At 41.5% G+C, this 68898-nt stretch overlaps 7 protein-coding genes and 3 long non-coding RNA genes across 18 annotated transcripts in view; 4 read left to right on the top strand and 6 right to left on the bottom strand.

The window, feature by feature from the left end:
- Positions 1–9555: 9555 nt before the first annotated feature.
- On the bottom strand, positions 9556–12532 carry galr1a (galanin receptor 1a). Of its 2 annotated transcripts, none has more exons than XM_079367760.1 (3): positions 11728–12532; positions 11386–11451; positions 9556–9988 (listed from the first exon to the last, which is right to left on the bottom strand). In XM_079367760.1, the coding sequence occupies exons 1-3, from the start codon at positions 12382–12384 to the stop codon at positions 9647–9649; spliced, it is 1065 nt and encodes a 354-aa protein (XP_079223886.1). In that variant the 5' UTR covers positions 12385–12532; the 3' UTR covers positions 9556–9646. The 2 variants fall into 2 exon arrangements, with proteins under 2 accessions (XP_079223886.1, XP_079223887.1); XM_079367761.1 differs by having other exon boundaries at positions 9653–9988; positions 11382–11451.
- Positions 12533–19996: 7464 nt separating this feature from the next.
- Positions 19997–21673, bottom strand: LOC306839209. Its single transcript, XR_013781168.1, has 3 exons — positions 21563–21673; positions 21254–21384; positions 19997–20321 (listed from the first exon to the last, which is right to left on the bottom strand). It is a non-coding gene; the product is annotated as an uncharacterized lncRNA (long non-coding RNA).
- Positions 21674–23852: 2179 nt separating this feature from the next.
- LOC306839055 (cystatin-A-like) lies at positions 23853–28600 on the top strand. Of its 2 annotated transcripts, XM_079367530.1 has the most exons (3): positions 28101–28174; positions 28254–28355; positions 28472–28600. In XM_079367530.1, the coding sequence occupies exons 1-3, from the start codon at positions 28115–28117 to the stop codon at positions 28589–28591; spliced, it is 282 nt and encodes a 93-aa protein (XP_079223656.1). In that variant the 5' UTR covers positions 28101–28114; the 3' UTR covers positions 28592–28600. The 2 variants fall into 2 exon arrangements, 1 of the variants encoding a protein (XP_079223656.1); XR_013781149.1 differs by lacking the exons at positions 28101–28174; positions 28254–28355 and adding an exon at positions 23853–23940.
- A 2064-nt stretch (positions 28601–30664) lies between these two features.
- LOC306839771 (cystatin-A-like) lies at positions 30665–31396 on the bottom strand. The gene is made up of 3 exons (XM_079368655.1): positions 31322–31396; positions 31141–31242; positions 30665–31024 (listed from the first exon to the last, which is right to left on the bottom strand). The coding sequence occupies exons 1-3, from the start codon at positions 31379–31381 to the stop codon at positions 30905–30907; spliced, it is 282 nt and encodes a 93-aa protein (XP_079224781.1). The 5' UTR covers positions 31382–31396; the 3' UTR covers positions 30665–30904.
- A 1599-nt stretch (positions 31397–32995) lies between these two features.
- On the bottom strand, positions 32996–33457 carry LOC306839667. The gene is made up of 2 exons (XR_013781231.1): positions 33304–33457; positions 32996–33220 (listed from the first exon to the last, which is right to left on the bottom strand). It is a non-coding gene; the product is annotated as an uncharacterized lncRNA (long non-coding RNA).
- A 1987-nt stretch (positions 33458–35444) lies between these two features.
- On the top strand, positions 35445–36117 carry LOC306839772. The gene is made up of 3 exons (XR_013781244.1): positions 35445–35530; positions 35606–35707; positions 35824–36117. It is a non-coding gene; the product is annotated as an uncharacterized lncRNA (long non-coding RNA).
- A 2425-nt stretch (positions 36118–38542) lies between these two features.
- LOC306839770 (leukocyte cysteine proteinase inhibitor 1-like) lies at positions 38543–39202 on the bottom strand. The gene is made up of 3 exons (XM_079368654.1): positions 39134–39202; positions 38953–39054; positions 38543–38836 (listed from the first exon to the last, which is right to left on the bottom strand). The coding sequence occupies exons 1-3, from the start codon at positions 39191–39193 to the stop codon at positions 38717–38719; spliced, it is 282 nt and encodes a 93-aa protein (XP_079224780.1). The 5' UTR covers positions 39194–39202; the 3' UTR covers positions 38543–38716.
- A 12811-nt stretch (positions 39203–52013) lies between these two features.
- Positions 52014–59949, top strand: mbpa (myelin basic protein a). Of its 7 annotated transcripts, none has more exons than XR_013781140.1 (7): positions 52015–52300; positions 54077–54172; positions 54631–54657; positions 56031–56051; positions 57436–57519; positions 57592–57656; positions 58869–59949. XR_013781140.1 is itself a non-coding variant. In XM_079367392.1 (7 exons), exons 1-6 carry the CDS (start codon positions 52181–52183, stop codon positions 57636–57638), a joined length of 351 nt encoding a protein of 116 aa, XP_079223518.1. In that variant the 5' UTR covers positions 52016–52180; the 3' UTR covers positions 57639–57656; positions 58869–59949. The 7 variants fall into 7 exon arrangements, 6 of the variants coding, with proteins under 6 accessions (XP_079223516.1, XP_079223518.1, XP_079223517.1 ...); XM_079367392.1 differs by having other exon boundaries at positions 52016–52300; positions 57636–57656; XM_079367390.1 differs by lacking the exon at positions 57592–57656 and having other exon boundaries at positions 52014–52300.
- Positions 59950–62233: 2284 nt separating this feature from the next.
- zbtb22a (zinc finger and BTB domain containing 22a) lies at positions 62234–66884 on the bottom strand. Its single transcript, XM_079368807.1, has 4 exons — positions 66447–66884; positions 65747–65954; positions 64894–65665; positions 62234–63726 (listed from the first exon to the last, which is right to left on the bottom strand). Exons 2-4 carry the CDS (start codon positions 65939–65941, stop codon positions 62606–62608), a joined length of 2088 nt encoding a protein of 695 aa, XP_079224933.1. The 5' UTR covers positions 65942–65954; positions 66447–66884; the 3' UTR covers positions 62234–62605.
- Positions 66885–68161: 1277 nt separating this feature from the next.
- The window catches only part of scn1bb (sodium channel, voltage-gated, type I, beta b), a 6077-nt gene continuing 5340 nt past the window's right edge, over positions 68162–68898 (top strand). Inside the window, exon 1 of the mRNA XM_079368632.1 lies at positions 68162–68898. This exon is cut by the window's right edge and continues 688 nt beyond it. The gene's annotated coding sequence lies outside the window, so the exon portion shown is untranslated.

Here is a 68898-nt window from a genome sequence, read left to right as displayed (position 1 = left end):
GAATAAGCCGGAGAGGGTCCGTGTAAAACCAGTGGAGCCATTTAAAAAGGCCTGATCAGAGCGCTCTGTTTATGAGTGTCTCCACTTCATCCTAATGTAGCTTTTAGATGATGCTAATAGATCACAGGCCATTGTGATCAGACAAGGTAATGGACCTTTGTCACAGCTAGGCGAGTATGGCTTCAGGGCGACACACACACACGCACGCGCACACGCACAGACATGTACACGTGAAAATACGAACATGTAAGCACATCTGCATACAAAAGAAGCACACACATACACACACTCTTAACCCCCCCCTTAACACACACGGACGCACACACACATTAAAACAATGACCCTAATTAATAACGATTAGTCCTCTCTCAAACACACTCACAAAATGTGCAAATGGAACAATAAATACAGCTCTTAAACGTGGCTTTTACAAGTGAGCTGAAACAATCTCCACTAATCATTAGTCAACACGGCCTCGATTTGTCATTATCGCTCCGCGAGGCGTGGAGACGAGGATAAAGCAGGTCAGCTCTGGCAAAGAGTGCAGCTCGTCAAAGTTTAAAGCGCAGAGTCAAACAGAGCAGAAAGTTCAAACAGTAACTCCGAGCTGACAGAGGAGAGCGTCTGTCTGCTACATGCATCCACTCTTTCTGTTTCCCGTTTCATCCACGGACGGAGGGACACGCCGGAGTTCTTACACGGGACCAAAGTTTGAATTTAAAACAACCGTCTCTATTTGATACGTCTGTTGTCCCCCCCCCCCCCCCCCTTTACCCTGAAGGTCCCTTAGAGTCGAGCAGGAGAAACATGCATTTATGTGCAAATCAAGATTCTGGAGTTTTTAAGATTGATAACTTTGAAAACTAGCTTGTTCGTTTTTTGGAGGGCTAATCACTCACTCCCTGCTAAGTGCTAAGGCTAGCTCTGTAACTCTTTAAATGCCAAATAGAGCCGCAAGAAATTCAGCCTGCAGTCTCCTGCAGTAGATCCTGAAGTACGGACTAACTAGACTTTAGATCATGAATCCAGAATCGTTTTGAATTAAAAAAATAGATTCTCAATCGAATCCTGACCCCCAAGAATCAACATCAAACGTTTAGACATCCAAAGATTCCCGGCTCCATCTTTTAAGAGCACGTTTGTCCTTTATGACGTGTTGATTGTTTTCAGGCCTCGAGCTCCTCTGATCGTTCATAAATGATCCACGCAGACAAAAAGTCTTCTGAACTCCAACAAACACCGTCCAATAAATCTATTCGTCAAGCAGACTCGTCTTTATTACTCCCAAAGTTCTTAAACAAAAGCTGTAATAACGTTTTTTTAATGTTTCTCACTAAAGATGAAGTCACAGTGTTTCATGAACTTTTAGGACATTAATCTGCAGAATTATTTATGTCATAGGATCTTTTTTTTATCCACCTGTTCCTCGTGTGTCTTAAGAACTTTAAACAGAGAAAAACATATGAATGAATTGTTAAGCCTGAATCTTATTTTAGGGGGATGTAAACATTAATGACCCCAGCCTCATACAGACTTTGCATGGAGAGTGACTGGGAGTGTGTACAACCTGCTGTATCTTACATTACAAACATCAGCTGATCTTTTTTTTTTGCTTTTTTATTGTAAAATTGCTGGTTTGCTCCAAACAGCAGCTGTGTGATTGTGTGTCACCCTAAAAATAAATCCGTTTTTCTTCTTCCCACTAAAAATCCAGTCCTCCATCAGCGAGCCGACCATCAGAGCGTCACTCGTGACAAACAGCTTATTGTTTCAGTCCGCAGAGACAGACAGAGGGCTGATTGTGACGATAATAGGGGACATAAAAAAAAAAATAATGATTAGCCTACTATGTAAATGGCAATTAAAGGACACTAAGTGCTGCAGGCGCTGTCCTTGTGTTTCACGGTTGGTTTTGATAGGAACACACCCAGCTGCTGAGAGCCGCTGGCCTTTGACACTCATTTGTCAAAATGAGGCGGGGGGGGGGGGGGGGGGGGGGGGATCTGGCACTTTGCTTAAAATCAATTAAGCATAATGGAAACATGATCAGAGTGATTAGTCCAGACCCAGAATATAAACTCTACGTAAAGTTAGGCTGCAGTCAAACGTTACTCACTTAGCCTGAAACTTTGATGCTCGGTCGACACGTCCGAACGAAACACTGATAAATGACGGAGATGATCCACGGAGCGCTGCGTTACCCCGCAGACAATGAGCCCCATTAGTTTTACTTTAACTCGAAGCACTCTGAGTGTAGTCGAAGAGGGAGAGACTGTGTTTGAACCGGCTGCTCCAATAAGGGACCAGAGTTAACGCAGGTAAGAAAAGAGAGAGAGAGAGAGAGAGAGAGAGAGAGAGAGAGAGAGAGAGAGAGGACAAACAGCATCAGGCACACAGAGGTTTTCTACATTTCCAGTATTGTCTTTACAAACAGTCAACAGACAGAGTCCTGGTAATGATTTGCATAGAAGCGCACTGCCACCTAGTGAGAGGTTTTATGCAAAACCACTTAAACGAGAACAAGAAGGGCTGACACATCACCTTCACATTTCACAGCTTACACAATAATAAAGACAAACACACACGATGGGGAAACAAAAGACCAACATAGGCCGACATGAAGTTGGCCTAAATTCACCTGAAATGGTTGAAAAAGTGTCGACGACAAAAAGACCAATAATAATTTTTGTTTTTATGTTCATTCAGTTTTCTGACATTTAAAGCCAAACGTGAGCGCCCCACGCCTCGACAGTAACTCGAACCATGATGAGCAACATAACCTGCTCCAGTGTCAGCTATTATAATGAAATGTTAAAAACTGAAAGTGACAGAGGATAATGTCCTTCTTTAAAGAGGCCAAGGGAAGGATACAGCTTAGACTATAGTGTTGTGCTTTATTATTAAAGACTAAAAAACTAACTTCGACCTCAAGGAGCAGACAAATAAACACATTTAATCATTTAAAAAATAAAAGCTCATGTCTTCGTAGCCCATGTGGTGATTTACTGTACAGCCGCATCATACAGGCCTTCATGTAGTTTAGTTTTGTTATTCATCACACTGCTGTGAAACAAACTCTTCTGCCTCATAGAAGACAACACTTAAAAAGATAGATAGATAGATAGATAGATAGATAGATACTTTATTGATCCCGAGGGAAATTCAGGTTTTTTTTTTCTTTTTAAAAAAAAACAAAACAACAACATGGAAGACAAAAATAAATATATATTCCTATCAAGAGGAAGTTTAGGCTCTGGAGAACATCTGTGTTTTTTCTTACCTGTGTTTTGGCCCGAACAGGTGAGCGTCACACCGGACTCCTCTCAGCCATCTTTAGACCGAGTCACGTCTGTCGGATGGTCTGCAGCGCTCACGACGCGTAGAAGCGACATCCCGAGAGAACTCCAAGATCGCGCGAGAATATACAGCAAGGGTAAACAACCGCCTGTGAAAGAAAGTAACGGTACTTTTACTTGAGTAGAATATTTTATTGTACTCTTTACTCCTCTGGTGACCTGCCTTACCTGGGTATTAACTGGACAGGTAGGCCCCTCATTTGTAGCTACATGCAACTTTTCCCACCATGATTTATTCGATTTCCTTTCAGCAGTGGCAAAAAAAAAAAATAATAAAAAAAAAATAAAAAAAAAAATAAGAAAATGCAAAAAGTGACGAACAAAAAGAGAATGAGCTCTCTAGCACTGTGCCAATCCAACTTCAACCTCCTTCTACCTAAGAGGCCCTGAAGCTTCCTCTTATAAAGGAGCTGACACATCACAAAATGGATTTATTCTCAGGTGAGTTTTAACTGTTTTACAAACAACACCTATAATATCTGCAATAAGGCTAAAAGCATTCAAAATACATTTCTGTTAAGTTAATACTTAAACAGCCGAAGCAGAATACATCTAAGATGGCTGTGTTGTTTTTTCAGTGGGACTAAATACAATTTACAATTCATTTAGTAGACTCATGGCAAGAGTTAGAGGTTCAAATCCCATTTCCCTCACAGTTTTGTACATTTCTGCAGTTTTAAGCACCAAATAAATAACATGCACACGTCTGACATCTTATGGCAGAAAACCAAACCTGCGTTTTAGCATTCAACTACATCTGTAAGTTTGAACATTTCTCTCTTTTATAGTTGGGTGAACACGTCCTTTAAGCTGGAGAAGGGTCTCTAACTGGCCCTCACACTTGACCTCTGGCTGAGACAGGAAAGTGGTCTTTGTTCCCAGTAGTGCATTGGGGACCAGTAATAAAGTGGACTGGGCTCCTCCAGCAGCTCCACTTCTGATGATCTCAGTGTGAACGAGAGCTGCGATGTGGACGTGGAGTCACAGTTCATTTCATTTTTTTTCTTTCCAGCTTGCGATGAGATCTCAGCTGTTATCTGATGAAATTGAACAAGCATTACTAAGCGAATAAAGCTCCTTTGAGTGCCTCCGAACAGAAATCCAGCACGTCCCTCTCTTTTGTCCTTCGTTTTGAATTCATTGGCCCACACTCGACAAGACGATAGGAATAATCTCGCCAAGTGAGATTGACAGTTCATTTCAGAAATCAATATTTACAATTTACTTCTTTCAAAGTTCATTCTGGGAGAGGGCTCCATATTATCCACCTCCCAAATAAGCTGATCATATCTCCGCCAGCCCTGGAATGAGTTTCCTCCCCAAAATGTGTCAGGTTTTTTTTTTTTTCTCTCCTCCTCCGGCTCGCTCCCTCTCAGAAATCAATGTCTGCGTTTGTGCGCTTTAATCTGGCCTCTGATGACAGTAAATCTTTATCTGTTTCTGGGCGAGCAGCAGTGAGCGGCTGACACCATTTCCCATCAGAACAAAGAGCCGGGCCTGTGTGGACTCTGGGAGATACATGGGGCTCTAATGTGGCTGGACATGTTTCAGCAGGGCCATTAATCAGAGAGGCTGACAGCCAAACCTGCCGTGGTTGTCGTCAGCCCCGAAGAGCCGCACCTTTTCAGAAATCTGAGGAGTCCATGCGGGGGCAGGTGGATAGAGATCAAACCTCACGTCCTGTTATCTGTGTCAGAACAGGGGCGAAGATATTTCTGTTTCCTCTAGAACTTCAAACCCAAAGAAATAACTCTGCCTGAACACAACATAAAATATGAAAGAGAAGCTCGCAAATTTGCTGAATCCACTCCTAAAGTCCAGACTGGAGCAAAACCACACAGCCTCAAAAAGTAGACCTTCTGATATCTTCTTGAAAGGACGAATGCAGATCACCGTTGTACTTCAAAAGATACGAACACGAACATGAAGCTCTGTCGAAACACGCTTCACAAACCAAGAAAGAAAACGGAAAATAAAATCAGGGACATCAGAGTCAAAGTCAAGTCACGTGTTTTTATAAAGAAACAGAAGCTGCTTTCTTTTTCATTGATAAATAATCGAGGGCCACATGATTCATACCGGGCCCCATCATGGCCCGTGATTCATCCAAAGCTGACCAAGCAAACAGAGTAATTCAGGGGGAAGTGTCTTGCCCAAGGGCACATCAGACAAGAGGCTGCAGGAGCTGGGGAATCGAACCACCGACTTTCCGGTTGAGAGGCAACGACTCCACAGCGTGTCGCCTGCATTCACTCGATGCATCTGAGCGTCCCAAGCAAATAATTACAAGCTTTATCTGACGCGTGCATTCGATCAAACTGATCCTTTGATTAAATAAATCCAAATAGAAAATACACAAAAAGTAGCACAATGATGGAGAAATGAGCGAAGCAAAGAAATCAAACAAACCAAGCAGCGCTGAGCCCTCCAGTACAGAGCCATGATTCATATCTGTGTGTGTTAATAACACCTCCTCCAGCATTAACTGCATGGATGTGACTTCTATTTATTATACAGCAGATTTATGAGCCCCCCATCATACACAACAAGCCCCCCCCCCTCCTCCCTCCATTCACACGCTGGGGCTCCTCTGGGAGTTATCGGCTGGTAATCTATTGTTAAACTGCTTTTTATAGTGATGGATGAAAACGCCCACGACCTACACACAATCAAATCATATCTAATTAGCCCGTATTATTTATGACACTTTGAGCAGGCGGGCTGAGGGTCCCGGGGGAGGGATAGAGACCTCAGCTGCCACCGGGGGAAATGAGAAATGGGAGAGGTTATCAGGCGCCGGTATTGATTAGCATAGATGATCTGCAAATGAATTTCCCACCACTGGGGGAGAAATCGAGGTTCATTTAGATGACAGACTGAAAACAACAACAAACCCTCTAAAATCACACAAAACGCCAAATAAACCATGATATTATAACTGGGGGGAATTTCAAAATAATATATATATATGAATTTCTTAAATCTTAATATTTAAACTGCAAACTGGCCCCAAAAGATGCGAGTAAAAAGTAGGACATTGAAGAAGAAATAAAATAAAGAATGAGAAATAGAGTGAAATCAGGGTAATTTAGTAGATTATATTTCTGTGGCAGGAAGGTAGAGCATTTCTTATATAATCTGACACTACACAAAAAATAAAAACGGAAGAAAATCATTGTTGATGCCAACTGTGTACATTCCCAGGCTTTGATAAAACACAACAAAAAGATGGGATGAAACATTATTCACTTTTTTAGTTTGTTGTCTTATTTTGAAAATTAAGTTCTTTTCACTGGAAAAAAAAAAGCCTTTTAGAGGTTAAATTTCAGAAACTAGAAACTAGAAACTGTATTTGTTATGTGTTGTGTGGACTGAAGTTAATAATGGGTCTATCTATTTAATAAAAAAAAAAGGGTCTTTATTTACCGGTGAGAGGTTTGACACAAATCTGAGGGTTGAAGGAATAAAAAAACGAACAAAAAGAGAAAGCATAAAATAAAAATTATTCATAAAACAAAAAATGAAACTGTAGTAATTCAAAGAAATGCAAAGAAAGAAAACGAACAAATCATCAGATTAAAATAATGACCAGTGGAAAGAATAATGAGAAGAAGAAGAAGAAATCAAAGACAGACAGAATTAAGGACTGAATCCTTGTCCGAGTGCGCCACCTGCTGGTCATCTTGTCACAGTCAAACCTTTGTTAGTATGTTCAATCAGTGAATTGATTCAATGTTGTTTTTTTCATATTTGTAAGGTTAATATGTTTGATAGTTTGTATTTGTGTCTCTATCTGTCGTCTCGCTTCAGAAACAGGTCAAATGGATCTTATTGATCTGGTCGGTTGTGATTTCATGTATATCAGTGATTTTTCTGTTTTATTCAAACACTGACATAATATAAAGATTTAACATTAAACATTAAACAGCTTCTTCTTCTTCTTCATTATAAGATGAGTGTTTGTGAGTTACTTCCCTGTTTCAGGTAAAAACATTACAGCAAGTCAAGCAAATACACGTCTGTACCTGCAGCTTCAGCAGACATCTGCATGATGTGAACAAAAAAACAACAACAAACACTTCTCTTGTTTCTAGAGCAGCAGGAATCCATTGAAAACCAGCTTTCTTCCATGCACTAAACACTGCAGGGGTGGAAAAAACGCTGCAGAGAGGAGAAGGCAGTTTTACCTTTCTGTAAAATGAGGGGACGTTTATCTGAAAATGCAGCAGAGAGAGCACACGCTGTACCGAACATGTTACAGACGTGATGCACGCATGAATTAGTGAAAGCATGTCATGTTTGTTGTATCATTTATTAATTCCTCTGTACAGTGTAAGACATTGATTTACAAACACATTGTACACTTATTATTTCAGAGGGATTTATGTAACAGTACGAACATGAAGACGTGTGTGTGTGTGTGTGTGTGCGTGTGTGTTTGAGAACATTTGCAGTTACAGCACATGTGACAGTTTGAACTACAGTAAACACACACGTGCCCTTTTAATACATTATATGTCACACCTCTTTTTTTGACGTGAGCAGAAGTCGATCACCGTTCCTCACTCCTCATATTCCCCTTATGTGATGTTTTATCTGTCATTTCAAAGCTTCACTATCTGTTGTCATGTTTTGGATGTATACGAGTAAACCAACACATGTACATACTGTACTGACAATACTGAAACATTTAGGGCCGAGCAGTCTGATTCCCCTCTTTATGTTTTTTGTTTTTTAGAGTCTTCAGAGTTTCATGTTTGAAACTGGAGGTGGTTCTTTGTTTTCATTACAGAATGCACATTAGTACAGGTGAAGTCCAGTTTCAGGAGCTTCAGGAGAGTCTGTTGGGGTCCTGAGGCAAAATTAAACTGTGGGCCTTTCCAACAACCAATATGTCTGCCAGTGTCCCAAACGCTCCTCCATTTTCTCTTTTTCACTCCCAGACAGAAACTTCCACTTTATTTTCCTTCAGTTCTCTTCGTTGGCAAATTTTGATTTTCACAGCAGCAGTGAGAGTGAGTATCTTAGGAAGGTTTTCCACTTGTCATTGCAAAATTTGCACAGTTTTTCTTTCATCCTTTGAGGGCCACTTACTGACCAAGGGCCCAAAAGGCTTGAAATCCTTTCCGAGTGTCTCTTTAAGTTTGATTTTCTTGGAAATAAAAACCTGCAGCGAGAGACCAGAAAGCTAATCACAGACAGAGTTGGTAGCCGTGGAAAATGATTAACTCTCTGAAATGACTTAACTCTCGAGTGTTTGCTCAAGATACGTCACACCAAAAGTTCAATTTATGAGCTTCCTCTTCAGGCTGTGCTTCTGAAAATGAAATCCCACACGATAATTACTATTAGTAAAACCTCCACGTCTGACCTTCACAAATACATAACAGATTTAAAGTCATCACAGACGCAGTTTGGATTTAAGACAGGAGTATAAATGGTTCAGTTTCACCAAAAACAGCGTCTTCAATGATCGTCTGTCAGGTGATTAAGTTCATCTCCTGATCTTTAGAGCTCAAATCGGCAGCTATGTGAGAGTAAAAAGGTTCATATGCTGCTAAATTGACTTGAATGAACTCAGTTTTCATGAGATCTTTTTTGAGATTTTAAAATGTCTTTTCTTCACCGAACATTTGAGGCAGTTTGATATTTACTAAAGCAGCCGTTCTGAACTGGTGGATCTGGACCCCAGAATAAATTGGGTCAAAAAGTAGTGAATGTTTTTTTATGTAATGAGCAAAATGTAACTGACACCTATGTTTTAAAACGCGTACTGCAGTCCAACTTCAAATCAGTGAAGACGGCTGTGTGAAGACCAAAAACCACAACACGACTATCAAATGTCACAAAGTACCGCAAGCAATCCAAACCACTTTAATTTTTCCAAACACAACCAGTTACCTTTGCAGGATTAACCAAAAAAATCCTGTTGGATTCATTTTGCTTCATTGTGAACTTTATTTTTCCCCTCCTGTGATTCTTACCTGCAACTTGTGTGAATGTAATCCTGCTGCCTGTTGTGCTGTGTGATGTGGTGCTCATAAACCTCACACAGCTGTCTACGTTTGACCTGCAGTGACCCATTTATGAAAGGTGTTGGCACCATAGGTGTTTAGAGTTTCATGGATCTCTGTACAAATGGTTAGTGGCAGAATGTATTCACCATTGTCACACTGTGATATACAATAAATGTCCTCTGATTTCGTTGATTCTCAAAAATCTGAGCTCTAAGATATCGAGGTATCGGCCTTGAGATCCTGAATGTTGATGCTCTGCAGCATCGAAGCATTTTAGTGATCTGCGTCGTGCACTTTGTAGTTCACACTGATGTTCGTCGACTGTGCCGTCTCCACCCGGCTGCGGAGGTCTCTGGTGTCGTTCACAGGACACTTACTGGGTACGTGACACCAGAAAACCTGCTTGTAGGAGTTCCTGAAGTTCTCCGACAGGAAGGCGTAGATAATCGGGTTGACGGAGGAGTTGCTGTAGGCCAGACAGTGAGCCAACATCCTCAACACGAAAGACGCCTGGTTCAGGGGGAAAGACCCAAACTCCACCCACAGGTGGACGATGTGGTGAGGCAGCCAGGACAGGCAGAAGACCACCACCACCACCAGGACGGTCTGAGCTGTCTGCAGAGCACAGTGTGAATAAGACGAGGGAACCAGACTTTTCAGCAAAGACTGTAAATAAGAACTGGACATGACCAACTTTATGTTTGTGAGCAGCTGGTTGGACAGCTTGAGCTTTTGTCTGGGGGTTTGAATGAGGGAGCAAGAGAGAAGCCAGGATGTATTTCATAGACTCTATAAATCATGGATGAAATCCCAATGACGCCAATGAATCTTAAACCTGCATTCTTTCCAAAGGCCAGAAGAAGAAGCTTCACTGGTATCAACAAAAAGACTGTATGAAACATGGACGTAGACTCATGTTGTCACTCATTGGTTTCTGAAGGACAGATCTGAAGCCAGTCATAGCAGGAAATGCCGTCTCTGCCTAGTAACAGAGAAGTGTTGGTGGGTTTTTTTAACCTCCTAACTAACAACAATGTGCCAACCCAGCCTTGCCTGTAATTATGCATTTTGCAGCCAGCCTCAAGTGGACACTAAAGGTACTGCAGTTTGTTGCACTTGTGCGTCGGCTTCAGTCGACCAGTATTTACTAACTGGCTTCAAGCGAGGCAGATCAGTTGTTCAAGTTTCTTCGATGGCAAAAAAGTCTGATGAATTACAGACGCAACACATTTTAGTGCCGCGACTATCACCCCTATCCACGACTGTGCTTAAAGAAAAATGAGTGCAGACTATAATTTATTTTCATAATAATTAAAAATCTGCTAAACTGTTAGTACAGGAGCTCTGTAGCCATGAAGTGACAAAAGAAAGATGTTGGCCTTCCCCACATCTTTGATTTACAAATGATATAAGACAACAATGTTCACATTAATTTTCATGACTTGAGGGCGCCTCTCCTTTGGTGGCATCTTATTAATCACAGGATAAACCACATTTGGTTATATTCAAACAGTCTTCCTCTAGTGACCAGTGTGACCACACCGCCCCCTGCAGGCCATAAGAATGAATACAGCGTCAGGACTGGCGTCACTACATGCACACTGCAGCTACGTCCACCTCTTATATACAGTCTTTGCTTTTTTACTGCACATTCAGAACTGAATGTAAGGCTGCAACAAAATCATCCTCAAATTATTGTCTCCACTTATTCTTGGGGAGGGGGGATTAAATTAAAAAACAGAATCCAGAGTAACACCATCAGATATATTTTATGCAGACAGGAGTCGAGATATTTAACTCTGTTCAAAGAAAATCTGCAGAATGTCTCACCTGAGAATCTTTAACCATGACATTTCTGATATTAAAAGATGTCTTAGTTATCATTATACACGTTCAATGTTATTTTTTTTTCTATCAAACGCATCAATCCAGTGTTTCTCCGTGTGACTTGTGCATTTGTGGTTCAAGCAACACAAACATGCCAGATATGAAATAAAACATCTCTCACCAACCTTCTTTTTGGAGAGCTCAGATTTTTTGGACATATTCTTCAGCTTTTTGTGCAGATGTTTTAAAACCTGCAAAAATTAAACGAATGACACATGAAGTGAAGATTAAAATGAAAGGCATGAAGACAAAACTGTCAATCTAGATTTCCAAAGATGGTTTTTTTTTTTCTGTTTGACTTAGATTTTTACAAAGCACAGGGGCTGAACAGTTGCCATTTATGCAGTAACTAAAGAAAATGAGACTTTTAGCACCTTGGCTAAACTTGTTGTGCGTAAGAGATGAAAATGACCCGTTTAATCTGTGGATTTACGCGCATTTATTCACGCTGATCCACGCTCACCCACCTTTGCATAGCAGATAGAAATCAGACAGAGGGGCACGAGGTATCCGAACACAAAGGTGCACATCACGTAGACTTTCCTCTGGTGGTCCGGCCAGACCTCCCAGCAGAACGTGTTGTTGTCCTGCCTCTCCACGATGCTCTGGTAGTGCGCAACCGGAGCTGCCATCACCAGGGACAGGATCCAGATCAAGACCACGCCGAGCAGCGCGTGCCCCCTCACCCGGATCGAGGAGGATTTCCTGGCGTGCACAATGGCCACGTACCGGTCCACGGACATCGCGGACAGCGTGAAGATGCTGACCAGCATGGACACGGTGAAGAAGTAGTGGATGAACTTGCAGATGAAGGCTCCCAGCACCCATGTGGGCAGCATGTAGATGGTGGACTGGAAGGGGACGCAGAAGAGGAGGTAGGACAGGTCCGCCACGCTCAGGTTCAGGATGAAGATATTGGTGGTGCTTCTCGGTTGTCCCGGTTTGCTGCGCGCGAGCACCGTGATGACCAACGTGTTCCCGAGCACCCCGAGGATGAAGATAACTCCGAATATCAGGAGAGAGACAAAGTTATCCACACCCATCCCCAGTACTACCTGCTTACCCGACAGCCTCAATGTGTTGTTGTTAAAAGGCTGACTTTGGTTTTCCACCTGTGGCTCCATCTTTATTTCTACTATTAAAGAAAAGTTACATATTGGTGTGAAAGATGCGATCTCATGTGATCTCCTCTTCTTCTCTTGAATGAAGGATGGATGAATCTCTGCGTCTGCTCCCTGCCTTCAGAGACAACGTCACCATTCTGATCTCACCGATACATCCGAGGGAACAGACAGCCTCGTGCACACAGTAGCAATCAGACAGGTTTTAAAGCTCAGCATAAGAAAACACACAGCACCTTTAAAAACACGTGTTTACAACGTGCTCTGACAGACCAAGCAATGGCAGGAACTCAGGAGGATTAAATAATAAACTTTAACAGAGTGTTCGGCAAAATTCAAACCAGTAAATCACAAAATGCAACAACACCCCCCTCTCCAAAAAACCAAGGATGACTACAGAATTGAAGATTGAAATACAAACTATCTGTCTGAAAATATTTGTGGGAAGTACAAGCAAAGCCAGAGCAGTGGTTCCCAGTCTCTCCCCCCCCCCCCCCCTTTTCCCAGTACAGTTTGCTTTTTTTTTTAATATGTGCATGTGCAGATATCATTTTGCAACCCTCAGATCAGACCCGAGAACCTCACACGTCACACCCATCCTGAGATTTCAGGCGACTCCCCTCAGGGGGCCCCCAGACCCCATTTATGGATCCAAACACGGACTGATAAAGGCCGTTCCCATGACGAGGTCAGCGACAGGGCTGCGTCAACAATGGTTGTGTCTGTTGACACTTCAAACCTAAAAGTAGTAATTGTTGGACATGAAAGTGGAGATCCCTTTGTCAGAACAGTGAGGCGTTAAAAAAATCCAAGTCCATCAAGTGTTCAGTGTACGATCCTTTTACAGTGATGCTGCACTATGCAGCATGCTGCTTGCCTCTGCTGCACTAAGAAGACTAAGAGGGAACAAGACATGCTTGTTGAGAAATGTCACTGAGAACAACAATTTCTAGCATCAAGGTGTTGCTAGAAGGAAAGAGGAAGTGTAACCCCCGATAATCATTTCCTGTGTGGCGATCTTGAAAGGTTTGTTCATCCCAAAGTGCCGAATAAAGAAGTAGAGAAATAGTTTTGGTCCTGCTGTTATTAGTGAGCTAAACAAGCGGCAGCCATGTTTTTTAATTGTTTTGGTCCTTTCTTTTTCCTTTCCTTAATTCCAGAAGTTTTTCCATTTCTTTTTTTTTTTTTTTTATATCTGGCCTGATTGGATGAAACTCGACTTCTTCTCTCATTTTAATCAGTCAGGTTGAGTTTTTTTTTTCTCCTACGATGTCGTACTAAGTAAAAAAAATATCTTCTTTTCTCTCCTCTTGTTCTATTCCCACTGCGATACACTTTTCAAACAAGGCCACATAAACAACCTTTACGAACTTAACGTCATCCTCTTTAATCTTTATGGAACTTTTTGTGATTTTATGACTTAAAGTGACTCTTTCGGTGTTAACACTTTTTGTGTTGCTTTAGAATTAACCAAAGGTAATTTTTTTTGTCACTATGCAATAGACATCAATGTTTTTAAATCTTTAATGATTCTTAATTTTACATAGTTTTTTTTTATAGCGGCGTGTTAACATGATTGTCATCCCCTCACTGGCAGCAAAACAAGTCTCCTCGGGCTGGGACTGCGAGTCCTGCTGAGAGATCTGTTTGGGGGATAACCATCTGGATCTGATGAGGTGCCGTGTAACCTGAGAGTGGACGCCGATGTTATCTGGTGGGCCGTTTGTCCTCGAAGGGTTCAACACACGTGGCGCTTCGGTTGTTTATGAGCCTTCGTGTCAATCAGGACGAGTCAACATGTTAGCTCCTCTTCTTCTTCTGTGGTGATGATGAGGAGCATCATATTTATGATGATGATGGTGATGATGATGATGACTTGACGGTGAGGAAGATGATCATCATGAGCTGCCGCTGAAGGCTCTGATGATGACAACAAAGATGATGAAGATGACGATGGTAGTTAAGGTTTTTACAATGATGATGATGAAGATGGCAATGATGATGATGAAGATGGTGACGGCTTTGACGATGATGATGAAGATGGCGATGGTGGTGAAGGTTTTTACAATTATGACGTGATGATTATGATGAAGATGATGAGGAGGATGAATGATGGCTGTTTTGATGATGATGATGTTGTGATGATGAAGATGATGCTCATGATGATGATGATGGCGAAGGATTTGATTGGCCGTGTCTTCCACTTAGCCTTTATGAACACTAATAACTGTCATTATGTCACCTTTTAAAATCCCGGGCATCATTACACTGTCGTGAGCATTGTTTAATACTTGGTTTCTCCGCTAATGACCTGAAGCCACCTGAGGTTTCCATGGCAACCCCTGCCTCCGGCGACCCAGATGTTATCCCCCCGAGTCTGCCGGCGTGAAGGGAAATTGAGTCGAGGCATCGAGACAGAATCCAATTTGGTAAAAGAAGAGCAAAAAATGATCCTGCAGCAGATCCTGCCCGTGTGACTTCACTGAGCTCTCCATGGTGACGGAACATTTCAGCACCACGGACAGCTCACACATCAGATTACCTGCGTGCTGCTGCTGAAACCTGCAGAACTCGTTCAGTTCAGTTCAATCATCTTTTCTCCTGTGAAGCACTTTGGGCTTCATGTTTCATGTATGAAAGGTGCGTTATAAATAAAGTTGTGTTGAATCGTCGGCCACAGAGGGAACATTTTTCTACTTAATCCTCGGATAACATCTGGTCAAGGAAGTCGCATTAAAAAATAGATATTCTTTCCTTCTGAACAAAAGCCCCATTTATATGTGGACTAATCTTAATTAAATCAAACTCAGTAGTTTTTTATTTATTTATTTTTTATAGGTTAGGATAGGATATTACTTTATTGATCCCTAATGGGGAAATTCAGGAGCTTCCATTTTAAATTCTTTTCGCCTTTTTTGTTTTATTTCAGTTCATTTTTAATACGATTGGAAAGTTTGCTCGTATATTTTACTTTTAGCTGAACTTTTAAACTTCAAGTTTACCACAGGATTATAGAAATGTGTTTTCAGATCAGAATTAAAAATGCCTTTTAAATTGCATCCATCCATTTTCCAAGGTCAGAGCCGATCCCAGCCGTCGTTGGGCGAGAGCTATGATCGTCCGTCAATCACATATAGAGACAGACAACCAGCCACACTCACACCTACGAGCATGTTTTTTTGAATTGTGGGAAGACGCCGGATTGTCTGGAGAGAACTTGCAAACTCCTCACAGAGATCCGAACCAGGAACCTCCTTGGTGGTGGAGTGATTAGACAACAGCCCTAATCACTGCACCAGCATGCAGCCTCTGAACCACATCTTTATTTCTCAAATGTAAATGTTAAGCTAACGGGTTATTAAATGTCATAATATGTTGTGTTTCTTTCGTATTTCATTGATCTGGAAGGTGTAAAATGAAAACAGCTGCTCAGATTTCCAGTGTTAACTTGACCTAAACCTGGATCACAACAGTCAGACACAATAACAACATGTGGGCTTCCCATCCTGAGTGTGACATCACAGCAACATTGCCGCCATTGGAATAGGGCTCGAACCCGGTCTGCTCATGAGGGAACCACAGCCTCTGCAAATATAACGCTACCACAGGCCGTATGGCGCCCTGAAGGCTTTAATTTATGTGCTAGTTTAGACTCTAATCTTTAACTTTAGGATGTGAAAGATAACACAACCACAACAAATGTGTGCAGATCAAATCAGGGCTGATAAGATATGATAGAAAAAGGAGTGTTGGTTTCAGATGAAGTGGGAGGATTGCTTTCGCAGAGTCTGCATCGGTGTAAATGACAGAATATGAAATCACAAAGACGCCATCGGAGGTGTTCATGTCTCTTTATTTTCTCAGCGTCAGTCAGTCAGCGAGTCCCTGCATCATCTCTGTTTGACTAATGAGCTGCTCTGGACCCTGCTGCTCTTTTTTCCCCCCTCCCCTCCTCAGATGATTTACTCTTTAGCTCTAACCTGAGTCAGACCTGTTGTTACCATGACGATGAGTCATGATGGCAGAACACAAAAACAGCACATCCATCAAGCCCAATACTTTCAAATGAGCCTCATACCTGCCTGCTCAACAGAGCAGACTGAAAGACAGCCTTTTGGATGATTCACTCAAAAGGTTGTTTGGATGAATCCTTTCACGGTTTTATTTTACTTTTAAAAGAGTAAATCTTCAAAATAATGAAGATCTTCAAATTTCAAACTTGAAGGACAGAAAGGATGATAATGTGGTTCAAAGTTCTGTTTATGTTAGTTTTTTTTTTCTTTGAAGTTACAGGTCATTGTGAACCTTTTTCCAGCCTCATACTGCTGAGGGCTTTTTGTTTTCTTCAACATAAAACATGGGCAGTATAGCCTCAGACATCTGATGCAGGCTATCTTTAAAAAACACCTTCAGAAAGGGACACTTGAGTTGAGATTGAACAATTTAACATGATGCATCCAGCGCATGGATAGAAGTGTAAAAATATCACTTTAGTTCAGACAAAAATGTGTTTGACAGGAGGGCAGTTCCTCACACCAGCAGTAGAGGGCGTGAGGGAGGTTTGCCTCAACAGCCATATCAATAATGTGAGTCATGAACCATGAGAAGCGCTGTGCCATGTTGGAGCTCCCCAGTACAACCAGAGCCAACACGAATGTGCTCTTTTCACTCATGAAATTTAAATATTGACCTCTAAATATCGAAGACGTCTGCAGCTGAAAAGTCCACCAATGAAATGATCCGATTTAAAGTCATTCCTGCTCTCAGGAATGAGAGGAGGAAGCGTGAACGACACTAAATAAAACAGAGGTCGGTGTGTCGGTTGACTCAGTTTTAAAGTCTGAACTGCAGATTTTTAAAAAAGTGTATTTAGACTGTGATAGTTTCCTGCCGTAGAGCTCTTTGTCAGACAGACGAGGACGTGCAGAAGAAGACAGAGAGGAGATTATGTTGTGCAGTTTTTATACATAAATTCTTCACCATACACAGAAATAGCACGATGACCTGACGAAGCCTGTAAAGGACGCACATGTATGTGTGCTGCACAGACTTTATATTTGATCCACCGGCCAACAACTGTGAAGAAGATGAGGTTGGGTGTGTTCAGCGTTCACCTCGTGTGACTACAGAGTCCAATAAATATCTAAAAACGTTTAATGAATAAATTAAATATGGCTCAAACTCACGGTGAAGAGGGAGGTTTGAGCAGACCGGCTCTCCTCAGGACTCAAATCTTCTTCACGGGGAGTTTTTCCTTTTTACCCTCAGATTGAAACTTGTTTTAGCGCTCATGTGAGAAAAAACTAAAAGACTGCAGGTCTCTTTTTTTTTGTTTTGTTTGCACGTTAACTGCACATCTTCAGCTCTTGACTGACTTTATTGTGACCTTTTACGTTGTTTATATATATATATATATATATATATATATATATATATATATATATATTGGGGGGGATTTTTGTCCTAATCAAGATTTTAAGGTGAGGATGTCCTTGTGTTTTTTGTTTTTTTTTGTCTTCTGTTTGCTCCTCCTGCAAACAAATGTCCCCTTGTGGTTCATTAATGAATCTGAAATATTTCAGGATTTCTGAGGACAGAGCAAACTGCAGACGAGCCCAAATCATAGACAGATTGGGTCTTGACTGAAATCAGCATCCATTGATTTCTTTTTAAACACTTTGAAAAGACATTTCTGGACCCCTACAGCAGAAGTCCTCCAACATGTACGCCCCTTATCTGCACTCATCTCTACCGTCACTGTTCTCAAACGAAGAAATTAAAAGACGTCCAAATCTAAAGAGTCTAAACGCAGTTTTTGACAGTTGAGAGAGGCGTATCTTTCCACGTTAGTCGGCGTTGTCTCATCATATTTAACGAGCAGCACGCCCACAGCTTCACAGAGCAGATTACTGCCAACATTTCTCTGGTTTTGAAACTTGAAGGAGCAAAATTGAACTCAGACATGTAGCATTTAAAAATGGGACTGCAGTCCAAATCCAAATAATTGGATCGAGCCGGAGAGACCTGATGAGTCTTCTGTTCTCTCTACACTAAAATCATGAAAGGCTCCAATTAAATAAGGAGACGGCACATCAGCGACTCAGCTGACCTTTTCGAGCCTCTTATACAAAACTTGCGCCTGCAACCTTTACTTCTCCCTCCACTTATTTTACAGTAAACACAGAAGCATGCTATTTACAAGTCACAGCTGCTGCAGATGTTTTTATTTTATTTTCTGGAATCAATGAAAACAACAGCAGACGTTTGGCCGGGTGCTTGTTACCACACTTCACACCTGCTTGAAGAAAAAAAAAAAAAAAAAAAAAAAAAAAGACTCGCCAGCACTCTCAGTAAAAAGCTGTGAAATGTTTTTAGGCTTGAAATATGAAAATATTAGCAAGTTTTTTTTTTTTTTTTTAAACGAAGAAACAATATGTTTCAGTCCATGCCAAGCTCATGAATGTGTTAAAATGTGGGAAGCTTTCAGCGATGCGTCAACAACGACACTGATGGATGTTTTCATTCATTCTCTTGAAGCTGCTACCAAACTGAGCAGTCTAAAACTGTCCTGTTTTAGACAGGCAGCATGTTTCAGGAAACTAAGACCGCACCAACCGAGACCAAAACACACCACGACACCAGCGTGCTCCGAGGCCGAGACAGGGAGGTTGATGAATTTAGGTTATTTGTTCTTAAAGAAAGAGGCGTTTTCCTTCTAATCTCAGTGATGATGTGGAGTCCGCCGCAGTCTGAGACCAAAACAAGGCTGAGTAAAAACGCTTTCAGTTCTGAGATGAGACCTTCAAAAAGACATATTTCTAGCAGCCTACTGCATCACCACTTGAAACGCACTGAATCAATCACACACTGTTCAACCAAGAGACGCTTTCTCTCTTTAAGTCGAACAGGAACACGTGCAGGTCTCGGGTCCTGTAAGACACGTCAGTGAGACTTGTGAATGTGAAGCTCAGTGAATGACTTGAAGCTCTGCCACAGCCGCGTGTTGTGTGAAATTCAAAAGACCGTCCTTGAGAGAAAATAGCTCAAATTATTTCACAGGTGCTAATCAGTCGTGAGAAGAGTGAAGGAAAAAACGAATAACTGTAACGTTGTAAATGAAATAAATACTTTCCCACAAATGAGACTCTAATTCCAATAAAAATCAATTTTTATAAATGAAAAAAAAAATGTAAAAAGTAGAAATATTTGAACACAGTTACTGTATGTCAAAGTGACATTTTTATGTGATGGAGACGGTTGAGAAAGTTTTCAGCAGGCTGCAGAGATTCGCAGTGACCCCTGTTTTACCCCGTAATGCTTCAAATGACACAGTGAGTTTCCGTTCTCTCCTCCGAGGATGATTCTCTGAAAGTGGATGTAAAGACTCGAAACAGGGGAACCATCTCATGACTGGAAAAACAACCAGATACTCTCAGTTAGGCAATTTGTTTGTTTTTTTGAAGGCGCACACAAAATGAATCATTGAAAAAAATAAAAAAAATGAAAAATCTGAATTCAGGGGCTTGTGACTTTGTTAAATTATACTTTGTTATAACTTCATGCACGTTCTCTTCTTCTTTTACAGAACAAAATGAATCAGTGAGGAGCTGCTCTTCTTTTAGTCTGTATTTTTTCTGTTAGCTCTCCTTTAAGTTGATTTACTTTTTTTTTTCCACTCTTTTAAGAGATGCATCTTCAAAGTAGCTCCTGACATCTAAAATCTCATGTTTGCTCAGTTAGTTATTTACAGCAGCAGTCTTTCTCCTCTGGATCCTCGGTTTGAAACAAGACAGCCTGATATTGTTGAGATGCTAAACAAATGATAGCATTATGCTCCGAGCGGCGTCCCCTGCCAAACGTTGATGGAATCGTTGGCTTTCGACCACGGAGACATTTGCATCGGGTTGTTTACCAGCCAAAAGTGTCGCTGTGAGGACGCACTGTGGGAAAAGAAACCATTCACATCTTGCAGTTGATCCTATTAGTTCAAACAATGGGAATTTTCCAAGACAATAAAACGGCTCGGAAAATCAGCAGTGCATCGGTTTGAAATGACATGACAGCTTCAAAAGGCGCCAGTTTAAATCACTGGGATTTCTCCCCCCCAAAATCTGAGCTGGTTAGAATGAGAAACATTTAGCTTTAATGAAAGGAGGAAGTGTAGATTCAATCTTTTACTCAGTGGTGACATCAGCTGTGGAGCGTCATTGCCGTGTTGTCATCTGTGATACGGAGACACGACGAGGTCATCCAGGGGGACAAAGACACACGACAACACAAAGGCTTCTCACTCGGACAGAAAGCCGAATCGCAAGAACCAATCTGAGACAGAGTCGAGAGTCTCCGTCATCGCTGCTCGCTTTGAGAGAATGAAACTTCAACTGAGTGGAACAAAGAAATTCAACTCAACCCTTCAGACAAACAACCCAGTTTGATATGTGCTGAGAATTCAGGGCTTTAAAAGTTTATCTTCTTCAGCAACAGAAAACTATACTCTCTGTTTTTGTGTGAACTTCAATGCCAGACTTTTTATTATTGTCGTTAATGTAAGTTTGAAAATAAGATTATTCATCTTTAAAAATGTAAGTGCACTAATACAAGTGTGAGTGGATGTCAAACTAACAACACATTAATACAGATCATTTGCTGGATGGCTATACCTAGCTACTAGTTAGCAGGCTTGCTAGCTAGCTAACCAGATACAAATCAGTATACTGTAAGTTACGTGCCAAATCCAGAAAAGCCTGATGACATGATTTGACAGCTGCAGGATGATCCTCAGAGCTGGCTGTGACTAAGTGAGTCTGTCAGCTGCAGAGGGACCGACATGGACATAAAGGACAGCTGGGCTGTCTTTTAAACAGTGACTTACTTTGGTCTGCTGCCTCCTGAGCCGTTTGATGAGGACCAGGTCATCTCTTGTCTTTCCCCTTTTTCTTGCCACATCCTGAGATTTGTCTGAGCTTTAACGGCTCTGTCTCGGCTCAGATGGGCCGCCATCATCTGTAAAACACACGAGGTTATAAAGAAACTCAAGCAAACTACACACAATGATGTCTGCTCCGTTCTTTATTTTAAGTTTGTTAATATATCGGCATTTGTCAACAGGACTTAGTTAAATTAAATCTTGAGGAAAATAATCTCAGGATAGTATTTTCTTTCTAGACACAAGAGTTATTACCGTAAGAGAGACGGCCATGAAGCAGGTGAAGAGGACATGGAAACATCGATGTCATGGTTTGGTTTGGTGTGTTTTCCTGAGTTTTCTGATATAGTTCTGGTTTTGTTTCCCTGAGTCTTGATTACCATGATTGTCCTCACCTGTCTCATTAGTCTCACCTGTGTCTGATTATGTCTATTTAGTCTCTGTCTTCCTCCCCTCGTGTTGTCGGTTTTTTGGTTCCTATCTGATGTTGGACGTCTACATTTCCCAGTGACTTCTTCTTGTGCCTCCCTGTGTTTTTTATTTTTTATTTTCTTGTTAAGTTTTTGAATAGTAAATTTGTGTTTTTGCCTTTTTCATTAAAATAAATATATATTTTTTTTCTGCTCTTGGGACCTCCTCCCTTTTTCCTGCCCGTACCCGAGACAGGTTACATAGACTTAAATGATGTTATTTCTAACAATAGAAACACAATCATTTATTATAATGATTATTTATTACTTTTTTGTTCTTTTCTATTTTTAATTAGATTGTTCTTTTGTTGCTTTTGTGGTTTTGTTCTTTATTTGAAATAGTTTAATAAACAGTGCATGCAAAAAAAAAGTTAGATATTTAAGCGGGAAAAAAAAAGAAATGTTAGGACGCATTCTGAAGAGAAAAATGTTGTGAATGATAACTGTATACTTTTATTGCAATAAAAGAACAAATACATTTTTATTTTTAATTGTCACAGACTTTTATGTCACGACTTTAAAACTTTAGTTGTCAACTGAATTAAAGTGACATGCAGTTCACATTTTGAGATTACACAAGTTCCAATGAAAACGGCTGGCATCAGGTCAAAGTGATATTAAGACTGATGAAATGCCATAAACTGTTTTCTTGTTGCGACACATTTCGCAGGAAAGTAATCTTACTTTTTTAAGTTGACATCAGGTGATTTTTAACATTGTGAGGATGAAGAAGTGCACGCATTTGATTTCATGCGGGAAAATTCTGGGTAAATCTAAGGCAAGGCAAGTTTATTTGTATAGCACATTTAAACAACAAGGCAATTCAAAGTGCTTTACACAAGACATCAAAAGCATCATGACAGAGGAAAGATAGATAGATAGATAGATAGATAGATAGATAGATAGATAGATAGATAGATAGATAGATAGATAGATAGATAGATAGATAGATAGAAGCCACATTAATACATCCTGGAACAGTGGATCTCAACTGGTCCAGTCTAAAGACCCCCCACCATCTCCTTTAAGACAAGTTGTGACTTCAAACAGTGGTCTCTAAAACTTCTTTGCTAAGTGAGCCCTTTTAGCCAATTAATAGATATTCACACCGTCAGTGAGTGAAGCTGAGTCCGTTTTCAATAAGAGTCATTTATATGGAGAATCAAAGCAAACTCAATAAATCTAAAACTTCACCATGAATACATGACTTTTAGACTTTTAGGCTTTTTATTTTATTGTCACCGAGGGGAAATTCTTTTTCACCAGTATACAGTTTTAAGGGCAGCGCGCCGACAGAGGGTGAACACAGGGAGATACATGTGGGACAACAGGACATACAGTGCATATGGTTATGGGGGGACCGGGGATTGGGACTGAGGTGGATTTTTTTTTTAAGCTAATTCAAATAAATATTTTATTTTATGATTCAACTGTGAAGTCTGAAATTGTCAATTATCATTTGTTTCAACACCAGTTAGAGAAAGTTCACAGGAGGCTTTAACTCATTTTAATCAACATCTTTAAATGCTTCTCAGGAAATGCTCCTTTCTTTATCTTCAGGTTGTTAATATATCATCATCTGTCAACAGGTCTTAATTAAATTACATTTTAATGGAAATAAGTTCCAGTGAAAACGGCTGGCATCAGGTCAAAGTGATTCAGACTGATGAAATGCCATAAACTGTTTTCTTGTTGTGACACATTTCGCTGGAAAGCAATCTTACTTTTTTAAGTTGACATCAGGTAATGTTTTAACATTGTGAGGATAAAGAAGTGCACGCATTAGTTTTAATGCTAAAAGTTACTCACCCAACATGCACTGAAGCGCCGCCCAGTATACCCTGTAGGGTCAGATACACAGTATAAATATGTCTGACAGAGAGCTTCAAAAGCACACGGCAAGCAAACTCAACTTTGTGACAATGTGTGATTACAATGGCACGACGATTGCTACTGCAGATATTCAGCAGATTTGTAATCAGGTGAGCTTCTGATTGATGTTTTTCCTGATGATCTTTTGGACTCTGCATTAACATCCAATCTGATTTCATTCACACACAGCTGAAGTATGAAGTGGAGGAAAAGACTGGGAAGAAATATACGGTGTTCATAGCCACTCTCTACAGAGAACTGGATGTGACTGGATTCATCTACCTTATTAAGGTAATGGAAGTTATTTATATTTCTTTGGAAGGAAACTTAAGAACGCTCACATAATACTGATACAGACTGAACAAAAGTTGAAATCAAGGTGACTCTGTACAAACTCTTCCCTGCAGGTTAAGGTGGGAGAAGGCGATGCCATTCATCTGAAAGTTTACCAGAGCAAGTCAAAGGACTTCCCCATATTGCTGGGTCTGCAGGAGGGCCACAACGAACATGATGTCATCACACCTTTCTGATGTGACGGCACGGCCTGATTCAAACGCTCACTGCCTCCATGCGCTGCAGCGTCATCACATCAGTCGTTGTCTCTTCATCCTGTAGTGATTTACATGGAAATATTCATTTACAATCATGTTGATGGCAGTGATGCTTTTTCTCAATATCTGAATCCAAAAAGTAAAAAAGAAACATTGGAAAGAGGTTGAATGTTTCTTTTTATTTTAAATTGGAAAAATAAAAACTGCATCAGAAAATGAGAGTTCTTGTGTTTCTTGTCAATGGTGAAGTCAGAACTGTTGTAGGCCGTGTGAGCACATGATGGGAGGATCTCTGACTAAATATTTTTAAAAGAAGTGAACGATTAAAATCCTCTAACTTTCTAAGAGTTAAAGAAAGGTGAAAGGTGATTCTTCTTCTTCTTCTTCTTCTTCACTTCTGAATTTTACATTTTTTACACAAACTTTAAACGGCTGTTGCTAACAAGTAGCTAACTGAAACTATACAGTGGTTGTCATGGAGACATTAAACGTCATCACTCTAGTCATGTCTGTGCTCTTGCAAATATTAGGTCGATAAACAACTCATTAAGCTACGGTTTCACTAGCTAACCCGCTGATTAGATCGATGAAGCATAACGGTCATGACGTCATAATAAACCGACCGTGTGGCGTTAGCTTGTAGCATAACGTTAGCTTCTTACTTCTCTCGGCTGTATAAACTCTTCAAACTTAATATAAATGATGTTCATCTGTAAAGATTATCCAGCTGAACAAAACAGCTACACATCAGAAACATGTGTTTGACACAGAGCTTATTTTCTGCAATGATCCAAAATCCAAACCAAAAATCTCATAGGCAAATTTTCGTAGGAACCCCTTGCGCCATTTCTTTAGGGTTGGCCTACAAAAATATGTCATCACTATACCAGTCTATTGATTTTATTGTGTTTGAAATGTTCTTTAATGTATTGATACTGGAGGGTTTCAATATGTTAAGATGAAGCACAGCAATAAAGACAACTAATCTGTTTTGTGTAAATTTGAAGTCTTTGACGAAATCAGTGTTGTTTTTCTAACAAGCATTTAGAAGAAGAATAATTATAAGTCCACTGAGGGATTTTATCATGATCAATATCAATGTTAGGATCTGTTATTGATGCTTCACACACAGAGCCTGGCATAAACACAACCAGGGTCATATGGACATGCTCTAATGGAGAGAAGAGATCAGAGTGATGGGGCTGCTCACAGTGAGCCCTTCTGAGCTAGTGGGTAGGAAATTGGTGCTTTGCTCAAGAGCACCTCAGCAGTACCCATCTGACACCTCTCCAGCTACCAGAACAATTTCCAGGATTCTAAACCTAAGTTTCAACAGACTGAGCTACTGCCGCCCTGGCCCCGTTAATCAGAGTTTTAGCCACATTAATACATCCTGGAACAGTGGATCTCAACTGGTCCAGTCTAAAGACCCCCCACCATCTCCTTTAAGACAAGTTGTGACTTCAAACAGTGGTCTCTAAAACTTCTTTGCTAAGTGAACCCTTTTAGCCAATTGTCACATGAGAAACTGTGACAGTTTATAGATATTCACACCGTCAGTGAGTGAAGCTGAGTCCGTTTTCAATAAGAGTCATTTATATGGAGAATCAAAGCAAACTCAATAAATCTAAAACTTCACCATGAATACATGACTTTTAGACTTTTAGACTTTTTATGTTATTGTCCCCGAGGGGAAATTCTTTTTCACCAGTATACAGTTTTAAGGGCAGCGCGCCGACAGAGGGTGAACACAGGGAGATACATGTGGGACAACAGGACATACAGTGCATATGGTTATGGGGGGACCGGGGATTGGGACTGAGGTGGATTTTTTTTTTTAAAGCTAATTCAAATAAATATTTTATTTTATGATTCAACTGTGAAGTCTGAAATTGTCAATTATCATTTGTTTCAACACCAGTTAGAGAAAGTTCACAGGAGGCTTTAATTCATTTTAATCAACATCTTTAAATGCTTCTCAGGAAATGACGTCTGCTACTTTCTTTATCTTCAGGTTGTTAATATATCATCATCTGTCAACAGGTCTTAAATTACATTTTAATGGAAATAATTTTATCTAAGAATATTATTTTATTACTAAATATAAGAGTTATTACTTTGATTATTTTTTAGGTAAATACACGTCGACAGGTAGAAAACGTTTTGGATATCAACAAGGAAACATCAACAAAGACTTAAATTATGTTTTTTTAACAATAGAAACACACAAACACATTATTCTGATTATTTATTACTTTTTGTTCCTTTCTTTTTTTTACTTATATTATTCTTTTACTGTTTTGTGTTTTTGTTCTTTATTTAAAATAGTTTAAACAGTATATCCAAAAAAAAAAAAAAGAAATGTTAAGATGCATTCTGAAGAGAAATGTGTTGTGATAACGGTATACTTCCATTGCAATAAAAGAACAAAGAAATACATGTTTTTATTATTTTCACAGACTTTCATATAACAAATTTGAAATAATCTTTAGGTGTTGTCGTCGCCTGAACCAAAGTGACCAAAGTGAGTTCACATTTTGAGATTACACAAGTTCCAATGTAAACGGCTGGCATCAGGTCAAAGTGATTCAGACTGATGAAATGCCATAAACTGTTATCTTGTTGCGACACATTTCGCTGGAAAAGAAATCTTACTTTTTTAAGTTGACATCAGATAATGTTTAACATTGTGAGGATTAAGAAGTGCACACATTTGCTTTCATGCGGGAAAATTCTGGGTAAATCTAAGGCAAGGCAAGTTTATTTGTATAGCACATTTAAACAACAAGGCAATTCAAAGTGCTTTACACAATACATCAAAAGCATCATGACAGAGGAAAGATAGATAGATAGATAGATAGATAGATAGATAGATAGATAGATAGATAGATAGATAGATAGATAGATAGATAGATAGATAGATAGAAGCCACATTAATACAGCCTGGAACAGTGGATCTCAACTGGTCCAGTCTAAAGACCCCCCACCATCTCCTTTAAGACAAGTTGTGACTTCAAACAGTGGTCTCTAAAACTTCTTTGCTAAGTGAACCCTTTTAGCCAATTGTCACATGAGAAACTGTGACAGTTTATAGATATTCACACCGTCAGTGAGTGAAGCTGAGTCCGTTTTCAATAAGAGTCATTTATATGGAGAATCAAAGCAAACTCAATAAATCTAAAACTTCACCATGAATACATGACTTTTAGACTTTTAGACTTTTTATGTTATTGTCCCTGAGGGGAAATTCTTTTTCACCAGTATACAGTTTTAAGGGCAGCGCGCCGACAGAGGGTGAACACAGGGAGATACATGTGGGACAACAGGACATACAGTGCATATGGTTATGGGGGGACCGGGGATTGGGACTGAGGAGGATTTTTTTTTTAAAGCTAATTCAAATAAATATTTTATTTTATGATTCAACTGTGAAGTCTGAAATTGTCAATTATCATTTGTTTCAACACCAGTTAGAGAAAGTTCACAGGAGGCTTTAACTCATTTTAATCAACATCTTTAAATGCTTCTCAGGAAATGCTCCTTTCTTTATCTTCAGGTTGTTAATATATCATCATCTGTCAACAGGTCTTAAATTACATTTTAATGGAAATAAGTTCCAGTGAAAACGGCTGGCATCAGGTCAAAGTGATTCAGACTGATGAAATGCCATAAACTGTTTTCTTGTTGTGACACATTTCGCTGGAAAGCAATCTTACTTTTTTAAGTTGACATCAGGTGATGTTTTAACATTGTGAGGATTAAGAAGTGCACGTGTTAGTTTTAATGCTAAAAGTTACTCACCCAACATGCACTGAAGCTCCGCCCAGTATACCCTGTAGGGTCAGATACACAGTATAAATATGTCTGACAGAGAGCTTCAAAAGCACACGACAAGCAAACTCAACTTTGTGACAATGGGTGATTACAGTGAAGAGAAGATTGCTACTGCAGAGATTCAGCATATTTCTGCTGAGGTGAGCTTCTGATTGATGTTTTTCCTGAGGATCTTTTGGACTCTGCATTAACATCCAATCTGATTTCATTCACACACAGGTGCAGCCTAAAGTGGAGGAAAAGACTGGGGAGAACTATACGGTGTTCATAGCCTCTCGCTACAGAGAACTGGATGTGACTGGATTCATCTACCTTATTCAGGTAATGGAAGTTATTTATATTTCTTTGGAAGGAAAATTAAGAACGCTCACATAATACTGATACAGACTGAACAAAAGTTGAAATCAAGGTGACTCTGTACAAACTCTTCCCTGCAGGTCAAGGTGGGAGGGGGCAGTGCCGTTCATGTGAAAGTTTACAAGAGCCAGTCAAAGGCCATCGTGCTGCTGGAGGTGCAGGGGGACCACAGCGAAGGAGATAAAATCATACCTTTCTGATGTGACGGCACGGCCTGATTCAAACGCTCACTGCCTCCATGCGCTGCAGCGTCATCACATCAGTCGCTGTCTCTTCATCCTGTAGTGATTTACATGGAAATATTCATTTACAATCATGTTGATGGCAGTGATGCTTTTTCTCAATATCTGAATCCAAAAAGTAAAAAAGAAACATTGGAAAGAGGTTGAATGTTTCTTTTTATTTTAAATTGGAAAAATAAAAACTGCATCAGAAAATGAGAGTTCTTGTGTTTCTTGTCAATGGTGAAGTCAGAACTGTTGGAGGCCGCGTGAGCACACAGCAACACATGATGGGAGGATCTCTGACTAAATATTTGTTTTAAAGAAGTGAACGATTAAAATCCTCTAACTTTCTAAGAGTTAAAGAAAGGTGAAAGGTGATTCTTCTTCTTCTTCTTCTTCTTCTTCTTCACTTGTGAATTTTAAAGTTTTTACACAAACTTTAAACGGCTGTTGCTAACAAGTAGCTAACTGAAACTATACAGTGGTTGTCATGGAGACATTAAACGTCATCACTCTAGTCATGTCTGTGCTCTTGCAAATATTAGGTCGATAAACAACTCATTAAGCTACGGTTTCACTAGCTAACCCGCTGATTAGATCGATGAACGTCATCATAAACCGACCGCGGTGTCGTTAGCTTGTAGCATAACGTTAGCTTTTTACTTCTCTCGGCTGCATAAACTCTTCAAACTTCATATAAATGATGTTCATCTGTAAAGATTATCCAGCTGAACAAAACAGCTACACATCAGAAACATGTGTTTGACACAGAGCTTATTTTCTGCAATGATCCAAAATCCAAACCAAAAATCCCATAGGCATATTTTCGTAGGAACTCCTTGCGCCATTTCTTTAGGGTTGGCCTACAAAAATATGTCATCACTATACCAGTCTATTGATTTTATTTTGTTTGAAATGTTCTTTAATGTATTGATACTGGAGGGTTTCAATATGTTAAGATGAAGCACAGAAATAAAGACAACTAATCTGTTTTGTGTAAATTTGAAGTCTTTGACGAAATCAGTGTTGTTTTTCTAACAAGCATTTAGAAGAAGAAGAATTATAAGTCCACTGAGGGATTTTATCATGATCAATATCAATGTCAGGATCTGTTATTGATGCTTCACACACAGAGCCTGGCATAAACACAACCAGGGTCATATGGACATGCTCTAATGGAGAGAAGAGATCAGAGTGATGGGGCTGCTCACAGTGAGCCCTTCTGAGGTAGTGGGTAGGAAATTGGTGCTTTGCTCAAGAGCACCTCAGCAGTACCCATCTGACACCTCTCCAGCTACCAGAACAAATTCCAGGTTTCTAAACCTAAGTTTCAACAGACTGAGCTACTGCCGCCCTGGCCCCGTTAATCAGAGTTGGACTTTCACATCATCTGGTTGTTAGTTGATCCAACACTTTGACAGCCAGGTGAAGTAACCTCACATTTTTGGTGATTCTCTGACTCGTCCTTTTACACCACAAACAGACACATTTTCACTCAGGGATAAATAATACTTTTGATTAACTCTAACCTAAATGTAACATCCTTTTCAGACCAAAATGTGAACCTGGGAGATCAAAACTCACAAGACCAGGCTGCCTGCCATGCTCTGACTTTGTTCTGAATCGACTAATGCTCGCCTGTTAATGGCTGAAATGAAGGCTGTCTTCATGGGTTTTTTTAACTTTTAGAAGTTAAATAATTTTAACCATTCACTTCTTTAAAACAAATATTGGGGTCGCCGGTGGCGCAGCGGCAGTGCGCGCGACCCCACGTATTGAGGCTCAGTCCTCGCGTGCGGGCGGCCCGGGTTCGCGTCCGGCCTGTGGCCCATTTCCCGCATGTCTCTCCCCACTTTCTCCCCCCTTTCCGACTCTGTCCACCTTCCTCCCTCTATCATTAAAGGCAAAAAAGGCCCAAAACAAATCTTTAAAAAAAAAAAAAAAAAAAAAAAAAATATTTAGTCAGAGATCCTCCCTTTATGTGTTGCTGTGTGCTCACACGGCCTACAACAGTTCTGACTTCACCATTGACAAGAAACACAAGAACTCTCATTTTCTGATGCAGTTTTTATTTTTCCAATTTAAAATAAAAAGAAACATTCAACCTCTTTCCAATGTTTCTTTTTTACTTTTTGGATTCAGATATTGAGAAAAAGCATCACTGCCATCAACATGATTGTAAATGAATATTTCCATGTAAATCACTACAGGATGAAGAGACAGCGACTGATGTGATGACGCTGCAGCGCATGGAGGCAGTGAGCGTTTGAATCAGGCCGTGCCGTCACATCAGAAAGGTATGATTTCCTCTCCTTCGCTGTGGCCGTCCTCCAGACCCAGCAGCATGATGTCCTTTGACAGGTTCTGGTAAACTTTCAGATGAATGGCAGTGCCCCCTCCCTCCTTGACCTGCAGGGAAGAGTTTGTACAGAGTCACCTTGATTTCAACTTTTGTTCAGTCTGTATCAGTATTATGTGAGCTTTCTTAATTTTCCTTCCAAAGAAATATAAATCACTTCCATTACCTGAATAAGGTAGATGAATCCAGTCACATTCAGTTCTTTGTAGAGAGTGGCTGTGAACATCGTAAATTTCTTCCCAGTCTTTTTCTCCACTTCAGGCTTCACCTGTGTGTGAATGAAATCAGATTGGATGTTAATGCAGAGTCCAAAAGATCATCAGGAAAAACATCAATCAGAAGCTCACCTTAGTACAAATCTGCCGAATCTCCTGAGTAGCATCCTTCGCTTCACTGTAATCACCCATTGTCACAAAGTTGAGTTTGCTTGTCGTGTGCTTTTGAAGCTCTCTGTCAGACATATTTATACTGTGTATCTGACCCTACAGGGTATACTGGGCGGAGCTTCAGTGCAGGTCGAGTTAATGTTACTCGTCCTATAATGTTGCACAACTTTCCAAAGAACTTCTGCTCCTGATATATTGTTCTATTGTATTTAGGTTTGGTCGCCTTTGAGCAGTTGTATTGCTATTGATGTAGTGTTTCACTTTGTTTGAAATGTTCTTTGATGTTTTTTATTTAACCATAAAAGAAAAGTTATCAAGATTAAAAATCCCTTTTTCAAGAGTGTTCTCGACACAAATGTGCGTATGTAAGTATTTAATGCATTGGTACTGGAGGGTTCCCTGTATTTAAGAAGCAATGTAGACTGACTTTTAAGCCGAGACGAAGTAAAATATATTTATACAGATGCCCGTATATCTTATAACATCAAGGAAGATACTTCTTTTCAACATGATGCTTTTGTGCAACAGATATCACAGGCATGGGTAACCTTCTTCTTACAATTATAAGTTAGGGATTGTTTCGGGAAGCAAAAAAAAAGAAATGTTAGGACGAATTCTGAAGAGAAAAATGATGTGAATGATAACTGTATACTTTTATTGCAATAAAAGAACAAATAAATTTTTATTTTTTATTGTCACAGACTTTTATGTCACGACTTTAAAACTTTAGTTGTCACTTGAATTAAAGTGACCAAAGTGACCTGCAGTTCACATTTTGAGATTACACAAGTTCCAGTGAAAACGGCTGGAATCAGGTCAAAGTGATTCAGACTGATGAAATGCCAGAAACTGTTGAAACTCTTGTTGCGACACATTTCGCAAGAAAGCAATCTTACTTTTTTAAGATGACATCAGATGATGTTTAACATTGTGAGGATTAAGAAGTGCACACATTTGCTTTCATGCGGGAAAATTCTGGGTAAATCTAAGGCAAGGCAAGTTTATTTGTATAGCACATTTAAACAACAAGGCAATTCAAAGTGCTTTACACAAGACATCAAAAGCATCATGACAGAGGAACGCCACATTAATACATCCTGGAACAGCGGATCTCAACTGGTCCAGTCTAAAGACCCCCCACCATCTCCTTTAAGACAAGTTGTGACTTCAAACAGTGGTCTCTAAAACTTCTTTGCTAAGTGAACCCTTTTAGCCAATTGTCACATGAGAAACTGTGACAGTTTATAGATATTCACACTGTCAGGGAGTGAAGCTGAGTCCGTTTTCAATAAGAGTCATTTATATGGAGAATCAAAGCAAACTCAATAAATCTAAAACTTCACCATGAATACATGTGGATTTTTTTTTTCAAGCTAATTCAAATACATTTTTTATATGATTCAACTGTGATGTCTGAAATTGTCAATTATCATTTGTTTCAACACCAGTTAGAGAAAGTTCACAGGAGGCTTTAACTCATTTTAATCAACATCTTTAAATGCTTCTAAGCAAATGACGTCTGCTCCTTTCTTTATCTTCATGTAACACCCCCCTCTCAGGTGCTATCAGGTTACCCAAAAATCCCCGGCAGGGGTCAAATCAATGACCAAACAGAAAAACGAAACTGAGACAAAATTAGAAAAGAAAGGTGCCAAATGTTTATTAACAATAATATAAAATCCCGGTGTCGACACAACAGTTGGTTCAATTAATGTTGGGTCCACGGGAGCTGCACTGAGGAAGTGGCAGGTACGACAAAACAAACAAAACCCAAAAGAAGACTAGAAACAAAACTAACCCCAAAACAACACCAAAAACTAACCCACACAGTAAAAACAGCAGAGGGAAATCTGCCCGTCCCTAAAACAGAAATAAAAACATTAGTTTCCCAACCAAACCCCATATACAATGTAAATTAAAACTTACAAAACATGTCGGCTTACCGGTCCTCCCAAACTCAGGACAAACAAAAAAACACAGCCGGCGTGGTCGAGGGTGTGCACCTTCCCTCTCCTCCCGGCTGGAAACCAACACCTCCCTCTCTGTTCCTGCCCCCCCCCCTTTATACCTAGCAGGAACAGCAGCGTTTCCGGTGCCACCGGCTACGGGCAGCGCGCCGACAGAGGGTGAACACAGGGAGATACATGTGGGACGACAGGACATACAGTGCATATGGTTATGGGGGGACCGGGGATTGGGACTGAGGTGGATTTTTTTTTTCAAGCTAATTCAAATAAATTTTTTATATGATTCAACTGTGATGTCTGAAATTGTCAATTATCATTTGTTTCAACACCAGTTAGAGAAAGTTCACAGGAGGCTTTAACTCATTTTAATCAACATCTTTAAATGCTTCTAAGCAAATGACGTCTGCTCCTTTCTTTATCTTCAGGTTGTTAATATATCATCATCTGTCAACAGGTCTTAATGAAATTACATTTTAATGAAAGCAATTTTATCTCAGAAGAGTATTTTATTACTAAATATACTAAATAGACTGGTTTAGTAATGACGTACTTTTGTAGGCCAACCCGAAAAAATGGCGCCGGTGGTTCCTACGAAAATTCGCCTGTGGGATTTTTTTTTTTTTTAAGGATTATTTTTGGCCTTTTTGCCTTTATTGATAGGACAGATAGAGTCGGAAGGGGGGAGAGAGTGGGGAGAGACATGCGGGAGGGTGGCCACAGGCCAGACGCGAACCCGGGCCGCCCGCGCGAGGAGCAGGGCCTTGCAACATGGTACGCGCGCAGTCGCTGCCGCTGAGCTATCGGCGCCCCCCGCCTGTGGGATTTTTGCATTGGATTTTGGATCATTGCAGAAAATAAGCTCTGTGTCAAACACATGTTTCTGACGCGTTGCTGTTTTGTTCATAATCTTTTACAGATGAACATTTATATGAAGTTTGAAGAGTTAATGCAGCCGAGAGAAGTAAAAAGCTAATGTTATGCTACAAGCTAACTACACCGCGGTCGGTTTAAAATGACGTCACGACCATTATGCTTCATCAATCTAATCAGCGGATTTGACAAGATAGCTAAACGTTAGCTTAATAAGTTGTTTATTAACCTAATATTTACAAGAGCACTGACAAATAAGACTAGAGGCTGTGAGGAGGATTAGGGAGAGAGTTCGAAGCGTGATGACGTGTAATGTCTGCAACAACCACTGTAGTTTCAGTTAGCTACTCGTTAGCAACCGCCGTTTAAAGTTCGCGTAAAACTTTAAAATTCACAAGTGGGGTCTTAACGCACGTAGTTTTTCTCGTTTATCAAAACATCAACATCTCTTCAGCTTGTGTTAACCACAGACCTTATTTCAGGCGTCTAAACACAAACCAATTCAAAATCCCCATTGACGTTTAGAGGTTAGAACCACGGCGCTAAAATGCTAACTCACTTCCTGGTTTTAGGACTCAAAACTACACCAGTCTATATAAGAGTTAGTACTTTAATCTTTTTTTAGGTAAACACACGTCGACAGGTAGAAAACGTTTTGGGTATCAACAAGGACATGGAAACATCATCTACAAAGACTTATATTATGTGTTTTTGTTCTTTATTTAAAATAGTTTAAGTATATCCAAGAAAAGTTGAATAAAAAATAATAAATGTTAAGATGCATTCTGAAGAGAAATATGTTGTGATGATAACGGTATACTTCCATTGCAATAAAAGAAGAAAGAAATACATGTTTTTATTATTTTCACAGACTTTCATACGACAAATTTGAAATTATCTTTAGGTGTTGTCGTCGCCGGAACCAAAGTGACCAAAGTGACCTGCAGTTCACATTTTGAGATTACACAAGTTCCAGTGAAAACAGCTGGTGTCAGGTCAAAGTGATTCAGACTGATGAAATGCCATAAACTGTTGAAACTCTTGTTGTGACACATTTCGCTGGAAAGCAATCTTACTTTTTTAAGTTGACATCAGGTGATGTTTAACATTGTGAGGATTAAGAAGTGCACGCATTAGTTTTAATGCTAACAGTTACTCACCCAACATGCACTGAAGCGCCGCCCAGTATACCCTGTAGGGTCAGATACACAGTATAAATATGTCTGACAGAGAGCTTCAAAAGCACACGACAAGCAAACTCAACTTTGTAACAATGTGTGATTACAGTGACGTGATGGATGCTACTCCAGATATTCAGCAGATTTCTGCTCAGGTGAGCTTCTGATGTTTTTCCTGATGATCTTTTGGACTCTGCATTAACATCCAATCTGATTTCATTCACACACAGGTGAAGCCTGAAGTGGAGGAAAAGACTATGAAGAAATTTACGGTGTTCACAGCCTCTCTCTACAAACAACTGGATGTGACTGGATTCATCTACCTTATTAAGGTAATGGAAGTTATTTATATTTCTTTGGAAGGAAAATTAAGAACGCTCACGTAATACTGATACAGACTGAACAAAAGTTGAAATCAAGGTGACTCTGTACAAACTCTCCCCTGCAGGTTCAGGAGGGAGGGAACAGTGCCGTTCATCTGAAAGTTTACCAGAGCCCGTCAAACGCCGTCGTGCTGCTGGATGTGGAGGAGGGCCACAACAACCAAGATTACATCAAACCTTTCTGATGTGACGGCACGGCCTGATTCAAACGCTCACTGCCTCCATGCGCTGCAGCGTCATCACATCAGTCGCTGTCTCTTCATCCTGTAGTGATTTACATGGAAATATTCATTTACAATCATGTTGATGGCAGTGATGCTTTTTCTCAATATCTGAATCCAAAAAGTAAAAAAGAAACATTGGAAGAGGTTGAATGTTTCTTTTTATTTTAAATGTAAAAATAAAAGCTGCATCAGAAAATGAGAGTTCTTGTGTTTCTTGTCAATGGTGAAGTCAAAACTGTTGTAGGCCGTGTGAGAACACAGCAACACATAAAGGGAGGATCTCTGACTAAATATTTGTTTTAAAGAAGTGAACGATTAAAATCCTCTAACTTTCTAAGAGTTAAAGAAAGGTGATTCTTCTTCTTCTTCTTCTTCTTCTTCACTTGTGAATTTTAAAGTTGTTACACAAACTTTAAACGGCTGTTGCTAACAAGTAGCTAACTGAAACTATACAGTGGTTGTCATGGAGACATTAAACGTCATCACTCTAGTCATGTCTGTGCTCTTGCAAATATTCGGTCGATAAACAACTCATTAAGCTACGGTTTCACTAGCTAACCCGCTGATTAGATCGATGAACGTCATCATAAACCGACCGCGGTGTCGTTAGCTTGTAGCATAACGTTAGCTTTTTACTTCTCTCGGCTGCATAAACTCTTCAAACTTCATATAAATGATGTTCATCTGTAAAGATTATCCAGCTGAACAAAACAGCTACACATCAGAAACATGTGTTTGACACAGAGCTTATTTTCTGCAATGATCCAAAATCCAAACCAAAAATCCCATAGGCATATTTTCGTAGGAACTCCTTGCGCCATTTCTTTAGGGTTGGCCTACAAAAATATGTCATCACTATACCAGTCTATTGATTTTATTGTGTTTGAAATGTTCTTTAATGTATTGATACTTAAGGGTTTCAATATTTTAAGATGAAGCACAGCAATAAAGACAACTAATCTGTTTTGTGTAAATTTGAAGTCTTTGACGAAATCAGTGTTGTTTTTCTAACAAGCATTGAGAAGAAGAATAATTATAAGTCCACTGAGGGATTTTATCATGATCAATATCAATGTTAGGATCTGTTATTGATGCTTCACACACAGAGCCTGGCATAAACACAACCAGGGTCATATGGACATGCTCTAATGGAGAGAAGAGATCAGAGTGATGGGGCTGCTCACAGGGTGCATCCCAAGTGTCTTATTTGCACCGAGTGTCCTCCGAGTTGTCTCCTCCACTTGCGTCTTAGTCCCGCCCACCAGAGATGCACGGAGGAAACGAAGCCGAGGAGAGAGGACCGAGGAAATCAGCTTTAAGACACATGAGACGTCGTTTCCTCGACAGCGTCACATGACGCGACATCAGCTGATCACGTTCAGCTGTCAATCAGCCGAACAGCTGTTTATGTCCACACACACACACTGTATTATTTCTCATCAAACACAGTTACAGTGTTTAGTGTCTTTACCTGATAAAAAAAAAAACACCTGAAGAACAACCTGCAGTCTGCTCATAACCAAAAGGACAGTTTCTACTGACTAAAATATTTCATTTTGAATTGTCTATAATTATTTATTATTATTATTAAACAGTTTGGACTGAACCTAGCCTGTATTTAGACAAGCAACTCTGTATTTTATAAACGGATATTTATGTGTCAGGATACTGAAAATGATTGATTAGAATCTAAATGATGAAACGTTCAGAAGATAAATAAGTGAGAATATAAAACGGACTCCTCTTCATCAGACTCTTTTTAATCCCAGCTCATCACAGAGCGACTCTTTACAAACTCACTGATGTTCATCATCTGTTTAAATGTCCCACGCTCCGTTTCGCGTCTTTTTAATGTCCGTCTTTTCTCCCGTATTAAACTCTGCTCATGTTGACAAGTTTCACTGAAGTCTGATCCTGTGCAGCGTCCAATCAGTGAGTGATATACGAGAAGGGGGCGTGTCTGTCAGTGAAAAGACTTCCGTGAAGTCGGCTCTCGTGTCTCCTCGATCCTCTCTCCTCCGTTCGCTATAAGAGCTTTGGGACGATCCTCAACATGGCGGCTTTGGAACTACTTCCGGTTCGGCCGAGGACCGAGGACCGAGGAGACTGCAAATAAGACACTTGGGATCCACCCACAGTGAGCCCTTCTGAGCTAGTGGGTAGGAAATTGGTGCTTTGCTCAAGAGCACCTCAGCAGTACCCATCTGACACCTCTCCAGCTACACAGTTTCACTCAGGGATAAATAATACTTTTGATTAACTCTAAACTAAATGTAACATCCTTTTCATATCCAAAATGTGAACCTGCGAGATCAAAACTCACAAGACCAGGCTGCCTGCCATGCTCTGACTTTGTTCTGAATCGACTAATGCTCGCCTGTTAACGGCTGAAATGAAGGCTGTCTTCATGGATTTTTTTTTTTTTAACTTTTAGAAGTTAGATGATTTTAATCATTCACTTCTTTAAAATAAATATTTAGTCAGAGATCCTCCCTTTATGTGTTGCTGTGTGCTCACGCGGCCTACAACAGTTCTGACTTCACCATTCAACCTCTTCCAATGTTTCTTTTTCACTTTTTGGATTCAGATATTGAGAAAAAGCATCACTGCCATCAACATGATTGTAAATGAATATTTCCATGTAAATCATTACAGGATGAAGAGACAGCGACTGATGTGATGACGCTGCAGCGCATGGAGGCAGTGAGCGTTTGAATCAGGCCGTGCCGTCACATCAGAAAGGTGTGATGACATCTCCTTCTTTGTGGCTGTCCTGCACATCCAGCAGCACGATGTCCGTTGACGGGCTCTGGTAAACTTTCAGATGAACGGCACAGTTCCCTCCCACCTTAACCTGCAGGGAAGAGTTTGTACAGAGTCACCTTGATTTCAACTTTTGTTCAGTCTGCATCAGTATTATGTGAGCTTTCTTAATTTTCCTTCCAAAGAAATATAAATAACTTCCATTACCTGAATAAGGTAGATGAATCCAGTCACATCCAGTTCTTTGTAGAAAGAGGCTGTGAACACCGCAAATGTCTTCCCAGTCTTTTTCTCCACTTCAGGCTTCAGCTGTGTGTGAATGAAATCAGATTGGATGTTAATGCAGAGTCCAAAAGATCATCAGGAAAAACATCAATCAGAAACTCACCTTAGTACAAATACGCACAATCTCTGCAGTAGCAACGATCACTTCACTGTAAGGAGCCATTTTCACAAAGTTGAGTTTGTCGTGTGCTTTTGAAGCTCTCTGTCAGACATATTTATACTGTGTATCTGACCCTACAGGGTATACTGGGCGGAGCTTCAGTGCAGGTCGAGTTAATGTTACTCGTCCTATAATGTTGCACAACTTTCCAAAGAACTTCTGCTATTGCTCTATTGTTCTATTGTATTTAGGTTTGTGTCACGTTCCGGGTAGGAAACAGGAGAGGAGGACCCAAGTGCAGAATAACCAATAATTTATTTTAACAAAAAGGCAAAACAAAAACTTATTTAGAAAATCCAAAATCCAAAAATCAGGAGGCGAAAACACAGGGAGCAGGGAGAAGCAGCAACCAAAGACACAACGACATACAAAAGACAAAGACAATGACAATGACTCCACAAGAAACTGGGGCAAACACAGAGACTAAATAGACAAGGGGTAATCAGACACAGGTGATACCAACGAGACAGGTGAGGAACATCAGGGTAATCACAAAGGCGGGAAACACAAGGAACAAAGAACACAAGACCAGAACACTGAGGACAAGTACAAAGTAAAACCCAACACTGACACCACCAAAACCAGATCTACAAAATAAAACAGGAAACACTAAAGACTAGACTTAAAACACAAGACCGGAAATAAACTAACAGGCAACATAGGAGGACACAGGGAAACACACTCAGGACTAAAGTAAACCACACTAGGAATCATACATATACAGAACGAGCGACTGTACAAAAAAAACGGACTCACCGGTCCGAGTACAGCCAAATGTACTCGGACCACCTGCATCACTACAAGAATCCGCTTACCACTGCCAAATCTTCATATTATTCCAACCTCATCAACACTGGTACTGGCAGCAACAGAGCCCACTTTGCAACGGTCAGCCACCTAATTCAGCCTCCTAAAATCCTCCTACCAGACATATCCACCGATCAGTGCACTGCTTTGCTGGACTTCTTCAACTCAAAAATCACTACCATTCACCAACAACTGGCCTCATCCTGCACCTCCTCAAATGATCCAACTTGGATGATCACTGCTGGCCAACCTCTCATCAGCTGCCTCTCTGACTGCACCCCAGTATCGGATCACACCATCTCTGAACTCATCTGCAAAGCTAAAACCACCACCTGCCAGCTTGATCCTCTTCCCACCTCCCTCGTCAAAGCCTGTCTGCCATCCATCTCTCCGATGATCACCAATATAATTAACTCCTCCCTCACCACTGGCATTGTACCCCCCACTCTCAAACTAGCTGCTATCACTCCCATCCTGAAAAAACCCGGCGCTGACCCAACTGACCTCAACCTCTACCGGCCCATCTCCAACCTCCCCTTCATCTCCAAAACACTTGAAAGGGTGGTTGCCGCTCAACTACAGTCCCACCTCAACACAAACAACCTCCATGAACCCTTCCAATCCGGTTTCCGTCCAAAACACAGCACGTCCAAAACACAGCACTGAAACAGTCAAATCACCTAGTCAAAATCACCAATGACCTCCTCTGTGCAGCTGACTCCGGACTTCTAACCATACTCATCCTCCTCGACCTCAGCGAAGCATTCAACACTATTTCCCACACATTACTCCTGGACCGCCTGGCTGGCATTGGGATCACTGCTGCTGCACTCCGCTGGTTTACATCATACCTCACTGACCGCCAACAATTTGTGCAAATAAGGGACCACAAGTCTGGGTGTTCGGGTGTTTCACTGGGTGTTCCCCAGGGGTCAGTGTTGGGTCCATCACTCTTCATCATCTACCTTCTCCCCCTGGGCACAATCCTCCGCCATCATGGGATCCACGTTCACTGTTACGCCGACGACACACAGGTCTACATCTCCTCCAAACCCACTGCCGCCACCCCTCCCACCTCCCTCATCACCTGCATGGAAGACATTCGGAACTGGATGAGCAGGAACTTCCTAAAACTCAACGGCAACAAAACCGAGGCCCTGCTCATCGGTTCCAAACCCACCCTCGCCAACTCACAACACACCCCAGTACCACCCATCATCATCGACGGTTTCCCCGTACCCTTCTCCCCCCAAGTCAAAAGCCTCGGCGTCATTCTGGACAGCACCCTCTCATTTGCTCCCCACATTAGAAACATCACCCGGACTGCCCTCTTCCACCTCTGTAACATTTCTAGACTCCGCCCATCACTGTCCCAGCCCAGCACCGAAATCCTAGTTCACTCATTTGTCACTTCCTGCATCGACTATTGCAATGCCCTCCTCACTGGACTCCCCGCCAAACTCATCAACAGACTGCAACTCATCCAGAACTCTGCCTCCCGGATCATCACTCGCACCAAATCATCTGATCACATCACCCCCATTCTCATTGAACTTCACTGGCTCCCTGTACAATATCGCATCGACTACAAAAACCTCCTCCTCACTTACAAAGCTCTTCACCACCTAGCCCCCACTTACCTCTGCGACCTCCTCCATCACTACAGCCCCTCACGCACCCTCCGCTCAACCTCTGCTGGACTGCTAACCATCCCCACACCACGCCTCAGTACCATGGGTGCCCAAGCCTTCAGCTGCTCGGCACCCAGACTTTGGAACTCCCTCCCCCCCACATACGACAGTCAGAGTCCATCTCCACCTTTAAATCCCAACTCAAAACCCACCCGTTTAAACTGGCATACTCACTGTAACTGTTCACTTCACACTACACCTGTCTTTTGTTTGTTTTTATGTTTGGTTTTAACCTAATGTATTGCTTTTATCCACTGTAAGGCGACCTTGGGTGGCTTGAAAGGCGCCATTAAATAAAATGTATTATTATTATTATTAGAACACGACGGAAATAATGAAAACTAAAACAAGATTAAATACAGAACAAAACCAAACCATGACAGCACCCCCCCTCTTAAGGGACAGCTCCCAGATGTCCCAAAAACCCTCCCAGGGTGGGTGGAAGAGGTCCGGAGGAGGGACTCCGGACCTTCAGGCATACAGAACTTAGTCAGTTCAGGTGGACGGCCCGGAGGCCGAACAGACTCAGGAGAGAGCTCTGGGGGACGGCCAGGAGGCTGAGCAGACACAAGAGAGAGCTCTGGGGGACGGCCGGGAGGCCGAGCAGACACGGGAGAGGGTTCAGGTGGGCGGCCCGGAGGCAGAGCAGGAACGGGAGAGAGTTCAGGTGGGCGGCCCGGAGGCCAAGCAGGCACGGGAGAGAGTTCAGGTGGGCGGCCCGGAGACCGAGCAGGAACAGGAGAGCGTCAGCTGGACCGCCGAGGGAAGCTCAGGCGTCAGCCGGACCGCAGGGGAGACATCGTCGGGTGTCGGCCGGACCGCCGAGGAGACGTCGTTGGGTGTCGGCCGGACCGCACAGGAGACGTCGTCGGGTGTCGGCCGGACCGCACAGGAGACGTCGTCGGGTGTCGGCCGGACCGCACAGGAGACGTCGTCGGGTGTCGGCCGGACCGCACAGGAGACGTCGTCGGGTGTCGGCCAAACCAGCAAGGAGATGTCGTCGGCGGCGATGGCGTTCAGCAGGCACGGGGACAGGAAGCTGACAACACTCTGCCGAAGCTGGTGGCAGACGGCGTTCAGCAGGCACGGGGACAGGAAGCTGACAACGCTCTGCCGAAGCTGGTGGCAGACGGCGTTCAGCAGGCACGGGGACAGGAAGCAGACGGCGTTCAGCAGACACGGGGACAGGAAGCATACGGCGTTCTGCCGGAACGGGGACAGGAAGCATACGGCGCTCTGCCGGAACGGGGACAGGAAGCAAACGGCGCTCTGCCGGAACGGGGACAGGAAGCAGACGGCGCTCTGCCGGAACGGGTACAGGAAGCAGACGGCGCTCTGCCGGAGCTGGTAGCAGACAGCCCTCTACCGGAACAGGAACAGGAAGCAGAGGCTTAGTATCGGGCTGAGGCTCTGGGGAGAGTTACTGGGGGGCTGGGCAACCAGGAGCCACGGCGACCACCTCTCCTTTTGGGGCCACCACGAGTGCCAGTAAAAATGGCCAGGCCATCAAATTGAGACTGCTCCGAGGCACCATGAGGCCGAAGCCAGGACTGAGGTTTAGGCTGCTGTGGAGGGCTTGACTCAAAAAATACTCTCGTCCAGTCGGGGAGCATATGAGTCAGCCAAGGCCTCGAGTAAATCTCCCTTCGAGCCTCAGCAAGGGCTGCCTCCCTTTCCTCTTCACAGTAAGCCATTTTAAAGTAATTTTTAATGCACGTGAGGTTGTATGTAACCTCACGCAGATCAAGCGAAAAAAATCCTGCTGGGTCCATTTCTGGTCGGTTCATTCTGTCACGTTCCGGGTAGGAAACAGGAGAGGAGGACCCAAGTGCAGAATAACCAATAATTTATTTTTACAAAAAGGCAAAACAAAAACTTACTTAGAAAAGCCAAAATCCAAAAATCAGGAGGCGAAAACACAAGGAGCAGGGAGAAGCAGCAACCAAAGACACAACGACATACAAAAGACAATGACAATGAACCCACAAGAAACTGGGGCAAACACAGAGACTAAATAGATAAGGGGTAATCAGACACAGGTGATACCAACGAGACAGGTGAGGAACATCAGGGTAATCACAAAGGCGGGAAACACAAGGAACAAAGAACACAAGACCAGAACACTGAGGACAAGTACAAAGTAAAACCCAACACTGACACCACAACCAAAACCAGATCTAGAAAATAAAACAGGAAACACTAAAGACTAGACTTAAAACACAAGACCGGAAATAAACTAACAGGCAACATAGGAGGACACAGGGAAACACACTCAGGACTAAAGTAAACCACACTAGGAATCATACATATACAGAACACGAGGGAAATAATGAAAACTAAAACAAGATTAAATACAGAACAAAACCAAACCATGACAGTTTGGTCACCTTTGAGCATTTGTATTGCTATTGATGTAGTGTTTCATTTTGTTTGAAATGTTCTTTGATGTTTTTTATTTAATCATAAAAGAAAAGTTATCAAGATTAAAAATCCCTTTTTCAAGAGTGTTTCGACACAAATGTGCGTATGTATGTATCTAATGCATTGGTACTGGAGGGTTTCCTGTATTTAAGAAGCAATGTAGGCTGACTATTAAGCCGAGACGAAGTAAAATATATTCATACAGGTGCACGTATATCTTATAACATCAAGGAAGATACTTCTTTTCAACATGATGCTTTTGTGCAACAGATATCACAGGCATGGGTAACCTTCTTCTTACAATTATATGTTAGGGATTGTTTCGGGAAGCGAAAAAAAAAAGAAATGTTAGGACGCATTCTGAAGAGAAAAATGTTGTGAATGATAACGGTATACTTTTATTGCAATAAAAGAACAAATACATTTTTATTTTTAATTGTCACAGACTTTTATGTCACGACTTTTAAAACTTTAGTTGTCAACTGAATTAAAGTGACCTGCAGTTCACATTTTGAGATTTCACAAGTTCCAGTGAAAACGGCTGGCATCAGGTCAAAGTGATATTAAGACTGATAAAATGCCATAAACTGTTTTCTTGTTGCGACACATTTCGCAGGAAAGCAATCTTACTTTTTTAAGATGACATCAGGTGATTTTTAACATTTTGAGGATTACTTTCATGCGGGAAAATTCTTGGTAAATCTAAGATGATTGATGTTTTTCCTGATGATCTTTTGGACTCTGCATTAACATCCAATCTGATTTCATTCACACACAGCTGAAGCCTGAAGTGGAGAAAAAGACTGGGAAGAAATTTGCGGTGTTCACAGCCTTTCGCTACAGAGAACTGGATGTGACTGGATTCATCTACCTTATTAAGGTAATGGAAGTTATTTATATTTCTTTGGAAGGAAAATTAAGAAAGCTCACATAATACTGATACAGACTGAACAAAAGTTGAAATCAAGGGGACTCTGTACAAACTCTTCCCTGCAGGTCAAGGAGGGAGGGGGCCCTGCCGTTCATCTGAAAGTTTACCAGAACCTGTCAAAGGACACCCCCATGCTGCTGGGTCTGCAGGAGGCCCACGACGAAAAAGATGACATCATACCTTTCTGATGTGACGGCACGGCCTGATTCAAACGCTCACTGCCTCCATGCGCTGCAGCGTCATCACATCAGTCGCTGTCTCTTCATCCTGTAGTGATTTACATGGAAATATTCATTTACAATCATGTTGATGGCAGTGATGCTTTTTCTCTATATCAGAATCCAAAAAGTAAAAAAGAAACATTGGAAAGAGGTTGAATGTTTCTTTTTATTTTAAATTGGAAAAATAAAAACTGCATCAGAAAATGAGAGTTCTTGTGTTTCTTGTCAATGGTGAAGTCAGAACTGTTGTAGGCCGCGTGAGCACACAGCAACACATAAAGGGAGGATCTCTGACTAAATATTTGTTTTAAAGAAGTGAATGGTTAAAACCTCTAACTTTCTAAAAGTTAAAAATAACCCTGTGAAGACAGCCTTCATTTCAGCCGTTAACAGGCGAGCATTAGTCGATTCAGAACAAAGTCAGAGCATGGCAGGCAGCCTGGTCTTGTGAGTTTTGATCTCGCAGGTTCACATTTTGGCCTGAAAAGGATGTTACATTTAGGTTAGAGTTAATCAAAAGTATTATTTATCCCTGAGTGAAAATGTGTCTGTTTAGTGGTGTAAAAGGACGAGTCAGAGAATCAGCTCAGGGACTTATAATTCTTCTTGTTCAAATAACAACAAAACTATTCGCTTAAAAACATTTCATTGACAACAATGACAATGTTAGTCATCAAAGAAGCACACGGTTGACTGTTTCAAAAGCAAGACAATCATCACAATGGAATACTTGTGTGTTGGAGAAGAGGTCAGAGGGGGGTCCTGAAGCTGCCCCCCCTGCAGTCAGGACTCAGCAGCAGCTCACAGCTTCTGCTCCAGTCTGGGTTTGAACCTCTGGGTGAAGCAGCTCCTCTGGTCACACCGAGCTTCACTTCACCGTCGGAGGTGCGCGGTGGATTCTCCACTATGTTATGAACTACATTCGGGTGGGCAGAGGATCCTATCACTGAGGTTCTGTTTTAGTAATCCGGCTGGTCTCTCTTCACTTTAGCGGACGAGCTAACCAGCATTTCCTGTGGCTAATACACTTCACCTCCTACTGTCCGACGCCTCGTACATCTGACATCTAGTGGCTTAAATCACTTCACTTTCCAAGTATTTTACCAGACTGTAAAACAGAACAGCACATCCTTTTTTTTTTTTACTTTATTTCTAAAGTTAGCATGCTAACATGTTCACAATATGAATGTTTACATCCAGGTATAAAATATTCAATTTTAACCATCCTGCTTATTCGGCAGTATTTGCACTTCTTTATTTATTTTTATGTTTTTCATATTCAACTAAAACTGTAAAACGTGAAAAACTGATGAGTTTGTTTTCTGCACATGTGATGGAACAGAGGACAGCTTTCTTTCTCTGTCTCTCCAGCATATAGATATTCAGCTGCCTCCCCGGGTGGGCGTCTTGGTCTTGATCAAACATTCCTGCTGGGGTTCAAGGATATCTCCCGTGTTTGTGTCCCACAGCTCTGTTGCATGGTCGCTATTGTCTCCCCCTGTGCTGGGCCTCGACCTTCCAGCCGCAGGAACAAATCCAAGACTCTTCTGGACACGAGGGCACAAGCAGTGTGGTCAGCCCACTCTCAGACATTCCTGTCCCCCCCCTGCCTCTCTCCTGCAGGCCTGTGGGTGCTGCGCTGAGGCCCGGCCCTGCAGGACAAACAGACCGAGCTCTGTATGCAAAGCAGGGTGGACAAACATGTCTCCCTCCGAGTTTACAAGTGTTTATACAGGAAGCTGGTCGGCCATGTTGGCTCATAGACTTCAGTGTAATGCGGGCTCATGTTTAGATGAAATTTCACCCACTTTCATAATCAGGATTCCTCAGCTGATGAGTTCAAATACAGGCCTCGCATTTCAACATTATACGAGGAATCATTGTGTCTTTTCATGCTGGACTGACTGTAGATGAAATATTTGGTTGTAGTCTTGATTTTTATTCAAATCAAAATCTCCTCTTTTTTTTGTTTCTAACTAAAATCATGGCCAAAAATATTGAGGCTAAATGTAACAAGTGTTTGAGGACGTGTGTGTTATTTGACTTAGCCTGCCTTCATATAGTTTTATTAGATTTCCAAAGGGCTGCTTTTCTAGCAACAAGAACAAAAAAAACCTCCTCTCCCGTGTTCTTGTCAGACTAAAACCTCTAAAAAAGCAGACTTTGATCAGGAAGTTTTTTTTTTTTTTTGTCAATTTGTGGAATAATTACAGAATCATGTTGCATCCACATGAGAAAATAAAAAAAACAGTTTTGTTTTTTTCTGAACCAACTAATTTTGATAACAGTTACGAGGTGCTTGTGTTTCTCAGCACAGCTTGCATCACATTATATCGGTGATGCGTGTCTGACCGGCTCAGCTCAGAGCGGTTTGTGTCTCACCTGCAAAGATCATAATCAACTGTGCAAAGTTGACAAACTCAAACATGTTTGTTTGTTTACGTACGTTATGAATCCATGAGGGGAACTTCTGGTTGACACTGATGTTGAGAGACATGCACACAGGAGCTGGACTTGAGGAGAGACGTCTGAGTAAGGCTGCTGCACACTGCTACACAGAGGGCACATGACCACTGCTGGGGGTTTGGTGCTTTGCTCAAGGGCACCTCAGCAGTTCTCAGGAAGTGACCTGGCACGTCCCCAGTTACCAGACCACCTTTCATGTAATGGTCCACACCGGGACTTTGACTGACGACTGTCCAGTTCCCAACTCAAGTCCCTATACTGAGCTACTGCCGCCCCAAATAATATCATCAGTGTTACCTACAAACACAAGAATAAAAAAAAACAATAAAACAGGATGAAATTCATCAGTATGGAAATGTTTGTTACTTTAAGTGATCTAAATGAGATCTTCTGTTGGGATTTTTAAAGTATCAGTTTCTTATTAATTCAGTAAAAAAAAAAGCAGGATTTTTAAATGTAATGTGATCCTGAGATAATTACCTGGCCAATTCAAGAAACAGCTGATTTCTATTTGCTCACATGGATGCAATACACTTCCATAAGTCAAATACATTTTGAGTTTCTCTGTCACGTTCGGAAGTAACAGGGGAGGAGGACCCAAGTGCAGAAATATTTATCAAACAAAAAGGCAAAACAAAACTTACTCAAAAAACTAAATCCAAAACGTCTCAAAACACGAGAAAAAAAAATCCAAAAACCACAATGAGAAACACAGGGAGCAGGGAGATGAACCACATACCAGGACAAACGACAAAAGACAATGAACCGACAAGAGGAAAAACACAGAGACTAAATAGACAAGGGGTAATCAGACACAGGTGAGACTAACGAGACAGGTGAGGAACATCAGGGTAATCATCAGGAAACACAAGGAACAAAGAACACAAGACCAGAACAACTGAGGACAAGCACAAAGTAAAACCCAACACTGACACAACCAAAACCAGATCTACAAAATAAAACAGGAAACACTGAAGACTAGACTTAAAAACACAAGACAGGAATTAAACTTACAGGTAACATAGGAGGACACTGGGAAACACAGTGAAGACTAAAATAAACACAAGACTATGAAACAATCAACACAGGAGGGAAACCAGAGAGACAGGGAAACACAGAAAAACACGAGGGAATAAATAAAACCGAACTCAAAACTCTGAAATACAACCGAAATGAAACCAAACCACGACATTCTCAAGCAGTCTTTGTTCATAAAATGGAGTCAGCTCTGGAGGGGGAAAAAAAGCTGGAAGAATCGAGAATTCTTCTTCATGCAAAAAGCAGACACTATCCTGACTACACCTGGACTTTTTTTTTTTTCACCTGAGCAGGTGGTGATGATGAAGCTTTTATACTGTGACCGTTGTGCAGCTGACGCAATCATGTGCAGAAAATGAAGCTGCTTCTTCCTTGTCCCTATTTGAGGTACGCTGTGAGGACGTCAAATTACATGTTGCATTCATGAGAACATTAAAATGGTCGCACTTGGTTGCTATCTTGAATGTCCTAAAAAAATGTACACCCTGTCTGCAACACAATGATGCAACAAAGCGTGTTGGCACGACAAACACGAGTGTATGATCTCACTGATATATTGTAAATAGCGGGTGTGAGTCCTGACACATGCTGGTGCAGTGATTCTGTGCAGACGTTAGCAGGGGGACTGAAGACGACCATTATCCTGTAATGATACTTTATAATTTATCTGTACACTAGTATAAGCATTTTCTCTGCACCTTAATCTGTATATTTAATCCTCTGAATACACTTATATTTATAGCATTTATTTATATTTATAGCATCCCTATAATCCATCCAGCCATATAAACCTAATAATTCCCTTTTTCTTTAACCACATCTGTAAATTTTGTAATCACTGTACATAGAACGAACTCTTGCACTTTCTGCTTATTTGCACTTCTGGTGATATGCCAAACCTCATTTCGTTACCCTATACTTGTATATGTGTAATGACAATAAAGTTGAATCTCATCTCATACTTTGTGGTCCTATACAGCACGACAGAAGAGCGACTACTCCTTTTCACAGCGTGTCTGTAAATTAATCTTCATCCGACCACAGCGTGACACTTTCTGTGTTCGAGCTCATGTCCATGTTTAGCACATACTGTACCTCTGTCAATGTCCATGAATAGAAAGCAGGTTAATTATTATTCATTATATATGTTACATCATGCAGCCTTGTCCGTGTTGCTTCTAAAGAATAATGGACCCTTTCTGCTGGGAATCAAATCCATGCAGCATCATCACACTTGTCCCTTTTAATCTCGTCTTTTTTTGTGAGCGAAAACAAATGTATGTTTTTGCCCTGATTAATGTAAATTCTTTTTCCATGAATTAATCGCAGCACATGTATCCGTTTGGCTCAGCTTTTGTTTGTTTTTCTAAATTCCAAATTTCACAATTAAATTCTATGTCCTTCTTATCGCTCAGCTTCACAGGATTGGTGCAACATCCTAAAAGCTGCAGCATAAAAACATCTGCAGAAGTTCCTCCACCTCTGAGTGATCTTCCCCGGCTGCCTCAGTCCTTCACTGTGACAGAAATGACTTTTTCCTTCTCGAGCTCAAAGTAGCTTTCTGACTGTAAATTAAAAAAAAAGCGTCAACAAAAACGCATCTGTTCTGAAATATTAATATTCTGATGCTGCATGGGTGTTTTCTAACACAACTCGCCCCTCAACAGATCCGCCTTTGTTCTCTGACTGCTGCAGCCGCTGCCCGTGAAACAACTCGGCCGGGACTCGTTGTGAAGGGATTCAAAAAGCAAATGTCGTCAGAACTTTCACAGTCTCACATTCACGGATCTATCAAATCAAACAGCAAAGACTTAATCTGACAGGAACCAAGTGTTCGAACGTTTGTATCTCGTATCACGTCGTCATCGTCATGAGGTTCGCAGGAATCCAAACCTCTGAGCACATTTTGCACGTATTAGCATTCGTGTTGAGCACGACAGTTCACCTTCATAGAAGCACATCAACAAATTCAACCGTTTCCATTTCTGCAGCTTTAAAGGGTCATGAATTGGCACCTTGAAGGAGCACTAATTCCATGTTCTTAACCGAAGGGCACATTATCAGGATTTCTACACTGAAGGGGAACGATGGAAGCCTTTTTTTTTTCCCCCACTGAAGTGAACAGGATCATGTTTTCTAGAAGGGCACTCATGGAGAGCACATTCTTCTCTTTTACCTTCTCCTAGTTTCTCCACTGAAAGACCATCAAGGAGGACGCTCTTCTCATTTACATAATGGTACCCATATCTTGTTTTCTTCCACTGGAAGGGCATCCTGAAGGGCTCCTTCTGTTGATATCGGTGCAGAAATTGCACCTCAAAGCCCCCCTTATTCCATTGTCTCAACTGGGAGGGACCCCTGATGGACATATTATCAGGATTTCTACAGTGAAGGTGCACTTCAGAAGTGAAGTCCTTTATTCCACTGAAATAAATCATCTCACCAACCTCCATAAGTTTTCTCCACGAGGACACAGAGACCCCTGTAGTGCACTTTGACCTCAACTGGAGAGACACTTGTGATGGTGTTTGTTCATGTTTTTGCTTGGAAGAAGGCTCTGGTAGCATTTTTTTCATGAAAGAGATCCTGTGAGAGCCCTTTGTTAATCTTTTCTCCACTTTAAGTGAACCTTGCAGGTCAGGTGTTTCTTTTCTTTGTCCACTCAGAGAGCATCCTGTTTGTTGTTATTTTCTGTACTCGCCGCACCTTGAACTAAAATGTGTCACGTTTGATCCATTATTAAACTCTCTATTTCTCAATAACTACAAGTTGTTTGATACCAGTTTGTTTCTTTTTACTATAAAACGGATTAAACTCTGAAGATGCAGAGTCACCAGGGGTTAAGTTTATTAGTCTGCAGAAACAGATTCTTGGCCAATGCTCCCAAGTTTTCAAACAAGCCTTTCCTTTCTTCTGGGCCTCTCCATATGTTAATCTGGGTGACTGTACTTCCAATTTAAACACAATCCATTAAGAAAATATATGAGGCTTATTCAACAATGGCCTCACAGTGCAGCGGGCTGCTTTGCATCAGGGTGTGAGTGCAGACTCAGAGATAACCCTTGTTGTCCCTGCGGCCGGGGTGAAGCAGATGGGTAGAGGAACAATGGGCCGGCCCATGCGGAGGGCGGCAGTGACTGACACAGCCACTGAAGATCGAAAGAATGCCTGGAACCGAGCCAGATCCATAGATCCAAGGACCTCACTGCCCCCCCCCCCCAAACATCCCCATGTCCCGTGGTGCCCCGGGACCGAGGGTGCAACACCTTCAAAGTCGGCCCCTGTGCGTCAGTCAGAAGCGCTGGAGAAGGAGAAGCGGGTCCTAGTGTAGGCTCTGTGGACTGGGACTGACTCGAGGGAGGACTACAAAGTAGTTAGAAAAGGTCAACTCCACCCAACATCGGCAACTACTAGCATGGCCACAGCAGGCACCTCAGGGCAGAGCACTTTCGGGCTCGGGAGGAAAAAGAAAGCTCCTGGTCTCATGGATCAGATTAGCAAGTTCTTTGGAGGAGACAAAAAGAAAAGGAGCAAGGTGAGCATCAAATCTTTACCTTTTTTTTTTTTAAAGGACACAACACAGATCGTAATGCCTCTTAAAACTTCAGGAAAGTCAGGGAAACGATCCAAATTGATCTTGTTTCCGCCGTTTAACTAAAAAACCTTGATGTGTTGTACTTTGTGTGATCGGAAAAAAATCTTTGAATTCTAGTTTTAGTCCGTGAGACCTCAGTCTCCCCACCAACGACTTGATCGACCTGTCCTGTAATCGCGCATCTGCAAAAGATATTTTGTAGCTTTTCGACTCGGTCGCTTTAACGAGCCTTGATTAAGTTGAACAGCTCGGAGAACGTTTTCAACCGATCAGATGACATCAACACAAAATGCATGTCACCAATATTGGCGATGCATTCCTTGAATTGAAGTGGTAAATTTCTGATTCTGTTAAATTGTTCAGATTAAACTTTAAGAGATGAGCGACACGTTCCAGGAGATCGCTGAGTCTCTTTATATTCCTTCATCCTGATCAAAGTCTTGGCCAGTTGTTTTTGATAGCAAAATTCATCCTCGCCTCATGTGATCATGATGTCTTTTTCCTGGATAGAATTTCTTTTGCTTTTGGCAACCTTTTCCTCTCCTTCATTTAATTTTTTTAGATTCATTTTGAGGCTTTTTATTTCTTTTATTTTTTGGGTCGAGGTTAAAAGGGACTCCTTAGTTATTATTTGTCCAGATACTAAAAAACAGCTAAAGACATAAGAGCATGGAGAAACGCCTCCATTACTGTTCCAAAATACCAACATATATTATGAGTATCAGGACTGAGTGTTTCTCACAGAATTAGCAGCTGATCTTTTTTAAAGAGCAGGCATGCTTCAGCTCTCCAAGCGAACATTTTCCTTCTAAGTTCAGTTTTCAAAATCTTATGCTGAACATCTTTAGTTTTGGACTGAATGGCAGTGAGCCTTAATGATAGACGCTCTTCGTCTCCGGCGCGGATAGAAAACCTCCGGAAAAATCTCTTTCAAGTTCCATATTCGGAGCAGGCTCTGATGGGAGGGGCCCCCAGGAGCCCGAGCTGCTTTCATACACACGGACTCCCTTTCATCTAAGCGCGTTTTCTTCTGAGTGCGAGCCGCACAAACACGTCTGATCTCATTCAGGTTTTGTGTGTTTCTTGACAGATGAGTCTGAAGTGTGTGTGAGACGCATGTAGAGCGCCAAACACAATTCACCCTTTGGGGATTAATAAAGTAAATCAAATTAAGAAAAATAAGACAATATTTCTTTTTTCCTTCAGGCTCTTTTTTTTTTACACTTCTGTATCATGATGACAGAAAACTAGCAAAAATAAAAATCTTTATATTTCCATGGCACTTTTTTTTGAAGCGGTCTAAAAAAAAAAAAATGCACGTGCAGGAAAATCAGACTCAAGCATGCTTGTTTTTTGACAGGCAGCAGGATGAATCATCACACTAAATAATGTGTGTCAGCTCCACCGAATACGTCTCTGAAAATTGGTTTTGACTCCTCATCACAAGCTTTCCTTTTTAAGAACTTTAATTTCCTTTAACTGAGATAGTACGCAGGTTTTCATCCTGGACCTTCTCTCTCTCTCTCTCTCTCTCTCAGCTAACTTCCAGATAATTTGTTCGGCATAAACTACACGTTGAGATTTTCCTATGCTGATAAAGTGTCATGCAGATTAAGATGATATTAACCCAGATGAATCTCACAGTAGCGGTGCTGGATTTCGTTGTTCACCGTACGATAGAAAACTCACTCTTTTATCCTCTGTTCATCCTCTCAGGGGTCTTTCCGGGGTCACCTGGCATCTTCTCCCCAGCAATCCTCGTCTCGCCGCCGCACCAATGAAAACGCCGTGGTGCACTTCTTCAGGAGCATTGTGAGTTCAACGAACCAGCGTCGTGATGTACACTGTAACACCTTAAATCATGTGCACATTTCATACCTCTAATCATGCACCCTTTTTGTTGCTCACATCTTAAATCTTATTCAAATGTATTTAGACTGTTTTTGAGCTCAACAAATGTATTATCCTGCCCTGAGATGCACAAGTAACAAACCAATTTCCTCCACTTTACACACTATGACTGTTGATTACAGTGTTTGCTAACTTTTGGCAGCATAGTGCGGCAACATATCGAACACATAAGCTCTCTCTCTCTGATTACAAAGCTGCGTGGCTCCTTCATTTACATACTGATTAATTTTTAAAAAGAACTACGGGGAAGTTTGAATCAGCTGCTCACTCGTTTGTTGATTTCAGAAATGTCTTATTTTCCTCCTGCAATCAGTCACTCTGTTTGTTGTTGTTGTTGTTTGTCGCTTGGTGTTTCTCAGGTTTCCTCTCCTCGTCCTAAATCCAGGGTGAGTCTCATTTTCTCACAATTTGTTTTTTTATTGACTGCTCCTGATGTGTAGACGCAGAGTGAGGATGAAATGATTTGAATTCAAAACGCCTTCCCGATTACCTCCTGTAAAACTTCTCCGGATTTCTCCACCATGTTTCTCAGAATTAAAATTCAACACCCGCATTTACTTATCGATGGTCTTTAGTCTTTGATGCACATCCGCTTCGGTTACCGTGGAAAGATTTGAGCCAGTATATTTGGGATTGAATGACCGTGTCCTGATCCAATGAAGAATCACAGACACAGAAGATGTTGTGACAACAACACACAACTCCACTCCCACACTCATACTGTCAAAGGGAAATAAATAAAAATATACACTAACTAAATATTTTGAAGATTCACATAAACAGTTTTAGATTTTTACTTTTAGGTTTGGACACTGCAGGGTTAGCATGCTTACTGTCCATATTAGACATTGACTGTATATAAATCTGGACGACGAGTCTCAATCTCCTTTCTTTTAACAAAATTAAAACAAAAAAACAACCAATGACAGGCGCTGACATATTGCACTTTTACGCCCCTTCAGCCACCCAAAACACAAATTCAACTTATCGATAAAACATCCGTCTGATCAGTACAGTCTCCTGTGTTGGTTTTCTCAAAGCTATGAAAAGTCTAAATTACTTGATGATATAATTTTCCCTCTGAATGTTCCTCCTGTATTCTGATTATCTGGTAAATAACGTTGCAGGTGCCACAAATGTCGACACGTTACGTTACACTCGCTCCTCGGAAATGCACAGTGTGCAAAATCCGCCGGCATGAGGCGCTTAATCAAAACAACAACATAAGATGACGTCGAGGCTGGCGGGGAATGATGGGAGCGGGGTTTTTTTTTTTTATGTTACTCTTTGCAGCAAAAATATTAAAAGAAAACACTAAAAACCAACACATGCAGGAGTCATTGAATTTCTAAAACCGGGAGTGTCTCCTTCAAACCGGCTTAAGAATCTGTTCCGCTGTGGACTGCACTGAACTGAGGGATATTTTCTCTTTAATCGGTCAGCTTAGTTTGTGTTTTTGTTAGCACCAGCGGCTGTTACTGTCCAGACTCTAATTGCAAATACGCAATATGTCAGCGTCCATCACTCTGCATTATTCTGGCTTCATCCTGTCCAACGGAACAAGGAGGCAGAGTCAAGCTGTCCGTTTGTATACACGAATAACAACACAACAAAAAATATTCCCACCTCTCTGGCCCTTTATCGCGACATCACCCATGTGACACTTGACTGATTCTCAGATGAATTGAGGGTCGCTGATGCCATCTGCACTTTCCCCCCCATCTCATCACTTCAATGTCTGTTTCTTTTTCATGTCCAGTGGAGAGACGTCTTGGGCTTGGTACGTCACATGAAAGCAAACAAAAGCAACAGTGCTGACTGCATCCCCACTCTGTGTGTGTGTGTGTGTGTGTGTGCAGCGATCCCATTCCTGTCTGCAGCAAGCTGCTCTGCGACGTGTCCTTTATCTTCAGCAGCCCGCCTGTTTCCTAACCGTCACGCTGCCTCTTTCTCTTTCTCACCTTGTACTTCACTGCTTTTATTTTTTCCTTGAAGAGAAGCATCTTTCATACCACAGCATGTGGATCAGACACATAATGAACGGGGAGCCAATTTCACCAGCATTTACATTCAGTCCCTGAAGCTCAGAAATTATTTTCCTTTCAATCCCTGGTTGATTTAGTGGGCGATATAAACATATTAATTGTTGAAAACTACGAATATTTGGTTAATTTTATGGTTTTATTTCAATCTCCTCCCTTCTTTGCTTCAATCCAGAGCGACTCACTGCTTCTGGATGACTTTGAAACAGCTCGACTATTTATGAACCACAACCGGTAAACATTTTCTCTTAGGACCTCGTGACCTGCATCACCCTCCTCCTCTCTTCCACTTCACTCTTTCTCTGTAACACCTTCATCCCCTCTGTGCCAGAGATGACTCACCGATCCATCTGTTTTTGGCTTCCCACCTCCTTTGTGTCCTTTCTCATCTGTCTGGTGACTGTGGACAGCTGTATGAGTGAGAACTGAAAGTGATGATACTCTACCTGTGTCACTTCACCCTCCCTCGTCCTTGTCATCCTCTTTTCTCTCCCTTGAGAAGGTTGCTGTCATCTGTGTCCGATCCTGTCACAAGTCAATGTCCTTCTCCTCGTCTCGGCATCTTATTCTGTTAAAAAAATGTCTGCATCACACAGCTGCTGTTTGAAGTATTTCCCCTCAGCTCTCTGGTTATTTACTGAAGCAATATTATCACCTTATCGCCCTTTTAGCTTGTGTTATAACTTCTTAAAATTGTGTTCTCACAAATACCTGACATCAGCCCACATTTAGGATCCACAAGGGAAATCCTGCTTGAAAAGAAAAGCACTTTAAAACCTAATTAAACTCATAGATCCAAGCACAAAAGGTCAATCTCAGCGCCCAGAGTGATTGTAAACAAGGCATATGTTAATAAGTCTGCAGAGTGCTAAAGTTTGGGCTCTAAGAGGAAATTAAGCATTATTTATCAAACGTTTGAATTATTTATAAGGAGTGGAGAGAGGTGTAACTAATTGTTTCACATTTGGCCTTTTTTATAAAAGTGATCCCACTTTGAGGTTAATCGTGTCTCGTAAAGACAAACCCCTCGATGTAAAATGAATTAAACCTCTGGTTAAAGGTTATACAGTGACAAAGCAGCAAACTGGTCTCCATGTGAGCTCATGGAGCATTTTGTTCTAGGCCTCGTCCCCGCGCACCGAAAGCGCAAAGTCGCCGGTCAGAAGACGCAAAGACCAAAGCACACTCTCCAGACTCTTCAACCTGGTGAGCTTGACACACGTTTGCCTCCTTGTTGAACTGAAAAAAAGTTTTTCCTTTCTACTTGTTCGACTATAGGCCTCATAAACACTGTTTCCTGTCTGTTTGCCCAAATGCAACAGTGATGCTCTCCTCAGAGATCAGTGAGTAGTGAAAACAACACAAGTATAACCGTTCTACCATCTTCAGTTGGAATATTTTTCATCCATCCTCACGCTTTCACAGCCACGTGTCATCGTAATCACTAACTAGCTTAAAGTTCCCATGAAACAGCGAGCCGGGTGCTAAAAGGATCATGTTGGCTAGCTGTTTTTAACGTAATCATTTTATCGTTTCTTGAATGATAAGCAACTAAAAAGAAAGAAAAACTCTGGGGATACAATGGAGCCATATTCAAAAGCATAACTAGATATTGGAAAACTCACTAGCTAGCATCAGACAACGACATCAGTTAGCATTAAACCCTCGGCTAATTATACCGTTAGCTAGGAAGTGTCTGCGTAGATTTTCAGTCTTCGGAGTCAAATCCTAAAGGCAACCCGACTTGTTTAAGGTCTTGAAGACTCATGTTTGATCCTCTAGATCAGAAGGACTTTAAGGGACAGTCTTCACTTTCTCTAGATGCTAAATGCTGTTGTCTAATAGTAGCTAGTGGTTCATCGAATCTGTCTGTTTCCCTCCAGATCTTTACAAACTAGCATCATTGTAGTTTCTTATCTTTCAAGAACCAATACATTTTTTGTTTATTCTGCAAACAGTAAAGAACCAACAACATTATTCCTATCGACCCTGAGTTTGAGATCACTTCAAAGAAGACGTAATGACCCTTAACAGCTATAGCTATGAATCATGGGTGTTGTGTTGTCTTGGGGGGGAAAAACTTTCATCAGATGGAAAATTAGTACACGCCCTTCGAGTGCAGGATGAGTCATCAGGTTATTTTAAAAAAACATTTTCCATTCAACAACAAACTGAAGAAAGTTTAAAAGGACTTTTTTGTTCATTATTTGGCCAAATACTCAAAACCGGCCTTTAGTCCTGAATTCATGGGAACTTTAAGAGTGACATTTTCATTTATTAGAGTTGTGATATATAAATCTAAATCTTACATCCACTCGTTCATTGATGATTTTCTGAGAAAAAAAAACAAAACAAAAAACATCTACCTGTAATTCTGAAGATTTGTTTTCACTGTGTTCGACGTTTTTGAAACCTACATTTGACAATCAAATCTCTCATGAACTCCAAGCACTGAAAACGACTCCGAATTCACTCCCAAATAAATGTAAGCGATCACTGGGGATAAAGAAAATATGTCAATACAGTATATTTATTGTCTTCTTTCTTCGCTCCAGGGAGACTCCAAGTCCCGCCCACCCCCTAAACGCTGGAGCACCATCTTCTGAGCTCTCCGCCGAGGACCAAACCACAGATCCGACACCGATGGGACAAGAGGAAGAAGAAGGAGGAGGAGGAGGAGGAACAGATCTGCAAGTGGCGGACCCACAACCTCAAGAAACGTTAACAGACTAACACACGCCTCCCTGAACTTTAGACCGTAACAACACGTGAAATCCATAGTCAAAAGTCGTAGGTGGTCACTTTGCAAGTTTTTTTTTTAATCCTACTTCTCCGCACATCTTGTCTCAGTCCACATGCCGCTGTCTAGAGGAAATCTGGTTTTACGTTTTCGTCACACGTGTTCTACATTTGGGTAACTTAGTCTGACGGCGCTCGTGTCTGCTGTCTGAGGTTCGTCTGTGGCAGATGTTTGTTCTCTCTATCTGTCTCCTGTCGTCTGCATTTTGTACATGAGTGATGTTTTGTGTAATACAGCTCACTGCTTATTTGTTGCTGTGCATTTGTTGCAAAGAAAAGCATTCAAAAAACTGGAAGACTAAAGTATATGACATATGATAATGTGTCTAATTTTGTGGTAATGTAAGAGTTTTGTTTTATATAGCCGCAGTGTAATTAATAAACCTGTACATGAAGTATAATGTCATGTCCAAAAACAAGGAAGGCCCTTTTTCAAATGCACTGAGACCTTAAAAACAACTAAAAAAAAAGAAACTTTAAATGACTGGTTTGCTCTCTTTTCTGTATCGTAGCTTCAGCCTGAATCTAATTCACTGTAAGAAACGTTTTCCTCTTAAAAGAAGTTCAACATTTAAATGTGTTTTGTGTTTTTCATTCCAAGATGGCAGACAGATGTTCACTGTATCTGAAGGTCGGAAAGTAAGTGGCTCAAAGGTTTACGGTTGGAGGCACAGAGATGGTTGGAGGAGTTTGGTACTGAAGGACCCGGTACTGGTTCTGACACGTCGGGTGTTAAACTACACTGCCTCTCTCATCTGTACATGCTGTTTGTGTGGTCAGTCTAACACAAAGAGTCGCTCTGGACAGATGTTTCTGTCTGAGGTTGCTGACATTTGGAGGTGCTACATGAAAATGAGTTGTTTTGTTTCCTCTGTTTGAAACCTCTAACTGGATGTAAACATAATATGTCGTATCCCAGTTATTAAATGCTTTAAAAAAAATCTGACTGGACTGTTCCATTTGTTTAATCTATTTTCAGAACGATAAACATTTACAAACCAACCCTTTCATTAAGCTTTTAGTTTGACATTAAATTCACTTATTGTAGTTAATAGACAAATCATTATTGACCTTTGACTGTTGGTGGACTCGTGACCTCACAGCGACAGCCATGTCTTACAAAGATATCTCCTCCATGGTCTTTGCATGCGCCATAGGTAACAATGAATCCACACTAAAAACAAAGACGATTTGCCCGTTGTTGTCTGATTTCTTGGGATTTCCCGAATCTGTCCAAAGACCTATTTGCATGATACAAGGTGTCCATGATTATAAAGTGTCGGACCTCATGTCATGAAAACTAGCTTCAAAATGGCCGAGAAGCTGAAAAACTTAAAGAAAGTAAGTCAAACAAACAGAAGTATGCAACTGTCAAAGGAAGGCGACCTGTCAAACCTTTCGACCCCAGCAGTGGTGTTAAAATGTGCAACGCTTGCAGTGACAGAAACGTCCCTAAGGTGGCGCCATCTGACGGCCCCTCGCTCTTGTTGTGCTGTATTATAGCTCTACATTTGTCACAGGCAAGTCACAGCAAAGGAAAATAAATGGTTTCATTGTTTTTAACATCTTTATATTGGATCAATAAAACTTACGAGAATTCTAAAAAGAAAAAAAATTGTTGGTTTCAGATCATTTGCAACATAATGGGGGTGAATGCTGGTTTGATGGGCCCCCTGTGAATTTTTGCCGAGGGCCCCAACAGACTTCAGAATTAGCACTGGAAGTATGAACAGCGTTAGCCCGAACTCAACCCCTCGATTCATCGATTCAAAGACTCGCACGCTCTGAAACGTGCTCCAGAGACCAATCACGCCTCCAAGACAAAACAACCCTTACGTCTTTACAGGCCAAAACAACGAAGGCTCGACAACAACGAGCTGTACATGTTGCCCTTTTCTCAACCCTTAATGAGGATGATTCACAGAAGACAGGAAAAAAAAACATGTTTCCCATCATTAGAAATAATGCTGATGTGTTACTTTTCAAGGACAGCTGCCTTTAAAAGCTCAGTTATCTAAGAGCTCAATCTCTCCTGCATGCAGCGTTCCTGCCGCCGGCGCAATACTCATATCACCCCCCCCCCCCCCACACACACACACACACACACTTTGATGTAAAGACTATGTCAACACCAGAATCGTTCTGTATATTGCGTTCTCAGTGCTGTATGTGATATCTTGAAGCCTTGTAGCACCTCTTCATCGGGGTTCTCTTTGATTGTCACAGCCTCGTGTTCACTTTTGAAATGGAAATATCCATAGACTAGAATAATGCACCTGAATATGTTTCCATCATTAGCTTCTCATCTTTCCGGCTCTGACACAGACACAGAGGAGACCTTTTTGCACGGCTGTGCAAGAGAGACCTCTGGTGCTGCACCACTGTGCTGCAAAGGAACTGTCCTCCAATGAGCGTCAGCGCTCTGGCGTTGATCGACAAGCGTGAGCCTCCGTGTTCTAGAGTGAACCAACAAAACTGACGAACCCTGTTCTTAGAAGGGAACGCAGTGTTTGTAATGTTGGCATCAGTGTTCTAGAATGACCCTCGAAACTGATTGGAATGTTCCGGAATGATCCACGATGATTTCAACTGAGCTTTGAAGTTCTAGAATTTACACATTGAAACAAGCCGTCGCGTTCTAGAATTTAAAAAAACAATGTTTCAAAACGAGCCTGATTGTTCCAGAATGACCCACTGAGGTAGCAGGTCGGGTTTAAAAAAAAAAAAATCCATTTCTTCTAGAACGACTCACTCGGATGGCCTGTGATGTTCGAGAACGACTCATTTTAAAATGAGCTCCAGTGTTCTTTAATTTAGCCACTAAAATGAGCCTCAGTGATATAAAAAACCCCCCATTAAAATCACTTGTAATGTTCTAGAATAAACCACAACAGAGAGATCAAGTGTTCGAGAAGATATCCTCTTATTTAAGACTTAGTATGAGCGACCAGCGAAAGAGACAGGTTATGTTCTAGAGTGACCTTCAATGTTTAAAATGTGTCTCACTCACCCTTAATTATCAAATTACGTGTGATGTTCTTGATTTATCCTTGAAGTTTTAAAACAAGTCTAATCCCTACTATCCCCGACCTATCAGAAAAATCCAGTGAAGTGAAGAATCATTTTCACAAATATTTATTTTCTATACATGGTGCAGAGAGACATCGATGTAGCAGAGAGGGAAAAAAAAGAAAAAAATATCCTTGATTTATTTATTCATTTATTTTTTACACGAGTGAATGGCAAATTATTTGTGTGCAAGATTCAAATTAACTTCACCCGAACCCTCAAAGAGACGGTTTACAGCATCACTATGGAAGTGCACAACTTACACAGGGTCGAGATTAGAAGCGTTATGATTGTTCATTCTTTCTAAATGACCGTGCAATGAAAATAACAATAAAAAAGGTGCCGTTTGAAGAAGCCATTTGTATTCTTTATCGTTCACCTGTTTAAGTGCTGTGAGCCTTTTTCAAAATGATTAGAATAAGAATTAATTCACGCTGAAGCTCTCGCTCGCTTCCTCTTTAAAAACATGACTACCTGCGTCCAAACTTTGTGACTCAGTTCTTAGTTCATCCACAATCCCAGACACACTGCCTAACAGGCCGCCCATCCCGTCCTCCATCTCCCCGTGAAAATCCACCTCCTCCACTTTCACTTGTCCTCCCGACGCAAGGAAGGCCTCCCCGTCCTCAAATTCATACGCGTAGCTGTCATCTAGATCCATAGCTGCTGTGCTTGTGTTGTTACTGTTGGCCGAGGAGCTGGAGGCGAGTCTCTCACATCGGGCCTGATGCCTGAGGAAGCTGTCTCGCCAGATGACCTTCTTCCCGCACAGGCCGCACTCGTAGGGCCGCAGCCCTCCGTGAGTCTTAAGGTGCTTGGTGAGGTGGTGCTTCATCTTGAAGGACTTTGTGCAAACAGGGCAGCCGAAGGGCCGTAGGTTGAGGTGCTGCATCTTCACATGCCGGTCACGCATGCTCTTCAGGGTGTAGGCTTTGCCGCAGTGGCAGAAGTGGACTTTGCCCGTGTAGGGGGCGCCGGCGAGGGACACGGAGGATGAGGACGATGGAGTTGGAGGGGAAGCAGGTGGGGGGAAAGCAGCAGAGGATGGGGAGGTTTGGCGGTGGGAGTTGTTTGGGGGCAGTGTGCCTCCTTGTTCCACGCTGGTAGAGGGCCAGTTCACCTCCGAGCCGGCCATGCCAAAGTCCGGAGACCCCGGCACTAAAGGCCTCTGGGAAACCTGTCCTGTCCTCTCTTCAATCTCGTCATATGTCTCTCTGCTGAAAGTCTCTCCTGTGAAACATCCGAAGCCCGCGTCTTCCTCCTCCTCATCTTCATCCTCATCTTTACTGCAGCTGCCGGCTTCTCCGACTTGCAGCCTCGGCTCCTGCTCAGACCAGGGACTCGTCTGCCACTGCACGCGGGCCGAAGCTGAACAGGAAGGACCCGGGGCGCCCTCGCCTGTTTGACAAGCATGAACACCAGCCAGGTTGGAGGAGAGCTCACTCTCCATCAAACTCCTCTGCACTTTTTCCTTCACCTCCTCCACGGGGGGCTTCCCCGTTACTTGTCCGGATGCGACGTTCGCACTTGACATTGGCTGGAAGTCTGTTGGAGAAAAGTTTAAAAAAAATCACAAACAGAAATCTACAGCGAATGAAACTAAACTTTGCACAGAGCAAGGAGACAAAACACGGGCAGTCGAACTGCTACCCGACCTACAAAGCCTCTGCATGTTTCTAATCAGCTCCAGCAGCAGAAACCTGCTCAAACTAGGATCAATATTGGAGATGCTTTTGAAGAATGGCGAGAGGTTAGACGGATGCAGAGCTGGCTAAACACTGAAGCTACATCGTCTGCAACATGACAACCTGCATGCACTTCGTCTCAAAGGACTGAAGGGGCGTGGGCGAGACAGCTCTCTCCAGTGTTTTGAATTTGAACTACAAATAAATAAAATACAGTACCTATTTTAACCACTAGGTGTCAGAGTCACATATTGCTCCTTTAACTTGTGTTTTTTTAATATACTATTAAAATTTGATGCTTTCTGTGTGTTTATTTCTTTTGCTTCAGTTTATTTTATTTTATTGTTCAGATTATTTTAGTTTTATTTGGCAAGCAAAATATCTGGATTAGCAGCTGTTCTAAATAAAAAAAAGATTATTATTATTTATCAACATGTTTACAAGGCTAAAGAAAGAAGGATTAAAAGAAGCCTTTCTAACTGTTTTCTAGTTATAAACAAGGTCGGAGGCTTTCAGACTGTGAGGTTTTTTTTCACCGCCCACGCATACTGCTTTACAGTATTCGGCCTTGTGCACAGCTCTCGCTAAGTTTGCGATGCCCTGCACAGTGACTCACTCCGATGCACCAAGTTTATTTGTGTTCCTTTCTCGCTGCCAAGATACAGCTTCACTCCACGATGAGCAAAGGAACCGTGATGTCTACTGAAGTGATAAGATAGAATACTGCTAAATGCCAACTTGTCGCTCGCTTTGAGTTCTCCGTCTGCAGGAGACCACAGAGCAGTACTGGCCTCGGTTCAGTCTGGTCCCTGCATACAACATGCTCACTAGTTTTCACTGATCTTGAAGTTCAAATTAGGAAATAACTGCACATTTCCAATAAGAAGAAAGTTAAGAAATGGCCCTCTGCCCCATGGTGATTCCTTGATTTTTTTCCACAGGTAATCAGTGAAGAGTGAGGAGACTGTGTGTCTGCTTCACAGAGACAAACTGACGGGTGGAAAGTAAATGGGCTTTTGTATCTTACCACATTGTCCCATTTGTGCAAAGCCTTCTTTCTTCTCCACCGCCTCCTCTCCAACTCCCTCATCAGCCTCAATCTCTCTTTTCTCGTTCTTCCTCCTCTCTTGTGCCTCATCACTGTCTCCAATCTCTCTATTCTTATCGGGCAGTCTATCGGCGCTTTGCAGCAAACCCCGCTGATGGAACCGGACTTTCTGCTTTAATGCTTCACCACTTGGGAGCGCCCCGTGGTGCCGGCTATTGTGACCCGGTCCGTCATGGGCGTAATGGCTGGTTTTAGCATGGCTGGAAACCCACGCTTCCTCGGAGCTAGTGTAATCACTCTCCACGTAGCAAGGGACGGCGTCCAGCTGAGAGTCAGCTAAGTGCTGTGCTGGGGAGGACCGAGGGCGACCCAGTCTGGGAAACTGCTGCGGGCGTCTCCATGTAGCCAACGGAGGCAAAGCATCAGGCTTTCTCTCCTTCCTCCTTCCCTCTCGCTCCAGATATAAGCAGTCCGAGCTGCTGGGAGACTGCTGGCGAGACGCCGTGCCAGGGGGAGCTGCTGCAGCTTCACCCGGGGTGACCTCTGCGGCGGGCCGGGGCCTCTTTAGGATCTCAGTGCATTTGTCGACAATGTGCCACATCTGGAGGAAGCTGGCAACAGTGACGTAGTTAACGATGTCATCATGCACGATGCTCAGCTGGCCTGTGTATGCAGAACTCAGGACGCTCTCAAAGGCCACTGGGTCCATAACCGAGGGGAGGGACACAGTTGTGACGTTCTTCAGTAACACCTGACGAGAGATAGGGGGAAGAAAAAATTATTAATGATTTACACACACAGTGAAAATAAACCCTGATGTTATCCTTCTCACCTGGTCGTGAAAGTAAGGTGAGGAGGCAGCGAGGACGCAGCGATGGGCCCTGAACACGTGACCCTGCACCTGGATGGAGAGGTCACACAGCCGGCCTTCTTCACGCTGACGGTTCAGATTGTCCAAAACAGCGGCTCGGGCTCCGGGGAAACAAGCCTGGACGGTCAGACCGGCCGGAGCAGTGGCAGGATCCATGGTCACACCAAACCTGTGGAGAAGATCAGAAGAGTTCAAATACACGAGAAGTTTTATTCTCTTTAATGAGGAGGTTTGACTGCAGTGTGTCCTTCATATTAAATATATATACGATGGCCTCAAATATATAACCACATTTTTAGTTAATCTAAACTAAGTGTTGATGCTTTTTGGTCGCTATTCTTAAATCATACATCTTTTTTTTTTTTTTTTAAAAGGTGGTCTCTCCTTTATTCTCTGATTGAATACGGACTGGTTTAAGGATTATTACCTTTGTGATTTTAATTAAAAGCATTACATAAGACACACCTGGATGAAATTTAAATAAAGACATTTAAATGAAACACACAGATGCTAAGACAGCTGAGATGAACCCCTAACATTATCAGCTAGCTGCTGTTAGCTCTCCGTGATATAAACGCAGTTATTGTTTAACATAGATAAAGTGAAGTTATGTAAAAAAAAAAAAAACTGAAAATAGTTTGAAAAGTCTTATTTGACTTACTGACAGTCTGCATGTAGCTTAGCTTGTAGCTTAGCTTGTAGCTGGTTAGCCGTCAACGTTGTAGCCGCGTTACTGTCCCTTCAATATGTCTCTGTGTCCATCTCTGAAAATAAAGAGTCAACGACCCTTATCATCTCAACCACAACATTGTTATTAACAGAAATAAAAATAAAAATAAAAACTCCTTTAGGTGGAAAAAATGCTAACGGCGCAGTTGTTGCTATCTGGTTGAAAGGTGTCCTCAAACGCAACATGAGAGGAAGTCTGGTGTGGAAGTGGGTTTGAATTATTATTATTATTATTAATATTATTATTATTAAATGCCATCGTACTGGTCACGTCAAGCTGCGGATTTGACGCTAAAGTATCGAGGCTACATTACACAAGTATTCACAAGTTTACGTTGACTGTGAGCGTTCACGTGCTCACCCGATGCTCGGATATTCCAGCTTTCTATTAGTAAAGAAAATAATTTGACAGCAGAATATTGTGTATATTAGGCATGTGACGATGTACTAAACTCACAAAAAAAATCACAATGCTGGTTCAGAATACAATTCTCTCACGATTTAGTTTACAAAATGAGATCGTGGACAAAATATGACTGAACATACTTTCCTTTAGGGGCTGCTTGTCAAAGTAAAACAAAGTCAAGTCATCTTTATTGTCAATTTTTCAACATTTGCTGGACATACAGATCCATGGTGTAAACTAACAGTAGTTAAAAATATAAAAAAATATATAAAAGATAAAAGTACGGATTTACAAAACGTTCAAGATACTGAAGATTGACAGTGTGGTTAGGCCTTTTAAATGTTTTTATTCTCTCAACAAGGTGATTGAAGCTTCAATTATCTTCAATCTCACAGAGTACCGATGTGAAATTTTACACCTTTGAATCGATTTTTCACAATTTTACATTTAATCTTTACATCCCTAGTGTTTGTATTATATTTTATATTTTTCGGAACTCCTCTAGGTGTTTGTAGGTGGATTGCAAGTTATGTTTAGTAGCCTACCTAGTACCATATTAAAACTAGAACTAAAAAAAGTTCACTTATAATTAAGGCTACATGATATTGGGAAAAAGCTGACATTGCAATATCATTGCTATCTACGGAATAAGTTACGACATGAAAAATACAAGAAATCAACCTTAAATGCAGTCTGCTATCAGCCCACATAATGTCAAAAAGTTGTACTGCGTCTAATATTTCAATAATGAAATGAACTGGGCAATGAACAAATCTGTGCATATAACTCTGTTTAAAGTCAATCTGCTGTTCTTCGTGCTTCAGTGCTTATATTGGATGTTGGGTCTTCTTTGTAATAATAAAACAAATCTTTTACCTGCTTTCTTGTAAAGTGTCCTGAGAAAGGCCTAAGATTTGTAATGAATTGGTGCCATACAAAAAAAAGATTGTTTATTGCGGGAGCTCATGTTCTAATAACAATTCCATTGGGATTCATTGTGCAGCCTTACTTGTAATAAGTAAAAAGGTTTAAACATCAAGCCAACAGAAAGTCAGGTACAAAATATTTGACGACTTTTTTCCTGTTGCTCTGACTTGACGGCGTCTTCAAATCAATTTTCTAAATCGGAAACTCGTTTTTTCGACGAGTCCCACGGCCCCTGAAGGCACCGCAAACAGTGGCCCTTCGCTCTCGCCCCGCCCCCATTGGAGTCAATTTAAAGGGCCAGTTCACAATTATATCAGTGAATGGCTCAACCGCGACTATAAAACCTTTCTATTTCTCATTTAATGTGCAGTGAGTCGTCTTAGGGGAAACCCACAGTGTTCCCAGAAAAATATAATCTTATTTTTTTTAACAAATAGGGATTAAGCTTGACCCGCCGGTGCATATTGGGAGTCTGCTTGGTCATACACGCACTACCGTTTTTTACCGCAGTGCATCTGCAGCATCCTGCGATCAGAGAGCGACAGAGGTGCCTCTGTGGCGTAGGAATAAAACACCGTGAACTGGGGCACGTTTGTTATATATTTTTTATTTTTTTTGGCTGGGCTGGCTTTTATGTAGCTGGGCGCAGTATTTTGATCTGCAATGCCTGTGCGACCTAAGAAGCATCTCTACTACGAGCGCGGATTGATCAGATGAAACATTTTCACATTTTTCCACATTCAGCTGTCATCGCAGAGAGAAAAGCAGGACAGCATCTTTTTTTTCCCTCCCCGGATAGAGGACTCGAGCACAGGAGGCCTCTACAGCAGGACAGTAGGCTCTGATTTCAGAGATCCGATTGAGGATAAACATCTTCAGGCCGTTAGATTGGTCTGCATTAAATATTAGTATCGTGTAGCCTGTAAGAGGTAGCCATTTAATTCTTATCCAAGAGCATGCAAATTAATTGTATATGCACTGGCGTGTAATTGTATTGAAGACTCTCCGTCTGTAGCTTTCATTTTGCACAGGATCTAAAATAAGCTTTGTG

This window comes from Symphodus melops, assembly GCF_947650265.1.
Source record: "Symphodus melops genome assembly, chromosome: 18".
NCBI lineage: Eukaryota > Metazoa > Chordata > Actinopteri > Labriformes > Labridae > Symphodus > Symphodus melops.
This window is presented reverse-complemented; position numbering and strand designations above follow the sequence as displayed.

What these genes read in the sequence shown, in the direction of transcription:
- galr1a (XM_079367760.1), bottom strand. Translation starts at nt 12,384, where the DNA reads ATGGAGCCACAGGTGGAAAACCAAAGTCAGCCTTTTAACAACAACACA. An exon ending in TTTCTATCTGCTATGCAAAG is followed by an intron (nt 11,452 to 11,727) that starts GTGGGTGAGCGT and finishes TAATTTTTGCAG; the next exon opens with GTTTTAAAACATCTGCACAA. An exon ending in CTGAGCTCTCCAAAAAGAAG is followed by an intron (nt 9,989 to 11,385) that starts GTTGGTGAGAGA and finishes TGTGCTCTGCAG; the next exon opens with ACAGCTCAGACCGTCCTGGT.
- LOC306839055 (XM_079367530.1), top strand. Translation starts at nt 28,115, where the DNA reads ATGGGTGATTACAGTGAAGAGAAGATTGCTACTGCAGAGATTCAGCAT. An exon ending in TTCAGCATATTTCTGCTGAG is followed by an intron (nt 28,175 to 28,253) that starts GTGAGCTTCTGA and finishes ATTCACACACAG; the next exon opens with GTGCAGCCTAAAGTGGAGGA. An exon ending in GATTCATCTACCTTATTCAG is followed by an intron (nt 28,356 to 28,471) that starts GTAATGGAAGTT and finishes TCTTCCCTGCAG; the next exon opens with GTCAAGGTGGGAGGGGGCAG.
- LOC306839771 (XM_079368655.1), bottom strand. Translation starts at nt 31,381, where the DNA reads ATGGGTGATTACAGTGAAGCGAAGGATGCTACTCAGGAGATTCGGCAG. An exon ending in TTCGGCAGATTTGTACTAAG is followed by an intron (nt 31,243 to 31,321) that starts GTGAGCTTCTGA and finishes ATTCACACACAG; the next exon opens with GTGAAGCCTGAAGTGGAGAA. An exon ending in GATTCATCTACCTTATTCAG is followed by an intron (nt 31,025 to 31,140) that starts GTAATGGAAGTG and finishes TCTTCCCTGCAG; the next exon opens with GTCAAGGAGGGAGGGGGCAC.
- LOC306839770 (XM_079368654.1), bottom strand. Translation starts at nt 39,193, where the DNA reads ATGGCTCCTTACAGTGAAGTGATCGTTGCTACTGCAGAGATTGTGCGT. An exon ending in TTGTGCGTATTTGTACTAAG is followed by an intron (nt 39,055 to 39,133) that starts GTGAGTTTCTGA and finishes ATTCACACACAG; the next exon opens with CTGAAGCCTGAAGTGGAGAA. An exon ending in GATTCATCTACCTTATTCAG is followed by an intron (nt 38,837 to 38,952) that starts GTAATGGAAGTT and finishes TCTTCCCTGCAG; the next exon opens with GTTAAGGTGGGAGGGAACTG.
- mbpa (XM_079367390.1), top strand. Translation starts at nt 52,181, where the DNA reads ATGGCCACAGCAGGCACCTCAGGGCAGAGCACTTTCGGGCTCGGGAGG. An exon ending in TGCACTTCTTCAGGAGCATT is followed by an intron (nt 54,173 to 54,630) that starts GTGAGTTCAACG and finishes GGTGTTTCTCAG; the next exon opens with GTTTCCTCTCCTCGTCCTAA. An exon ending in TCTCCAGACTCTTCAACCTG is followed by an intron (nt 57,520 to 58,868) that starts GTGAGCTTGACA and finishes TCTTCGCTCCAG; the next exon opens with GGAGACTCCAAGTCCCGCCC.
- zbtb22a (XM_079368807.1), bottom strand. Translation starts at nt 65,941, where the DNA reads ATGGATCCTGCCACTGCTCCGGCCGGTCTGACCGTCCAGGCTTGTTTC. An exon ending in CACCTTACTTTCACGACCAG is followed by an intron (nt 65,666 to 65,746) that starts GTGAGAAGGATA and finishes ATCTCTCGTCAG; the next exon opens with GTGTTACTGAAGAACGTCAC. An exon ending in TGCACAAATGGGACAATGTG is followed by an intron (nt 63,727 to 64,893) that starts GTAAGATACAAA and finishes TTTCTCCAACAG; the next exon opens with ACTTCCAGCCAATGTCAAGT.